The 72,089-nt window shown below is 40.3% G+C and overlaps 2 long non-coding RNA genes and 1 other non-coding gene across 3 annotated transcripts; 1 reads left to right on the top strand and 2 right to left on the bottom strand.

Annotated features, from left to right (window-relative positions):
- Positions 1-40,639: 40,639 nt before the first annotated feature.
- Positions 40,640-43,876, bottom strand: LOC135267014 (uncharacterized). The gene is made up of 3 exons (XR_010335247.1): positions 41,386-43,876; positions 41,264-41,333; positions 40,640-41,218 (listed from the first exon to the last, which is right to left on the bottom strand). It is a non-coding gene; the product is annotated as an uncharacterized LOC135267014 (long non-coding RNA).
- On the bottom strand, positions 41,943-42,027 carry Mir3882 (microRNA mir-3882). The gene has a single exon (NR_038738.1). It is a non-coding gene; the product is annotated as a microRNA mir-3882 (primary transcript).
- Positions 43,877-49,625: 5,749 nt separating the features above from the next.
- On the top strand, positions 49,626-53,447 carry LOC107399157 (uncharacterized). The gene is made up of 3 exons (XR_010335136.1): positions 49,626-50,099; positions 52,063-53,033; positions 53,203-53,447. It is a non-coding gene; the product is annotated as an uncharacterized LOC107399157 (long non-coding RNA).
- The last annotated feature ends 18,642 nt before the right edge of the window (positions 53,448-72,089 follow it).

Here is a 72,089-nt window from a genome sequence, read left to right as displayed (position 1 = left end):
GTGGCGCCCAATAACTTCGGTTTATAGTTCTTTGTGATCACCCACGCCCAACACCCAGAGCCGGCTGGCACCAACTTGTGTTACTTAGGTAACATATTTTGGCGCCCAACGTGGGGCCACGTTTTCTGAATTGTGTGGGAATTTGTCGTTGAGTTAGAAATATTCGGGTTGGCCGTTCTGGTCGTTATTACTGTTAAAAGATGGATCCACATCGGTTAGGTCGTGATGAATTAAGATATGAGCTATTAGTAAGGGGTTTTTCCGATGTTAGGGCAGAAACATTGAGCTCGTTGCGGAGGAAATTGTCTGAGCTGCTGCGTACCGAGTCATTCGGGGAACTCGTCTTAGATAGTAGCGTAAAGTTAGATAGGGTGGATGAATTAAGAATTGTCAACACGAAAGTGGTTGAATTAAAGCATTCGTTGGAAGCCGTAGCGCGCTTGCAAAAAAATAGTAATGACCACCGAGTTTTTGAAAGCAAGTTACGCCATCTGTACGGTCGGGTAATTCGGGTGCAGCAGTCTCTTAGCTCGGAAACACCTGACGAAGCTGTCGAAAACGCTATCGCCAACATCCTTCAGGAATTGGGTGACATAGACATGTCCCTGAACTTAAAACTCTCGAGTGCCGACCCTTCTGTAGCGATGGGAAGTTTACCATCCCCAATAGTGGAGGGCGCCCAGGGTTTGCCGGTTCAGGTTCGTAGTCATCCACAACCACCAGTACCGGTTTATAAATGGGGCATCACTTTTACCGGAGAGAAGGACGGACTAAGCGTGAATGCGTTTATTGAACGGGTGGAGGAGTACCGAGTGGCACGCTCCTGTACCGAGGCCCAACTGACCGACTCAATTATAGATTTGTTGGGAGGTAGCGCCCTCATTTGGTACCGGTCGGTTCGGGCGGAAATTTCGACATGGACGGATTTTGTGCAACGGTTGCGGGCGGAGTTTTTGCCCTTCGATTACGAAACGGATTTATGGGGCGAGATCCGATCACGGGTTCAAAGCTCGTCTGAACACGTGGGCAACTATTTCGCTTGCATGGTGAATTTATTTAATCGTCTCCCCACAAAACCTACCGAGGAAGAGAAACTAAAAGTATTGCGTCGGAATATTTCCCCATATTATATCCGCGGTCTCGGGCTGAGCGATGTAACGAGCGTCCAGCACCTCTTAGAACTTTGCAAAAAGCTGGAAGTTTCTAAGCAATATGCTTCTGTCACTCGTCCGGCAATAAATCAGGTAAATTTATTAGAGCCAGACCTTGCAGGTCCCGGAACTTCGGAGCCAGACATTAAACTTGAGCCGATCGAGAGTGTCTGTTGGAACTGTAACGAGCGGGGACACTACTTTTCCGGATGTAAAAAGCCGCGAAGACAAAGGTTTTGCTATCGATGTGGGAAGAAAGATGTGGTAAAAAGTCAGTGCTCTTGCAGTTCGGGAAACGCGGACGGGGATCGTGGAAAAGCCGGACCACGATCTCAGCAGTAACGGGAGCAACGGCGGATAATTCATGGCAGGAGTGGCTTAACCTTATTCGTACCGAATTTAAAAAGGCCAAGATTGAGGCGCTTTTCGCAAAGCAGACGGGGGATCCGCGACCCTATTTAGACGTATCGATACACGGAATTAAGTTCTCTGCGTTGTTGGATTCGGGAGCCACTCAAACGGTATTAGGTTGTAGTGGGTGGGCTAAAGTAAGCTCATCCGGTGTAGTTTTAGAACCACCAAGTAGTGTTTCAGTTAGGGTTGCAAATGGGGAATGTTGCAAGGTTATGGGGTCGGCCAATTTGCCAATTGTTTTGAACGACCGCGTGAAGTTAATTAAGGTATTGGTGGTGGCCAATTTAGAGAGTGATCTCATCTTGGGAATTGACTTTTGGAAGGACATGGATATTATCCCTTGTTTTCGGACTAATCGTTATTGTTTCGGCTCGAGACAAATACCGGATCACATATCAGCAATCGCTGATAAAAAGGTTTCGGAACAAGGGTTGTTAAAGTTTAAAGAAATGATAGGACAGTTCTTTGAAAGAATGGGGTCGGAGCTAGGGTGTGCACGAGGCATACAACACAAAATCACCGTGGGTGATCACCAACCGATTAAACAGCGGTACTATCCCGTGTCGCCGTTCATTCAGGAGAAAATTAATGAGGAAGTGGATAAAATGCTTACTCTAGGCGTAATTGAACCGTCGCGGTCGGCGTGGTCTTCACCAGTTGTGATGGTGAAGAAGCCAAATAACGAGTATCGGTTCTGTATAGATTTTCGGAAGGTCAATCAGATTACCAAACGCGATGCCTATCCACTTCCCTACATCAACACTATCTTGGATCGGTTACGCAATGCAAAGTATCTCTCGTCAATTGACATAAAGAGTGCATATTGGCAGATTGAGCTGGAGGAGTCAAGTAAGGAAATAACCGCGTTTACTGTACCGGGTAAGGGGCTCTTTCAGTTCCGTCGTATGCCGTTTGGTTTGAATAACGCCCCTGCCACCTGGCAAAGGTTTGTCGACCAGGTCCTGGGAGCAGATTTAGAACCTATGGTTTTCGTTTATTTAGATGATGTGATAATCGCCACTCCGGATTTCGCCACTCACTGTGAAGTAGTGAAAAAAGTTCTAGATCGACTTTCAGGGGCGGGTTTGACACTAAATCAGGAAAAATGCGAATTTTTAAAACCCCAACTTAAGTATCTGGGATATGTTGTGGACGAAAATGGTCTTCGGACGGACCTGTCGAAGGTGGAGTGTATGGTCGATTATCCCACCCCCAAAAATGTCCGAGAAGTGCGGCGATTTATAGGGCTTGCTTCATGGTATAGGCGGTTCATTAAAGATTTTTCGACTATATTATCCCCTTTGGCCAAACTTACTCGTAAATCGCAAAAGTTCGTCTGGTCAAAAGAAGCAGAGGAGGCTTTTTGCAAAATTAAACAGTGTCTCGTAACTGCGCCGATCCTGGCGTGTCCAGATTTCTCCTTGCCGTTTATTCTTCAATGTGACGCGTCACAAGTCGGGTTAGGTTGTGTCCTTAGTCAGAATTTTTCGGACGGCGAGAAAGTCATAGCTTACGCTAGTCGGTCTCTGACCCACGGTGAGTCTCGGTTCTCAACAACGGAGCTCGAATGTCTCGCGGTATTGTGGGGAATAGAAAAATTTCGGCCCTATATTGAGGGGACTAAGTTTAGTGTGATAACCGATCACTTCTCTTTACTGTGGCTCCATAAACTCCAAAATCCTTCAGGTAGATTAGCTCGTTGGTCGTTAAGGTTACAAGGTTACGAGTTCGACATTATTCATCGAAAAGGGAAATCCCATGTGGTGCCAGATGCTTTATCGCGGGCGGTTGAATACATTGATGTTTCTCGGGCGGACCAGGACGACTGGTACAAAGACTTAATACGAAAAGTCACTTCTTCTCCCAATGAATATCCCAAGTGGTGTGTTAGAAACGAAAAACTTTATAAATTAGCTCGTTCTGGACCATGCTCGTCTAATCCGGATAGCGAGTGGAAGCTAGTTGTCCCAAAATCGTGTCGCGAAGCCGTTTTGATAGAGCAACATGATGAACCAACTGCAGGTCATTTGGGGTATTTCAAAACGAAAAAACGCGTTGCTGCTTTATATTATTGGCCTAAAATGGATGCAGATATTGCTCGATACGTTCGTCGATGTGAGGTCTGTCAGAGCCAGAAACCCGAACAACGCCCCCCATACGGGAAGATGGGTAGAAGAGAAGTCTCGCAACCGTGGGAATTAGTATGTACGGACCTTATGGGTCCTTTTCCCCGATCCAAAAAGGGAAATCGGTTTATTTTGATTGTAGCTGATTGCTTTACCAAATATGTACTTCTGTTCGCATTAAAATCGGCAACGAGTAAAGAAGTCGCATATCACCTGGAAAACGATTTGTTTTTGGTATATGGAGTCCCAAATTTAATTATATGTGACAATGGGAAGCAGTACGTAAGTAAAAAGGTTAAAGACATGGTTGCGTCTTATGAGTCCAATATAACGTTTAATCCAAACTATCATCCGCAAGCCAATCCTAGCGAAAGGATCAACCGAGTCGCCAAAACTGCAATTAGGTGTTATCTAAAAGACTCTACGCACCAAGAATGGGACGCAAATTTAAGTAAGGTCGGTTTTGCGTTACGAACTGCGGTACATGAGGTCACGGGGTATAGTCCAGCTTATTTAAACTTTGGTAGAGAACTGTTTTTATCGGGAAAGCTCCATAAAATCTTCCAAACTAATGAAAAGGGTGATGTCATAGATTTTGCGGGGAGAGATAGTTTAGCTTGTCACGTAAAGGAATTGCAACAGCTATGCGATATAGTAAAAATGCGGTTAGATCAAGCGTACGCTCATAGTGCTAGGCGTTATAATTTACGGACTCGCCCCCTATCGTTAGAGAAAGGTCAAGTCGTCTGGAAGCGGAATTATGTTTTGTCGAAAGCGGGTGATAATTTTGCGGCCGGACTCGCCCCGAAGTTCGTCAAATGTATCGTACACCGTCGAGTTACGTCCAATGTGTATGAACTACTGGATTTTGAATCAAGGAAAAACCTTGGGTCGTGGCATGTTAAAGATTTGAAACTGAACCGCGGTGACGACTAAATTCTTCCTGGTGTGGGTCCATTTTTTTTTTTGGTAAGGGGGGGTTGTTACGTTTGGAAAATCCACCCTGACTTAGAAGGGCGGGTCAGGGTGTAATTTTAATGCCCTTAACGGCGTCAGAGTGAACGGCTGACGTCGGAGCGTCAATGTTCCTGTTCCTTCTGTGATGTCCGCTTTTTTGTCAACCTTACAAAGAAATGTTTTTTTTCTTCCTTATATGTGGCTCGGTGCGTCCCGCATTCAGTTGTGGGCAAACTTGAATGTCGCAGCCTTTTAGTGCCCACTGTCCTGAAAATGTTTCTGGTTAAAACCGTAGGTTGGTACCTTGATAACTTAGTTGGGAAAATCGTCGGAAATGCTATCCGTTAGGGCCGGATAGCCTCCTTATTTCCTTTTGCCTGCCCTAGGGGTTCCCATGTGGGCTATGGGGGGCCTTAGTTTAATTGCCCATGTCATTGTTTACATTTTCTTATCTGTTTTGAATTTGAATCTAACCTGTAATTGTCAATCTTAGTTACCTTTCTAAACTCCCTAGTTTTCCTCTTATCTTCTGTTTAGCGCGTAAATTTTAAATTTTCGTTTCCGTTTCACTTTTTTTTCTGAGTCTCGTTCTTTAAAACTCCGAACGGAAATCGTTCTAGCACTTTTGTCCTAGCTCCGTTGTGGGAGTCATCTCGAGTGATCAGATTTTAGATCATCTCACATTATTGTGGAGATTTGCGGTCATCGAGTGTGAAAATTTAAGTATCGTATGGAGTGATTCGTTGTGAGTGCAGCTTCACTAAGATTTTCGTGGTAAATGCTCGCACCATCGCCGTAGCCGAATAGTCGGATTCGCAGGACAAAATTCTTTTGCTAACACGAGGAAGCCGCCCAACATCAAAGGTACCGAATTGATTCTGATGAGCCCTTTTCTTTGTTTTCTTGGTTCAGTGTGTATTTCGATTTAAAGGCTTCAAATTGGGGGGGAGTAAAACCTTCGAGGGGACCTAACATCCCATCATCTCTCGTTCCGGACGTGGTCCTTCGCCGTTATCACCAAACCCGCCATCTGCGAGGTCAACAGCTACCTCTGAGGGAGCCCCTCATCGAAAAGACGGTCAGGCAAGCCTTTGTTAATTACGGACGCGCCGGAACCCCCTAACCTCGAGTCTTTTTGCTGTCTCGTGTGTTCTCTTTCTTCCAATTTTTTTTTTGTTTGATCGCCTCACGATCAAAGGTAATATTGCTGATCTCATTTTGTAATTTAATATATATAATTTCGTTGTAAATCGTCTCTGGACATATCGGTTGGTAGATTCGGTTATTAATTTTGCGCTTATCGATATCAGTCACAAAACATAGATCTATGAGTTTGCGGCCGACAAAGAATAATATTCCGAGCACGTGATCGGTATAAGAGAATCACTTTTCTCCTGTCTACTTGTCCAGCGTAGATAGAATAGTATTTTTTTATTTCTTTAATAATTTTTAATTTCCTACATTTTTTTAAATCTTTGTTATATAATATTTTAATCCATTAAAATTTAATTTCGGGGAAACCCCTTTTTCTTTCCTTTCTTTTTTTTTCCCTCTAGTTGGGGTTATACAACTAGTGGCGCCCAATAACTTCGGTTTATAGTTCTTTGTGATCACCCACGCCCAACACCCAGAGCCGGCTGGCACCAACTTGTGTTACTTAGGTAACATAAGATTTGTTAATTTCAACCGTGACGTTAAAAAAACTAGAAATAAAGGAACACTTTTTAGGTTTCTGCTCTGTTGTCGACACAACTGGCTCCAGTTTAACTATGTTTTTAATAGAAGAATTAAAAACATAATAATTTAGGGTGATTTCCACTGTTCAAGATTAAAAATTAAACGTCAATTAAGATTTGCTCCTTTTAATGCATTGTTTGTCAAATCACAAGTACAAATTATCAAACTTATTAAGATTTTAACCAGTGGTGGAACTCATTAAAACAAACACTTTCTATGTACCATTTTTTCAAGATTGCATTTTTTTTAAATTATTCCTCCCTTACAATTTGACGAATAAATTTACAATATTGCCAAATGGCATCCACGATTAACTGACGATTTACTACCAATCGGTGGTCAGTAAGGTTCGGTGCAATGAAAATATGAATTTAAATCCGAGATTTGCTAAATCCGTCTAGTTAAACGGAGATATTAAAATCTCGCATTAAGCGTGGCCATTGCCTCCTTGGTAGCGTCAGTCAAGGAGTTGACCGAGCGGATAAACGCTTACGACGAAATTCTGCTTGCAGAAAAGTCAACAACGGCGGGATCCACCCACCATCACGGGTTTTTCAGCACACTCGCTGAAATCCGGGGATTCCCAGACCTTAGGTCTGCTGAGAGACCCCTCGAGCGAAGTGGAGATGGAGACGGAAGTCTTCAGTTCAGCGAATTAACCACCGAGACTCGAAATAGGTTTTCGAGTCTGGCCAACGAGGAATCGGAAGACTCCGAGCCCCTCGATGACGTTTCTCCTCAAGGGGAAAAACGGAAGAAGAAGAAAAAAAGCTCTTCTTTCAAGCAGAGCTTCACTCCGGTAGCCCCCTCATGGTCTTCCATCGCGGCAGCCGCCCCTTGGGCAACCCCCAGGACCCCATTTTGACAGCACCCCAGGGCTCCACCCCGGCAGCCCCCCAGGGTTCCACCCCGGCAGCCCCCCAGGGCTTCACCTCAGCAGCTTCCCGGTGCTTCACTCCAAGAGCCCCCCAGGGCTCCACCCCGACAGCCCTCCAGGGCTCCACCCCGGCAGCCCCCAAGGCCTCAAGGATTCCTCCCATATTTCCACGAGATGCTGGAAAATGGCATTTGGTTTCCCAAAAGGCCAACTTCACCAAGGCGAGGAGCGTAAGCGACCAAATTCGTATACAGTCTGCTACTGTTGCTGATTTCAGGTCGTTCACGAGGATCACGGAAGCCGAAAGGATTCCATTCCACACCTACACTCTCCCGGAAGAGAAGACCACCCGCGTCGTCTTGAGGGGAATCCCAGTCCAGGTGTCAACCGATGAGGTGTTTGCGGATCTGAAACGCCAGGGCTTCAATCCCATCAGCACCCATCGGATGCACACCGGGAAGAAACAACTTCCGCTGGTGCTCCTAGAGGCACCACTCGACCAGGCGAAGGAAGTCTGAAAGATGAAGACCGTCTGCAACCTGATGGTCAAGGTTGAAAAACCGCGAAAATCAGGAAAAGCAGCTCAGTGCCATCGGTGCCAGCGATTTTTCCAGAGGAACTGCATGGCAGAACACCGATGTGTCAAGTGCGGGGAAGCACATGACACAAAAGTGGGCGCGAAGGAGCGCAAGAAGCCTCCCAAATGTGCCAACTGTAATGGCCCCCACACACCCAATTGCAGAGGCTGTCCGCAGTTTCCCAACAAGGTTGTCCGCCGCCCCAGGACAACCGCCCCTGCCAATGTGACCGCCACCAAGCCAACAGCCGTTGCCAATGTTGCTGTTCCCAAAGCAAACCCTACCGCCACCAAAAGCAAAGGAGGCACCAAAAAAACTGCTCAACAGCGTCAAACAACGACCTTTGGATTGCATAGGAATCGGATTGGCACAGCCCAAAGACAATGAGCCCAAAGGAGTTGGCTGAAAAACTGTGTGGGAAATGGTGGCTGAAAGCGTGTGGGAAACGGACGGTTGTGACGGGCCAAAAGGGCCCTTGTTTATTTCAAAATTAGGCAATACCCAAATGTCGCAATTATTCCATATTTGCGTCAATTAGATTAAAATGGGAGCAATTACCAGAAAAAAAAACAAAACTATAAATTACTGATAAAAATTTAAACACATTAAGAAAATTTCCAAAATTTTTACAGAAAACAAAGATAGTCGCTCGTCATAGTGGATAATTTCACCAAAATATCGCAATAGGTTATGGCTAGTTCATGGAATATTGTTAGATCCGGAAAACAAAGTCATAAATTAGTAAATTGATAACAAAAGCTGGTCAAAATTGGATATAAAAGCTGACCGAGAAAACAAGTCGCCAATAACAATTCAGACTTGTTACTTCTGAATGCATAGTCGCTAATTTCAAGTGAATAAAATCACTGTACGTGACGATTCGTGAAGTTTTACTTCTGAGTGTTAAGGCTTTGGAAATTGAAGTTACCAGTTCCCTTTTGAAAAATGAGCTGTAAGTGTTATTTTTCTTAAATCCGAATGTTTCAACAAAAATGATTAATTATCTATTATTGCAGTTATTAACATACAATTATGAAAGAAGATCAATCATCAACTAATAAATTTAAGATTTATTAGTCAAATAACCGGGATGAACTCAAACTTTGTAAGAAAATAAACCGTGTAAAGATTGACACGCTTTTCGAACATCTTATCTAAATTACGTGATTTCAAGATGCCTTTATGATTAATTGAAATCATGGTTTGTGCTCTTTTTAACCTATTTTAACCTTTGACTATTCTCAAGAGATTACCGAAAATTGTGACACTACTGATACCACTCTCCTCCAGAAAAACTTTAATTAATTGTTTCATTTTATTTGTTAAATAATTACCAAAACTTTGTAACAACCGTTAATGCATGCAGAATCAACACAATGATTAACTAATAACTTTTGTTCAGATTTCTTTACCTGTATCTTGTAAAATTTTCTAATCATTTAAAGCTGTAATTATTGTTTAACCTTAAATTCAATTATTCTGTATAACACTTCAAATCCCTGTGTATGAATGATCTCTCTCTAACTCCTACATCTTAAGCGACATTGGCAATGGAGTTATGCCTGCGTGCTCTTTTGTGCAATCGCCATCGCCAGGACAATTGTTGTCGCGGCTCATACTAAGTATTTCCAAAGATAATCCTGGGCTCTGGCCTGAAGTTTTAAACAACACACTGGTACAATATTTAATAGAAAATCCGCCTAAACATGTTAAAAATCATGGTTTTCCGTGTGATTTCTTGGGGCAAAAATTTTCTGAATATTATTATGATAGGCGTTTAGGAAATGGTGAAAAGTACCACAGAGAGTGGCTGCTCTAAAAATTCAGTTTAGAAAATGGTGAAAAGTTCCACAGAGAGGCTGCTCTAAAAATTCAGTTTATTATTTTTGTTGCAAACTGTTTACATTACAATAAATTTTGCGTAGGAATTAGTGACTGGCAACATTTAGCTTTGTATGTAAGTAGACATGAGAAAAGTTCTACCCATTTTAATAATTATAATAAACTGACAGACCTGTCTCTGTTAAAAATAAAGTTTTTTAATAATAAAACAACCATTGATAATATCCAACAAAAACTTTTAGAAGTTGAAAAGCAGCGTTGGTATGAAGTAATCAAAAGAATCAATTCCTAAGTCCACAAAACATGACCTTTCGCGGCCAAAAAAACAAATTATTTATTCATGACAATGGCAATTTTTTAAAATGCATTGAAATGTTAGGAAAATTTGATCCTTCTATAAGTGAGCACATTTGCCACGAAAATTTTTTAAACAATTTTAAATCGGTCGGCAGATGGCATTTTCGTTGGTAGCTCAGTCTTGAGGTGGGCTAAAACAAATTAGTACCGACCCGAAGACAAAATCACGAAGAAAACGAAAAACAAAATAGGCGCGAGGATCCTCCAGCTTACTACTTTTAGAATATCGGGATCCAAGATATTCATTCTAAGGCCCACTTCCATATTAAAAATCACAAAAACAGTAAACAAATAATTGGCTACACAACGAAATTTAATTTACAAGGTGAAAATGAACCATACTGTTTTATACCAATTTAATATTTCATACAAAGAATTAGATCACAAAATCCATCCGGTAAATTTTTAAGAATTAAACCGCAACAGCCGCTATCGAGACTACTTGTACAAGTTCTTCGGCGCAACCGTAATTAATATCAGGAAAAACACATAATCTTAATTTAACGAGTCTGGACTCACAAATAATTTACTTTTAATTTAACTAAAATGTTTAAAAAGTGACAAGCCACAAGAAAAAGGTTCTTTGGTTAAAATTGAAATAAAATAAGGTTTCGCAAGTACGGCGTCACAACTCCTCCAAACCATCGGCTCCTTGGCCAATGCTGTGCAGGAGTTGTCCAAACGAATGAAGGTAATTGAAGATACCCTGTTCGCAGATTCCGTGACGAACTTCTCGGCACATTCTCTGAAATCCGGAGAATCAGAGAACTTCGTTTTGGACCAAGCCACAGATGACGTCGCAGAGGACAAGGAGATGGAAGTTGAGGTCTTTAGTCCAGTCAAATCTGGCGTGAAGCGCTCGGCTCCCCCATCGTGCAGCCCCCAGAGCCTCGAGACTCGAAACCAGTTTTCTAGAGAAAAGAGCGAAAGAAGAAGAAGAAGAAGCGCTCCTCTTCACCCAAGAAGAGCGCCCCCCCGAAACTGTGACGGTGCTGCACACATCCTTGACGTTGCAATCGTCAAAAACGTCGTGCACCAGGTTCGGCTGACGGTAATAAACGACCTCTCTTCGGATCATAACCCCGTCCTGATGCAAATCGGGAACGAGGCAAACGATCGCAGATCTTCCGAATCTGGTAAGCATCAAATGTCATTGCCACATTTATCTGTCGCAGCTCTTTTCAGATTTCATCAAATGGATCACTTCGGGGGAATCCCCGGAGCGCCCTCTTCTTTTCTTCTGGCGCCATGCAAACCGGCATGGCTGCCCAGCGTGCATTCAGGGATGAAGGACCAATGGTTCCGATCCCTAAGGTGACGCGATGGGTTTTAGTGGGTATTGTCGGCTTGCACATTTACCGACCAAGTCCCACATAACCAGACTGGTATGCGTAAATGCATTTCCCCTCTCCAAAAAAAAGGAGAATTTGCAGTGCGGTATAGAGTGAGTACCGATACCACTTATCCTAAGCCGACGCAGATAGACAGATGATCCGAATTGTCGGGACCGAGGACTTTCCCTGCATTATTATGGAAAGTGTTAAACTGCCAGTCATTTTAACAAACGATATTTTCGAAGTTATATCCTCTTCGGAAAATAAAATTACAGCAAAATATTTATTATGTGTTAGTGCTAATAAAACTTATAGTGGACCTGTCACATCTAACTTTTTGACTCACGTCAGAGTAAGTATTTAATTATCCTACTTATTTAATTTTTTATTTTTTTCTTATAAGAAATGAACTGTGTTTTTCATACCTTAAAATATTTGTTAAATTTCGATTTAGAATCGCAGTGACTAAAAACTTATTCATAATTTATCTGCAAAGTAATTAATCAGAGTTTTCTTTACAGCGAAAGCATCCAGAACGAATGTCCACCATTGATGAAGTTACAAGAAAATGTTCAAAACGCACAGCATCGTATTACGACGACGTAGTAGAAGATAAAAAAATGAAAATGTCATCAAAACCACCTTCAAATCCGTTTACAATCGCCGCATCCGGGGGACATAAAGAAAACCAGTGGCAGCTCGCCAGGGGAAGTAGGTGAAGTGCCCATCCAAAAAAATATTTGGAACTTTAAAAATACATTAAAGGTGTAACACGTCTAAATATAATTCCAAAATAATTCCTATTCTCTTTGCTTTCTCTCAATTTTTAATTCCGTACCGAAGTCAATTTACTTCATGTATAACACTGGCCCAAAGTCGATCTCCCCAGTGTTGCTAGATGTCTGATAATTATCAGAATCTGCGGTAATTCGAGGACTTTATTGATAACTGATAATAGGATTCTGATAATAATAAAATCTACGATAATTTTTAAACACCCGTCTTTGGAAACGAATTAATTCCGAATCAAATTTTAAGGAAAAATATCGTGGCTCCTGAGAATTTAAAAACAATATATGGGGCTGCAATACGTAATGCACAAAAGAAAGTGGATTGCATACTGCACTGCTTAAGTTAGCTTAAACGTCATTGGTTGATTCGATTGCAGTTCATTTTCATGATTCGTTAACGATTCAATTAGTTCCAAATTGGCGTTTAATTACCGGTTACTTAATAAGTGATTTATTGAGAGTTTATTTAAGTGACTTAAGTCTAATTAAGTTAATAAAATATAGATATATATATTTATAAAGTAATATATATAACACTTTAACATGCAATGATTGCTTTAGGTCACTTGTCGAAAAGTTTTTTTAGATAAAATTCCGCGAAGGATTCAAATAGTTAAGAATCTCATTTGCGTCATCGGACGCTTATAAATTATTGTGATTAGCCAAAGATGGATTTAGAATCTGAAGCGGGACCAAGTAAACGACCACGAAGTTCGACACCTACAAAACAATTGCGAATAAGACATGAATTAAAGCCCATTAGGAACAAGCAGAAATATCGAAAAGAATGGGAAACAAAATTCGCTTGGTTAAGACCGGGTACATTAGATACCCAGAAGGCTAGGTGCAACACCTGTAATGAAGAAATGAATCCAGACTTGACAATATTAAAAAATCATGAAAAGAGCAAGAAGCATATATAATGTTCAAAATTTATTCAAGGTCAGCCAAAAATCAACACTTTTAGTAAAAGTTCAGCAGAGATACAATTAGAAAATAAAGTTGCGATTGCAGAAATTAAATTGGTTGGTTTCTTGTCTGAGCATAATATTTCATTTTCAACAACCGATTATTTAACCGATTTATTGAAAGTAATATTCCCTGATTCAAAAGTAGCTCAAAGAATGCGCTTAAAAAGAACTAAAGCCACTTCTATATCTTCACAAGTTATCGGTAAAGCACACAAGGAACATTTGGCGGCAATTTTGAAAACTGCAAAATTTAGTTTGCTTATTGATGAAGCTACTGATATTGCTAGTTTGAAAACTTTGTGTGTGGCCATACGTTATTATAGGTGTGATGAGAAAAAAGTCGTGTTAAGATTGTGGAGTTTTCGGCAACTTATAGATGGACAATCAATCGACCACAGAGCAACAGCTGAACGTTTGTATGAGACTATGAAGGCATCTTTTGAAGAGTTCGATGTACCATTTTCTAACATTATTGGTTTCGGGGCCGACGGGTAAGAGAGATTGTTTGCATTTAACTTTTTAATCAATGTGTTTAAAAATTTATAGTTGTAATACAATGATGGACAAAAAGAGTTCTGTTTCTGCCCGAATTCTTCAAGATTTTCCGGGTGCTATAATTCAAAAATGTATTTGCCACTCTTTGCATTTGGTTGCTAGTGAAGCTTCTAAAGCCCTTCCGCGTAGATGTGAAGATATGGCGCGGGACATTTACAACTTCTTTAAGTCTAGCAATAAAAGAAGAAGTGAATTTAAAGAATTCCAGATGTTTTGTGAAGTTGAGCCTCACATTCTTCTAAGACTATCTCAGACGAGGTGGTTATCTTTATTAGAAGTAGTTAAAAGAATAAATGAGCAGTGGCGACCATTGATATTATTTTTTACATCTCAAAGGTTTGATGCTCAATTACTCGTCGCCGAAAATATTTTTAATAGTTTACAAGTTCCGCAAGTAAAAATGTTTTTCGCTTTTTTGGAGTAGGTTTTAAATCAAATTGTTTCGGTAAATGCATATTTTCAATCCGAAAAAGTTGTTATTGCAGAAAGTTACTTCAAAATGTTATCTTTGTATAAGAATCTTTTAAAATCATATATGTCAGCTCAATATGTTGATTCTACTGATCCACAAGATATAGATCCCACACGAGAAGATAAATTCATGCATTTGAGTAATATGTATTTAGGTATTATGGTATTAGAGGTGGTACAATCATGCACCAATGATCTAATGAAAGATGACTTTTTTAAAAGATGTCGACAGTTTCTAATTACATCATGTCTTCAAATCAAGGAAAGATATGATTTTTCTAATAAACTGTTTTCTTATCTTGATCAATTAAATCCCCAAAAAGCATTAGACAAAAATAATAGATTGTCGACTCTCTATGATATTATGAAATTGGTTACACGAATTGTTGATTTAAACGACATCGAGAAAATTCAAACCATAGACAATGAGTGGCGGGAAATGATTAACTATAAAATGCAATTAGACTTATATTCAACTGAAGAAACTGATGTTTTTTGGAGTAAGGTGGGCGAGTTTCATGATGGAAATAATACCATATTATTTAAAAATTTATCTGAATTTTGTTTAAATGTTTTATCTATCCCTCATTCTAATGCGACATGTGAGCCTATATTTTCCAAAGTTAACTTAATTAAAACCAAAACTAGAAACAAATTAGTTACAAACACAGTAAAACTGTATAAAATTTGAACCAGACGAGAAAATGATTTCCTATGCCCAAAATTCGAAAATTCTCCTTCGTCGTGCTCCAAAACCATTCGTGTCACAATAGAACGTCTTATAAAAACTTATAAAACTTATAAAAACTCTTATAAAACTCGTATAATAATATACTATTGTTCATTGTTATTAAATTGTATTCATTTATAATATTCTGTTTTTTTAATGTTGGTATTGTTTTTATAAACTTCTTCTAATAAAGTTTATTTAATTTAATCGTTTTTTCGTTTTTCCGAAGTTTTTGATAATTTTCCTTGATTTCTGATAATCTATAAGTTATGATCTGATAATCGTACTTTTACAATCTGGCAACACTGGATCTCCCTTACTTATGAGTCCGTCCTGTCCATCCAGACTGAACGGGCTAAAAAAAACGCAGCCGCAGTATGCCCTGTTGCCATGACGACGCCCACGTGATCATACATGCTTGAATTGGGATATGTGGAGTCAGGTCAGGTGCAGTTATTTATCGTCGATTTCCCCTTGTTTTCGATTGTGATATTAAGTGTCTCGTGTTGGTGAATGACTGTGAATTTTTAATTTCTATAAACCTTATTCGTTTCTAAAATAAATCCTACACACGATATTGTGTGCAGTTTGTTAGAAACCCCTTTTAATCAGTGGAAACAAGATGATCAAAAAGACGTTTTAAATTTCGGGCGCCCTACTGTAAATTTGTCACTGACTATGAAGAAAGAAAATAAAAGTAGTAGTAAATCCTATAATCTGCAGTTTAAGGAAGCTTGGTTTAATCAACTTAAATGGCTGTGTAGCAGCCCAACATTAGAAAACGTGTTTTGTTGGCCGTGCTTACTTTTTTGCACTAAACATGGTGTTTGGAACAGAGATGGGTTTGCAGATTTAATAAATATTTCAAGAGCATTACCCAAACATAATGATTCCTAGGAGCATTTGCATTGTGCATTAAAGCTGAAAACATTTAAAAATAACCAGAATACTATTGCTGACGCACTAAGAGAAAATGCTGCACTTTTGCGATTAAAATTCAATGAAAATGTGCGTTTAAACAGACTTGTTCTGCGAATAATTATTGATAAGTTGTATTCTTAAGCAAACAAGAACTAGCATTCCGCGGCCACGACGAGAGCAGCGATTCTATAAATCGTGGAAATTATAAAGAACTTTTAAGACTGTTGTTATCAAGAAGTTCTTCAAAAATTAAAACATATTATGAAAAGATTAAAAACGTTTTCAGTGGTGATTCCAAAACTATACAAAACGAAATAATTCATTGCATTTCTGACTACATTAATGATTAGATCGTGACAGAAGTAAACAAAGCTGAGTTCTTTTCATTTCAAGTAGATGATACTACTGATATTAGCCAAACTTCTCAATGTTCTGCAATAATCAGATATATTAATTCAAACGGAACAGTTGTGGAACGTTTTTTGGGTTTTCATGATGTAAGTGCTAATAGAACTTCAACAGCTTTGTATGAATTATTGCATTCGGTCTTGAAACAATTTAATTGTTATGAGAATACATTAATTGGTCAGTGTTACGATCGAGCAAGTGTGATGTCTGGGCAGCTGAATGGACTACAACAAAAAGTAAAAGAAAAAGCGCCTCAAGCAGTCTTCGTTCACTGTCTTGCACACCGTTTAAATCTGGTCATTCAACAAAGTTGTAAAAGGATTTCTCAATGTCGAATTTTTTTCGCAAGTCTTAGCGGAATTCCAGCTTTTTTTCACCATTCCGCAAAACGATCATTTTTACTTAATTCAACAAACGCAAGACGAATACCTACTATTACAGAAACTCAATGGTCGTCTAATTCTAAATTAATTAATGTTATTGTGGAAGACTGGAACAAATTGAAAGAAGTTTTTGAAATTATAGTGGAGAGTGAAGAATCGAATAAAAAAATCTATTCAACTAGCAAAAGGATTTTTACATGATTTCAATGATTTTGAATTTACGTTTTTGTCAGTTGTTTTTAATGATATTTTTTGTTCTTTGTTTATATTGTTTGATATAAGATAAATGATCATGTTTTTGGAATTTTTTTAACAAAGCCAGTGAAATGACAAAGATAGAAATTTTCCAAAGAAAATATAATAAGCTAACAAACGATCAAGTAAAAGAACGGTTCAAAATTTTTTTTTATGAAATATTAGATCATATAATGATGGAAATGCAGACAAGATTTCAAGACTGTAAAAAATTACAATTTTTAGTACTTGCTGATTCTGGAAAATTTACACTTTATAATTCACGTTTTCCCAGTGAAGCATTACAAAGTGTAACTCAATTCTATGGAAATATCTTTAATAGGATACAGCGTTTAAAAAACGAACTGAGCCTTTTATATTCTGACGAAAGTTTTTATAATATAACAGCCCAAGAACTTCTTCATAAACTTAATGAAAATAAAGATGTAGAAACCATTAGATTATTTTCATTAATTTTAACTCTTCCATCAACTAGTGCCTCAGTGGAACGAAGCTTTTCTTGTCTTAAGCGTATTAAAACTTATTTGAGAAACATGGTTTTACAAGAGAAACTTTCATCTTTGGCTAATATTTCAATTCAAAAAGAACTTTTAAATAACTTGATGAAAAATCATCCTTTCTATGAAGATATTATAAATAAATTTGCTGTCCTAAAAGACAGGAGGATTAACATGTGGACAAAAATTAAATAAGTATTTACTAACTAATTATATGTGTATGTTTCTAAAGTAGATGTAGTTTTTTTTCTTTTAGTAATTGTTTTCATTAAAAGAATGTAACTATATATTATTTTTATTTGGTTGAGTAAACGAGGTCATAAATTTTTAAAGATTAAACGTTGAAACCATTACAGCTTCAAAAAGAAATGTACAATTTGTAGCGCTTCACCTATTTTTCAACCCACGAGCCGCCACTGAAAAAAACCATCTCAAACGAGAAGTGCAACGAGTTGGTAATAGATTTCGTAACTCAAAAAACGCTATCACTATCGATAGTTGATAAGCCATCCTTTCGGAAAATGGTAGAAGGATTAACCAACGGAATTTACTCACCTGTTTGCCGCCAAACCTTATCAAAACAAGTCGAAAATCACAGCGCTGAATACAAATTAAAGGTAATAAGTATGATAGCGGAATCAGATTTTGTTTGTACAACGGTTGATATATGGTCAAAAAATAATAAAAGTTTTTTTGGTGTCACAGCTCATATAATCACGTCGGACACTCTTTGTAGAAAGTCGTTTATGCTAGCGTGTAGGAGAATTAAATTTTCACATACATATTTAGAGATTGCGAAAACATTGCATGAAATTCATCAATCGTTCGGTATTGATAATAAAAAAATAACTGGCACCGTGGCGGACAATGCGAAAAATTTTTGAAAAGCTTTCCAAATTTTTTGCGATGATGACATCAATGACAAGGTTGGCTTTCCTCCGCAAATAGAAAACGATAGCGCGGATGTTGATGCGGTAGACTTAGATTTTTCGCAAATATATGTAACCGATTATGAACTAGATTTAGAGGTAGATTTAAAGGTCTTCTGTACCAGCTACAACAACTAATATCTCAACACGAATTTCAAACCTTGACACATTCGACGTCTCACAAATGATTGAATATGCCAAGTTATCTTGGTGATAAAACCCAAAATAAAATTATTCATATACTCGCCACACAAATTCATATCTTTATTTTAAATTTACGTCGTAATAATAAGTATTATTCAATAATTTTAGATTGCACTCCAGACACGTCACACACGGAACAAATTAGTATTGTAATAAGATTTGTTAATTTCAACCGTGACGTTAAAAAAACTAGAAATAAAGGAACACTTTTTAGGTTTCTGTCCTGTTGTCGACACAACTGGCGCCAGTTTATCTACGTTTTTAATAAAAGAATTAAAAAAATAATAATTTAGGGTGTTTTGCACTGTTCAGGATTAAAAATTAAACGTCGATCAAGATTTGCTCCTTGTAACGTTTGTCAAATCACAAGTACAAATTATCAAACTTATTAAGATTTTAACCAGGGTAGAACTCATCAAGACAAACACTTTTTCCAAATCATTCCCCTCCCTACAATTTGACGAATAAATTTACAATGTTGCCAAATAGCATCCACCCCCTTGTTAAGTTTACGGTCGGGCTCGATTTAACCTTATGGTTAAATTTTTGCTCCGTCTGAACTAACAAATTCAAAATTCGGCTTTTTCAAGTCGTAACAAATTCATACACGGCTTTTTTAAGCCGAAATTCAAAATCGGCTTTTTCAAGCCGACTTTTGTTCAAAAAGCGTGTTTTTTCAACGCGCTGATTGGCAAATAAAAAGTTTCACACGAACTTTCTCCGACTTCGAAACGTGTTTTTCAACATTAGAAGGAGGGAAAGTTCCTTCTTACAAATAACTAGAGTTCACAACAGAGCACTGAGTGAAAAATTGGCGGTTTCAAGTCCTCCATTGACACTCGAAGCCATCATGGGTGCCATGAAGACCCTTCTGGCACCCATCAGCGAGAGACTCCAACGTCTCGAAGAGGCTGTCTTCTCAGACAAAGCCTCGGAAGCCGGCTCGACATCAACCATCACCGGTTTTTCAGCGCACTCGCTGAAATCCGGGGATTCCCAGTCCTTCGGCCTGCCGAAAGACCCCCCAAGCGACGCAGAGATAGAGACGGAAGTCTTCAGCCCAGCCAAAGCTGGAAGGAAGCGCCCAGCGTCATCTCCGAGCCCCCAGACCATTGAGACTCGAAACAAGTTTTCGAGTCTCTCCAACGAGGAGGAATCGGAAGATTCCGAGGCCCCCATTGACGTCGAAGCTCCTTTCCAAGGGGAAATGCGCAAGAAGAAGAAAAGCTCTTCTTCACCCAAGCCCTCTCCCAGGATCGCCACTTGGGCCTCCGTCGCGGCGGCCCCAAAGTGCTCCACCTCGGCAGCCCGCAAGTGCTCCAGCCCGGCAGCCCCCCGGATCTCCATCCCGGCAGCTCCCCGGGTCTCTCCCCCGACAAAGGCCCCACGAATTCCGCCGATTTTCTTGAGAGACGCAGGAAAATGGCAACGCGTTTCGTCCGTGGCCAATAAACGGAAGTATGGATTCACAAAGGCGAGGAGCGTGAGTGATCAGATCCGAATTCAGCCAACTACCGTAGCTGATTTCAGATCATTCACAAAATTCATGGACGAGGAGAAAATCCCGTACCATACCTTCACCCTCCCTGAGGAGAAGAACACCAGGGTCGTCCTGCGCGGGATTCCAGTCTAGGTATCCATGGAGGCAGTGCTCCAGGACTTGAAGCTCCAGGGCTTCAATCCTGTCTGCGTCCACCGGATGCACGCCGGAAAGAGGCAACTTCCGTTGGTGCTCGTCGAGGCACCACTCAGCCAGACCAAGGACGTCTGGCAAATCAAGACCGTCTGCAGCCTTATGGTCAAGGTTGAAAAACCGAAGAAATCTGGCAAAGCAGCACAGTGCCATCGGAGCCAGCGATTTTTCCAAGCGCAGAGGAACTGCACGGCAGAACACCGATGTGTCAAGTGCGAGGAAGCACTTGACACAAAAGTGTGCACGAAGGAGAGCAAGGAGCCTCCCAAGTGTGCCAATTGTAATGGCCCCCACATGGCCAATTACAAAAGCTGTCCGCAGTTCCCCAAGCTGCAGAAAACCGCCACCCCCAGGACAACCGCCCCCGCCAAGGTCGCCGCCCCCAAGGCAGCAGCCCCCGAAAAGGCCGTCGCTCCCAAGCCAACAGCCGCCCCCAAGGTCGTCGCTCCCAAGGCAAACCCCACCGCCGCCAAAGGCAAAGGAGGCGCCAAAAAGACCGCTCAACAGCGTCAAACTGTGACCTTTGGATTGCAGAGGAACCAGATTGCCACGGCCGTGGCATTGGCAAAGAGCCCGAAAGAGTTGGCTGAAAAACTCTCAGCCTTCGTCGCTCTTCTTGTGAATCGTTGATGGGTGCAAATCAACTGATCCAAAATTCTTTTCAGGTGGCGTTCTGGAACGCCAATGGCCTTCGAGCGGCCCCGGACGAGCTCGAAGAATTCGTCGACAGGCTGCAACTTGACATCGTACTTGTGTGCGAAACAAAGCTGCAACCTCAAACGACGGACCCAAAAATTCGGGGTTTCACTCTCCACAGGGCGGACAGAGGGATCGGCCCAGGAGGAGGAACGGCAATTTTTGTAAGTAACAGAATTAAACATTCTGTTCTAGCAACACCCGATCTTCGCAACATGGAAGCCGTGGGCATCAACGTAGCCACTGCAAATGAGCCCCTGCGCCTGTTTGCATGCTACAACCGACCACAAGTTCCAATTTTCGAAGAGGACCTGCAGACACATCTCGACGGCAACACACCAACGATCGCTGCTGGTGATTTCAACGCCAAACTGGGGAAGCCGCCGTTCAAACAGGAACGGAAACATCCTCAACGGCTTCACGGATCAACACCTGGACATCTCCGTCATGGCTCCGGTAGAACCCGCGTTCTACCGAAACTCGGACAGTGCTGTGCATCCTTGACGTTGCAATCGTCAAAAACGTCGTACACCAGGTTCGGCTGACGGCAATAAACGACCTCTCTTCGGATCATAACCCCGTCCTGATGCAAATCGGGAACGAGGCAAACGATCCGATTGTATGTCGTTGTACCACGTCGAAGAGATCGAGGACCACGTGGAATCCATCGCCACCGAGGACCCAGATGAACCCCTGACCCCGACAACCCCCGAAGAAGTTTCCGGAGTGATTCGGAAACTGAAGAAACGGAAGGCATCCGGACCAGACGAAATTAGCAACAGGGCTCTCTAGAACCTCCCGCTGAAAGTCATCGTCGAACTGACAGGTATTTTAAATGCAATGTTCAGTTTCAGATATTTTCCTCAGCGTTGGAAAATGGCAACGGTCATTTTCATCCCGAAACCGGGGAAGGACCCAAAGTTTCCCCAGAACCACAGGCCAATCAGCTTGCTGTCGGCTGTGGGAAAGGTCGCAGAACGTCTCATTCGCTCCCGCCTCCTCCAGCTCACCCAGGAACGGCACATCGTCCCCGACGAACAATTCGGCTTTCGGTCGAATCATTCAACAACTGATCAGCTACTACGAGTCGTAGAGCACGCTTTCATCAGTATCGAGCGCAAGCAAGTTACTGGTGCAGTGTTTCTCGACGTGGCAAAAGCATTCGATGCGGTTTGGCATGATGGGCTTATTTATAAGCTCCATCAGACTGGCATTCCGCTCGCAATGGTTCAAATGATCAGATCGTTTCTCGATGGACGCCGTTTCCAGGTGAGAATCAATAACTCTGTTTCAGATCCCCAGGACCTGGAAGCCGGAGTCCCCCAGGGCTCCGTTCTTTCACCCACGACATCCCAAAAACTGACCGTACGACACTGGCGATATACGCAGATGACACAGCGATTCTAACCAGATCGAAGCAACCGTACATGGCTACCCGCTACTTGCAGGAGTCTGTGGAACGCATCGAAAACTGGTGTCGCAGGTGGCTCATAAAGGTCAACCCCGACAAAAGCCGAGCGCTTTTGTTGGCACGACGTAGAGTCAGTCCTGATGGGTTTGTTCGAATGTTCAACGCGGATATTCCCTGGTCTGACCAGGTCAAATATCTCGGGGTCATTCTGGACAAAAAACTCTCCTTCGGCCCACATCTTGACTACGCACTCGCGAAGGGCAAGTTGGTCACGGGAATTCCCGTGCCCAAGAATGCTGAGATCTCTCGTATGTCGGCGGAGCGCGTTGTCAATTGACAACAAGCTCTTGTTGTACAAATCAGTGATCCGACCTACCATGACTTATCCTTCTGTGGCCTGGGCGTTCGCGCCCTGTAAGACTCGGATGCATAAGTTACAAACCTTCCAAAACAAATTTCTCCGTCAAGCATTCAACGCCCCGTGGTTTGTTCGCAACAACCAATTGCACCGAGAGGCGAAGATGCCGACGATGGAGGAATTCTTCCGTGAGACCGCCGAGCAAGCCTTTTGGAAGGCGGAAGCCCACCCAAACCCCTTGGTCCGAGAGGCCGTTGACTACGACGAAAACGGACCGTCCAGATGCAAGAGGCCAAGGATGGCTCTCTTGTGATCGAAAATGCCTTCTCACTCAGATCTTCCGAATCTGGTAAGCATCAAATGTCATTGCCACATTTATCTGTCGCAGCTCTTTTCAGATTCCATCAAATGGATCACTTCGGGGAAATCCCCGGAGCGCCCTCTTCTTTCCTTCTGGCGCCATGCAAACCGGCATGGCTGCCCAGCGTGCGTTCAGGGATGAAGGACCAATGGTTCCGATCCCTAAGGTGACGCGAGGGGTTTTAATGGATATTGTCGGCTTGCACATTTACCGACCGAGTCCCACATAACCAGACCTAGTCTAGTATGCGTAAAAGCATTTCCCCTCTCCAAAAAAAAAAAACATTATAGCTCTCATCATAAGTAGTGTAACGTATTAATTATTTAATGGGCGTGGTTAACTTTGTGTTAGCCATCCGCACATTTGTGGGAACGACTATAACTTTGTGTTAGCCGTCCCCACATTTGTGTAGGTTGAACGAGCTCTCGCAGCGGCAACACGTCATTATGTCGACCGATCGACCAAGAATTGAGCAGTTAAGCTTCGAGCAAATAAAATCTCTCTTCGAAGTTGTATCAGCCCGTTATGAGTTGATGCTCCGAGAGATGAGGGAAAACACTCCAACTCCAACCTCCAATGACGACCACATTGAAAACGACATGGACACCGATACGGAATTCAAAAACACCAAGACCAAAACAAAGAAAAGGAAACAGGACCAATCTGCTGATGACACAACACCAAAAATTAAGGTTAGTAAACGTTTCGAATTACTAAACTCAACTGCGGAAAACAATATGAACCACGTGTCTAATGAAGAAACTACTGATAACACACACAACGAAGACGAATCAGGCAAACCACCAACTTCAAATAAAAATAACGTAAATATCTTCGCGAAAAGCAAACACGCTCAATTTACCGAGGACTCGGACAATAAGACCGCGCCAATTGTGGCCAAAGTTGAAGCCCTTCGGAAAAAATCGAATAACGGACAATGCCATAGATGTCAAATGTACGGCCACTCCCAACCAGGCTGCAAAGCCGATTTTAAATGCTTAAAATGCGCCGGAGACCACTCCACTCACGCTTGCACCAAAACAAAAGCCACCTCCGCAACTTGCGCCAACTGCGGTACAAATACAAATTTTCAAATAGCGTACTGGAACGCAAACGGAGTTCAGAACAAAAAAGCAGAACTCAGCTTCTTTCTACAAAAATATAACATAGACGTAATATAGGAAGAGAGTCAAAGGCAAACACAATTAATGAAGAAATTGTCAGCACGCTCGAAAGAGTCAAAACAAGGATTGCGGTTCACCCCAATGCATCAATCAGAGGTATAATCCTCGATTAAACCAGCTATAACACAACGCTAATACCAGTTCAGATGGCGAAGTAAAGAGAGACCTACACTTTCAACAGCTTCAACACCAAATTATTCAACATACATACATACCACATTTGTATGGTTTTATATTATTCTGGCTATTCGTCGTATGTTCGGTTCAAGCACTCAAGCTCTGTAAGTTCAAAAATTGTCTACCATATTATAGGCCTACAAATTTACATTGTGCAATGCGCAATCGACTAGTGGTGGACTTGTGTTTAATTGTTTTAAGATGAGTTTTAAAAGTGGAGATGAGTTCCTATTATGTGACGAACTCACAAAACGTATTGAAAGTTTTTAACAAAAAAATACAATGAGTTTGTATAAAGGAACTGTAAAAATCTCCCAACAGAAGAAATTACCTCAAAAAATGAAGATAGCAAGGGGGAGATTGGTCTACTACCGAATCATATTAATAATTTTAGTACAAAGAATTATTTTTTACTATTTTTACGTTCATATGTAAGCATTTCTCTAATCGCACGCCAGTGAGTTTGGTGTGCCAGTTTTTGAGCACTCGGTATAGTTACAGCGCCTCCCAGATCTCGAACGCCACCGGAAAGATGCACATAGTTTAGACAATTCTGCAGCTAAAATTTATTTACAACAAATTTCTTACTCTGCGTTTGGGAGACAGTTACCGTTTAAAAGTAGCTAATCACAAAAGGCTTATTTAAAAGTAGAAAGTTGTTTGAATGTTTTTGTAAACATTTTATTAGGCAATTTTTTGGAAATCCGTAAAACTTGAATGGAAATTGATACTGACAACACGTTTGAGAAAGTTCTCACTCTTGTAAAAAACAAATTTTTGATGTTTTGTTCGAATTTTCTGTTAGATTTATCGTATTTAGAATGTCCGTTTTGTTTGACCTTGGTGGTTTTGTTCCACAAACATCAAATTAAAATAAAACTTTCACTCAAAAAAAAGCATCATACTTACAAAAATAATTACTCGTCTATGTTAAGTAGAAAATTATCAGTATAATATTGATTTAATTAGTAAATATATGATCTTTATGAGGGAACAGATATTTTGTTGATTATTTATCCGCAATATGTAATGTCCACAGATGTTTGAACGGCTTACCTCGGACTTTTTTAATACAAGCTTGATTAGAATATTTGGTAACAAAAAATTTGATGTTTGCTTAAATCTAAACAAAATGATAAAATTGAACTAAACAATTAATTATTAAAATCTTATTCGGAATCTAAACTTTAACAGGCCAGTAGCACGATTTGTAATTATACATAAAAGATGATTTAATGAAAGTATAATATCGAAGATTGTTTTAGACATGAAAATGGTTTTAATCCAAAAATAATTTGGTCCAACTGCTATCCGGTTTCATAATTAGTGTTTTGTTGTTTTGCCAAGTTTATCCTTTACTTTTGAATACTGTTTGCCCCAATATGTCGTTTTTGACTTGTGAATTTATTCATAAACTTAAAATACCATTCCTGTTATTATAATACTTTAATCCGTTTATCTGACCTACCTGACCGACGGGAACCAATTCGGCCATCCCCGGAAACCAATTCGACTATAATTAGAGAGGATTACTGAATTTGGGAACCAATTCGACTCGTTCCTTGTTAATTGTAAGTATTAATCTCTTGGTATAATCACGCTGGACAATTTATTCTGGTCAATTAGTAAAAAAATGTGTCATAATAGATTCAGTTCGACTTAAACTGTTACACCTGTATTTCATAAATGTGGTATTGTCAATTAAAAACTGTTAAATTGTTAATTAATAAATTCATCGCATTGTAATCTATAAATGTTAGTTAAACTCCGTGAAATTTAATAAATTTTGTAAATCGTCGTGTTTTGTCAACGAACGTCAATTTCTCATATGTATTTTGTTAACTATTTATTTTCTGTTATTATATTAATTTTAAAGTTATTTGAGTATTATTTTTGACTGCACGCCTCTCCTACAATTGGGTGATCTCACAAGTTAAGGCTGAGGATTTTACGCTAAATAAATGGAATCGCTCTGTTGGTGGAACCCGCTCGACCAAAAAAATTTGTTAAGTTAATTATTTTGTTTTTGTCGAGAAAACCTTTAAAAACCCGCCACAAAATATTGGATGTTGTTATTCCGAAATACGGACGCACATGAACTCCAGTCAGCGGTCATTTTTATCTTAATCCGTTGTACGAGTTCCCCTCCGCATAAAAATCATCGCAACACCTAAATTTTCTCAATTTTATTCGAATGAATGACATCCCTTGTCAGCAATTCTTATTTTCTAAAATCTTTTAAGCAATTCTATGGTATATATACAAAAAATAAGCGGATAATTTAGGTTTTTTGGGTCTTTTTTTGAAAACTGATAGTCACTGTTGTTCAACACAGTAAGTTATCTCTTGTTTTGTAAGTTTTGTTCGTTTAATAATGATCTAAACAGCAAAAATAATCAAGATGAACATTGGGGAAAGAGCTTCTCTTCATCTCTCTCCAGAAGAATCTGTAAGAGCCGTCACGTTGTTCGAAGATGGTCGAAGTATGCGTTATGTGGCTCAAATTCTAGGACCATAAGTAGGATCGCAGCACGTTTTAGAGAAACTGGGGAACACAAAAGACGGGCAGAACGAGGAAGAAAAAAAATAACTAGTCAAAGAGACGACCGTTTTTTGCGTCTCACAGTACTTCGGCTTCGACATTGCACTGCACGAATGCTGCAAAACGAACTTTTAGCAGCTAGAAATGTACAAATTTACACACAAACACTTCGAAACCGTCTACGAGAAGATGATTTGAGGGCACGGGTTGCTGCAAAAGGTCCTCTTCTTAACAGGGAACATCGAGTTGCTAGATTACAGTTTGCTCGAGAATATGCTCATTGGGATTTAAATGATTGGAGCAATGTAATGTTTTCAGATGAATCTCGTTTTTGTTTGAATACTTCTGATAGACGAGTACCAGTGTACAGACACCCTGGGGAACGCTATTCGCAGTGTAACTTTCGCCCACAAGTTCCTTTCGGTGGAGGTTCAGTTATGGTTTGGGGAGGAATCTCTGTCGGAGAACACACAAAGTTAGTGTCTCTACGTGGTGCTCGCTTAACAGGTGCCCGATGTAATGAGGAGATACTGGAACCTCATGTAGTACCGTATGGCCCTTTTATCGGGGATAATATCTTGTTTATGCAAGCTAATGCCCGACCTCACGTTGCTGGAATTGTGCAAAAATACATGGAAGAAGTCAATTTAAGGACATTGCAGTGGCCTGCGATAAGTCCTGACTTAAATCCTATCGAGCATGTGTGGGACCACCTTCAACAAGGGTTGCTAAGGCAACAAAATGCCTTGCGGTCTCTAGAAGATCTGGAGAATGCCCTTATGCAAGAGTGGGAAAATTTGTCTGAAAATTATGTTACGAACCTCATAGCAAGCATGCCAAGAAGATTAGAGGCTGTTATTCAGGCTAGAGGTGGTAATACGCTGTATTAGTGTTAGGGTTAGGTTTCTGAAAAATGTTACAAATTAATTTTTGTTGTTAATTGTTATTTTTTTGTGCGAACATTTTTTGCGTTTTAGTTTATCTCTTGTTACCGTTCATAAAAAAATAAAATATTTACTCGTTCTAAAATCATTTAGGGAAACTACTTGTGTTGCGATAATTTTTGTGCGGAGTGTATTTGAATAAAATAATACTTGACTGAATTCCCATCAGGACCCATGGGGTATTAAGAGGCGTAAAGTTTCGAATTCGCTCGTACTGTCGACCTGTTGTAATAACCGCATACCTTCTAAAATTTTACTTAAAGAAATTAATAAACAGAAACAGTACTGCCAAGTTTGAAAAGGAGCTCAAAATTATTAAAGATACAACAAGGTGTATTGGTTTTGAAACAAGTACAATTGTTTGTTCGAACAAAATTGTTCGCAAAGGTAAATATAAATATGGTCAAACAACGCACGACTTTTCTAAACACACCCGAGAAAACAAATTTTATAACTTTACCTTATACTCCCTCAATCACAAAAGGTTTGAGTAGTATTTAGAAAAATCTTTACTTGCCCGTTGTTTACAACTCAGGTACAAAGTCTCAAGAGTTCTCATGAAAATCTAAATTACATGGATGGTCATAATAACTCAAAATCTAACATGAAAATTGCAGCGAAGATCAAATCTGAGGCCCAGGTAACCTAAGTAAACTGGGTAGGACAACTCGCTGTGGAACAAGTACACAGAGTGAATTCGAAGACTCATTTAAAGGGCATTTGGCGAAACAATATTGTCTTGTGTGGATATAAATTTATATCCTTATTATTATTATTATTATTATTATTATTATTATTATTATTATTATTATTCATATTTTATCGTGTATGACTACACATTTTTGATTCGCTGTTTGATGATTAAGCGTAATTCTATGGCTCATTAAGCGATTGTCTGAATTGTCAAATGTTACTTTGACATTGTTTTTATGGGACGAGTCAAATTGGTTCCCAAATTCGGTAATCCTCTCTAATTATAATCGAATTGGTTCTCGGGGATGGTCGAATTGGTTCCCGTCGATCACGTAAGTTAGATAAACGGATTAAAGTGTTATGATAACAGGAATGGCATTTTAAGTGTATGAATAAATTCACAAGTTCAAAAACGAAATATTGAGGTAGAATCCAAAGCCGACTTTCCTCGCTAAGTTGAAAAATGCTAAAATTGTTTTTGTAATTTGTTTCCAAATTGGCTGCTACATGAGCAAATAGATAGAAAGGAGATTGTTATTTTTTAACCCCAAAGCTCTCTGCAAATAAGCTTATTCTGCTCTGACCGTTCTCAGTTTACTAATTTGCGTTTGCCATTGCATTTCCTTTTTCTCGATTACGTTGAGCATTAAAGATTAAATTTTCACAGATAGGGTTCTATGTGCTCCATAAAAAAAGTTTGAGGGAACTTAGATATGTGTTAAGTATTGTTACCAGCCCCAACCAATCCGCGAGTCGCTCTCGAGAGCCTTCTGGGTTTTTCCCGCAATTCTGCGAGAAACCCTTCGATACGAATTGTCGCTCCACCCACACTCACCCCTTGTGAGCTCATTGGATGTTGGCTAAGGGTTGTTAGACCCTTCAACTAAAAACCGCCTCTTGCTAAAAAGCGTTTTTTCGACACGCCAGTTGGCAAATAAGAAGGTTTCGCAAGAACTTTCGCCGACTTCGAAGCGTGTTTTTCAACACGGTAGAAGAAGGGAAAGTTCTTTTTCTCAAAATAAAAAAGTTCACAAATTCACAAAATAAAAAAGAGTTTACGGTAAGAAATGGCGGATTCAAATCAGCCATTGACGCTGGAGGCTATCATGGGTGCCATGAAGACCCTTCTGGCACCCCTCAGCGAGAGAAAAATCGGAAGACTCCGAGGCCCCCCTCAACGCCGAAACCCCTTTGCAAGGGGAAAAGCGCAAAAAGAAGAAGAAAAGCTCTTCTTCTTCGAAGCAGAGCTTCACGCAGGCGGCCCCCTCATGGTCCGCCATCGCGGCGCGCCACCCCCCCGGCAGCCCCAAAGGCCCCATCTTGGCAGCTCCTCAGGTTTCCACCCCGACAGCCCCCCAGGGCTCCGTTCCGACAGCCTCTCAGGGCTTCGCCCCGACAGCCCCCAAGGCCTCAAGAAGATACAGGAAAATGGCACTTGGTTTCCCAAAAGGCCAACTTCACCAAGGCGAGGAGCGTAAGCGATCAATCCGCATATAGCCTGCTACTGTTGCTGATTTCAGGTCGTTCACGAGGTTTATGGAAGCCGAAAGGATTCCATTCTACACCTTTACTCTCCCGGAAGAGAAGACCACCCGCGTCGTCCTGAGGGGAATTCCAGTCCAGGTGTCAACCGATGAGGTGTTTGCGGACTTGAAACGCCAGGGTTTCAATCCCATCAGCACCCATCGGATGCACACCGGGAAGAGACAACTTCCGTTGGTGCTCCTGGAGGCAACACTCGACCAGGCGAAGGAAGTCTGGAAGATGAAGACTGTCTGTAGCCTAATGGTCAAGGTTGATAAAAACCCACCGCCACCAAAAACAAAGGAGGCGCCAAAAAGACCGCTCATCAGCGTCAAACGGTGACCTTTGGATTGCAGAGGAACCAGATTGCCACGGCCGTGGCAATGGCAAAGAGACCGGAAGAGTTGGCTGGAAAAACTCTCAGCCTTCGTCGCTCTTCTTTTGAATCGTTGATGAGTGCAAATCAACTGATTAATAAATACTTCTAAGCGTATGCCAAGCGTTATAAATACAAAACGGTTAATTTGAAAGGTGTTGAAAGTGCGAAAAACGTATCAAAAAATGCATGTTTTTGATATAAAAAAGAGAAAAACTGAACTGAAATGTATGTTAAAATATTTTGCATTAATCATCTTTACCAACAAAAGTAATCGAATCTGTTTTATGTTAAAATGATTAAAACTATACGTTCTTAACTTTTTTTAGACAGGGTAGTTGCACAACTAATAACTATGATTGTCATCAACAATTTTAAAATCATTTTCACTTGTAATGTTAATTCATTTTGTGAGCAGAGTAATTTACCAACATTATCAAAGAATTTGCTCCCATATTGAAAAAAAGCAATTTTACTTTTGTGAATTTACTATTCCTAAAATCCGTTTAACTAGATTGCTATTATGCAGTGTTATCCTAAATTCCTGGCGAATCCACTTAAATAAAATGTCAATTTCCTTTCATTAATTCATTTATGGAAATAATAATTAAGGGCTTACTGAGAAGACTAAAACAACTAAAACAAGAAGACAAGGACGAAAGTAAAAAGAAATACAGACATAAAATAGGGGGCTTATTATTAACCCCTGGAGTGATCTCCAGTCTGTAACTTTGTCTGCCTTGGGTCACCGAAAATTGCCAACTTATACTGTCTAGCAATTAGACGATCACCGGAACTTTTGCCCTTAAATGCAAGACAGATTAGAAATGGTAGGTAAAAACGCTTTTGCCTACATCACTAAGAAGGAAATCTCTTATCTATGACGTTCAGCCACTAAATGTTCAGTCATCTTTGTGACATTTGCGTATAAAATGAATCATGATAATGAAATAAAATTAAATAAATACTATTTCACTTATGGGTATTAATAATGTTGTTGCTTATTCCATAGTTACGACTCGAGGTAGTACACCTTTATTCTACAAGTGGTTATAATTGGATATAAAAGTAGGAATATTGAGAAATTAGATTTACATTACCTACCCAGCTTTGGGATGAGCAATACACCTAGTTATAAAAATTGCTTCAATTAAAGCCATACAACAAAAATTCGATAAAATAAATCAGCCATTTGGTAATTGGTGAACTTTTCTTTACTTGTATGATAAACCATTATACTAGTTTTTTGTGAACAGTACGCAAAGAACTGGAAGCCAATAAAACTTTAAGTCAAGTCTGCAGTAAATGTAGTAAGACTAGAAGTGGATTGAAATCACCAAACCAATTCCACAAAATAAAAAAAAATGATAAAACAGATAGTTTGCCATAGTACAAGGGTATCAAAAAAGATCCTACCTGATATTCTTCGATATTCTGTAATAGAAAATATTTTTGGTAGCGCACAACCACTTACACATGTTCACCTCACTCCGCACGTTAACTACTGATCTTTCTTTATCATCCCTTCGAGTTTATATACTAACGGCCTACATTGGCGCATGCGTATGCGCTTACCAGAATACAAATATACCGTCCGAAACCTGCCCCAAAACATTGCTACCCAAAAATCCTTCTATTCTTTTTTAATCACAACAGTTAACCTCAGATCAATCTTAACCCTGAAAGTCAATTATAACCGAACCGCTCTCCTAATAACTTCTGCCCCCATTACCCCAGCCATCATCAACCAATTCCGCACCGCATCCGGTGATGCCAACATAACTGTCGACCCTATTAACAAAAAGTCCCTAAATACCCCATTCCCAAAAGTCCCTACATTTTCCCTTGTTATCCGCATCGTCGAACACGACATTACCGAAGCCGACATCATAAACCAAAACCCAATCCTCAAAATTAACCGCCTCCACAGAATTATCTCCAAAAAAACCAATCGTCCCACCCCATTAATCCGCGTCATCTCCGACGATAAACCCACAATAGATCACCTTTTAACCCAAGGCATCACCATCTTTTCCCGCGTTTACGATTGCGAAGTCTCCCATCCACCTCCCCCAACTCCACTGCAATGCTCCAAATGCTTCCAACTGGGCCATGGCCCCAATGATTGCCCCAACAAACCCATTTGCCCCAAATGCCCCGAATCTCATCACCCATCCAAATGCACCGTCATTACGGCCAAATGCCCTTTCTGCCAAGGCTCCCACCCTGCATGGTCCCGTCAATGTCCAGTTATCAAAGAAACCCCCATTACCGAAAATACCCCATTCGTCCCAACAAAAATCATTGACCCCCCTTCCGAGTTTGCCGACCGAGACATAGCCGAAGACCCCCGACAGCCCCCACTCTGACCCCAACCCAACCCAAACTCTCCTCCGACAAGTCATCGCTTTCTTTGCAAAAATTCTTTTCGACATTTTTCCCCTTCAGAAACCCAAAATGCAACAAATCATTGAACAAGCCTCCTTGCATGCCTTTGAAATTATCACCAAAATTTCCCACTCCGGCCACCGCATCCGCTTCTCTTTTAATTAAAAATGGCTACTAACCTTGCATGTGTTAACATTTGCGGACTTCGCACTCTCCTAACCCCCTAACAAAAGGCGTCGCGCTTTTAATCTCTAACTCTTACGCTTCTTCACTGCATGCTCTCCCCGCTCAATTTTCTCAACTAGAAGCCGTCGCCGCAAATCTTTTTATAAATAATACTAACATACTAATAATTTCTTACTACAATTCTCCAAACCAGCCTGTTTCTCTTAACCTCTTAACCTATGCATGCCAATTCCCTAACGCTCTCAACGTCACCTTCAACGTCCCTCAGCCCCCCGCACAGCCATTCACCATCCACAAGTTTGCCCACGCAGATTGGGAAAAATTCCAAAACACCATCACCACAAATCTCCCAGAAGCCGCTCCAACCGTCATCCCCCAGGACATCAACCGACAAATTTCCGACCTAACCAACCGCGTCATTTCAGCCCGAGACGCCGCCATTCCAACAGCCATCATTCCCAAATTTCGCCCCAGCATTCCTCCCGACATTCTCGGCCTCATTCGAGAAAAACGCCGAATTTTTCAACAATTTCTTCGCACCCGTGACCCATTTCTCAAGACCCAATTCAACAGACTCAACGCCCAAATCCGGAGAGACATCAATCAACACCGCGAAAACCAATGGATCTCCACCTGCCAATCACTGGATTACAGAGGCGGGAAGAAATTTTGGAACAAATTTAAAACTCTCACAAAACAAAATTCCCCACAAACTTCCAACCTAACCTCAAACAACCAAATATTAACTAACCCGCATGACAAAGCAAATCTTTTCGCTCACACCCTGCACGAAATTCACCAAATCCCCAACGACCCTAACTTCGACAATAACTTCTTCATACGAACAACAAACAACATTAACAATTTTCGACGACGACATCCCGACCCCTTGAATGACGACTTTCTTACCAACGAAATAACCCCGAATGAAGTCAAACTTCACATTTCCCGACTAAAAAACTCAAAAGCACCCGGACCCGACAACATCAAACCCCAACTCTTAAAACACCTCCCTGACACAGCAATTCTTTTACTAACACAAATCTACAACAACTGCTTAAACTCCCTGTACTTTCCCGCTGCATGGAAACACGCTAACACAATTATGATTCCAAAGCCTAACAAAGACCCCACTAACCCACTTTCTTACCGCCCAATTTCTTTACTAAACATTTTTGGCAAAATCTTTGAAAAAATTCTTAACAATCGACTTCGCTCCCTGCTCGAAAATAACAACCTTTTACCCCCCGAACAATTCGGTTTTCGCCCCCCACAGTAACACCTCAAATCCAGTCCTCGAACTTCACACCGACTCCTCTTGTTTTGCCAACCTTGGAAGCAGCACGGTCGCTGTCTTTTTGGACATTGAGCGTGCTTTTGACAAGGTCTGGCACGATGGACTTATCCTAAAACTCCTAAGTCTCCAAATTAACCCCCGATTTGTTCGCCTCATGGCCTCCTTTCTTACTAACCGATCCTGTAGTGTCAAAGTTCAAAACGCTTTGTCAAACCCAATCCCCATTCGCTCAGGAGTCCCCCGGGGCTCCATTCTTTCCCCCTTACTTTACATTGTATACTGCAGAGATTTTCCAATTTTAGATCACCCGAGGACAAAGACAAGACTCTTCGCCGACGACACCGCAATCTGGTTATCCCACAAATCTCCCTCAATAGCCGCCAAACGCATCCAAACCCAACTCCAACGCATCCAACAGTGGACCAACACCTGGCGCGTCAAACCCAACCCCACAAAATCCCAATCCATTACCATGTCGTACAAATGCTCCAGACGTGCCCTCTCTCAACCCATTCAACTTCTCCTCAATAATCAACAAATTCCCCATCTCAAAACCATCAAATACCTCGGAGTCACCTTCTCACACACTTGTTCTTTAGCCCCCGACATTAACGAAACCCTCAAAAAAGTCCGAAACCGCGCCAACCTTCTCTATCTCATCCGTGGCCGCCTTCACGGCTGCAGCCCCCAAACTCTTCTTTACACCTACAACTCTTTCATCCGCCCCGTCATTGAATACCGTGCCCCAATCTATGCCTCTATCCCCCTCAACCAACTTCTTCAAATCGCCTCCACCGAACGCCGAATCCTTCAAAAAATTTTCCGACTTGACCCCAGGTACCCCTGTCATCTCATTCACGCCACCACCGAAACCACCCCCCCCCCTACTGCTCTTCGTCAGTCCTCCTACGATTCTCTCCCGCCAATTCCCCAACAACTCATTGACGAAACCCCACTTTCATTGCGATAACCTCCCAAACAACTTTTATTCCACCCCGACCAGATTGCCAGAACCAGGACCATCGCTCCCAAAACTCTCCACTTCCGGACTCGCCGCCCCCAGGATTTACGCCCACTTGCGACAAGCGCTCTAATTTTAGATTAGCCTAGATCAAGCCACATAATAATTAAAACACCTATTGTTAGTTAGTTTTAAGCCTATAAACTGTAATTAATTAAATATCTTAAGTAACCATTGTACTTGCTGAAAAGGCCTTAAGCCTCAGCAGCGCCAATTTCTATTGTTAATTAGACCTAAGTTTGTAAAAAAAATCATGCAGAAATAAAGAGATTTGAAAATGAAAATAGTGGAACCTGCTCGACCAAAAAAATTTGTTAAGTTAATTATTTTGTTTTTTTTTCGAGAAAACCTTTAAAAAGGTATTAAGGGGCGTAAAGTTTCGAATTCGCTCGTACTGTCGACCTGTTGTAATACCTTCTAAAATTTTACTTAAAGAAATTAATAAACAGAAAAGGAGCTCAAAATTATTAAAGATACATCAAGGTGTAATGGTTTTGAAACAAGTACAATTGACAAAATTGTTCGCAAAGTTAAATATAAATATGGTCAAACAATGCACGTCTTTTACAAACACGCCCGAGAAAACAAATTTTATAACTTTACCTTATACTCTCTCAATCACAAAAGGTTTGAGTAGTATTTAGAAAAATCTTTACTTGCAAGTTGTTTACAACTCAGGTACAAAGTCTCAAGAGTTCTCATGAAAATCTAAATTGCATCGATGGTCATAATGACTCAAAATCTAACATGAAAGTTGCAGCGACGATCAAATCTGAGGCTCAGGTAACCTAAGTAAACTGAGTAGGACATCCCGCTGTGAAACAAGTACACAGAATGAATTCGAAGACTCATTTAAAGGGCATTGGTGACAAATTACAAAAACAATTTTAATATTTTTCAACTTTTTAACGAGGAGATTCGGCTATGGATTTTACCTCAATAATCCGTTTTTGAACTTGTGAATTTATTCATACACTTAAAATACCATGTCTGTTTTCATAATACTTTAATCCGTTTATATGACCTGCCTGACCGACGGAATCAATTCGACCATCCTCGGGAACCAATTCGACTCGTCCCGTTTTTGAACTAGTATGAAAATGCTGATTATCATATTTAATCAAATTAATCAAGCTGAAAAGTCAAATAATAAAGTTTCGAACGATAATATTCAATTAAAATACATTTTTTCCTTCAGTCTACACTAATTTATCAAACACAAAGACAAAAAGCCACCTACTATAATTATAAGTTGAAATGATCGCATGAAGTTATCGATTAATAAATACTTCTAAGCGTATGCCAAGCGTTATAATTACAAAACGGTTAATTTAACTCTAAAGAAAGATATTGAAACACTTTTAAGTGCAAAAAACGTATCAAAAAACGCATGTTTTTGATATAAAAAAGAGAAAAGCTGAATTTAAATAAAAAATTAAGCTTCTTGACGCTAATTTATGTTAAAATATATTGGGTTAATAATCTTTACCAACAAAAGTAATCGAATTTGTTTTATATTAAAATGATTAAAACTATACTTTCTTAACTTTTTTTAGACAGGACAGTTGCACAACTATTAACTATGATTGTCATCAACAATTTTAAAATCATTTTCACTTGTACTGTTAATTCATTTTGTGAGCAGAGTAATTTACCAACATTATCAAAGAATTTGCTCCCATATTGAAAAAAAGGCAATTTTACTTTTGTGAATTTACTATTCCTAAAATCCGTTTAACTAGATTGCTTTTATATAGTGTTATCCTAAATTCCTGGGGAAACCACTTAAATAAAATTTCAATTTCCTTTCATTAATTCATTTATGGAAATTCCCTAAACCTTTAAGGGGATTCTAGACAGCCTACGGTCTTTCTTACGGGGTTCTTATTGGAAACTAGAATATCGGATTAAACCTTTCAATATTTTTGAGAAATTTCAAAACCCCCCCCCCATTTTTTGTGTAAAACTGGAAAGGAGAAACTGTAAAATGGGCAGTACGAATTGAAAATTTTTTGATGACATAAAAAAGAGAAAAGCAGAATTTTGATGAAAAATGAAGCTTCTTGACGCTAATTCACGTTAAAAATTATTTGATTAATAATCTTTACCAACAAAAGTTGGTACCAACATTTCACAACGCGATTTAGAAAACCTAAATAATATCGGTAATAAAGTAATTATAGCTGGGGATTTCAATGCGACTCACAATACCTGGGGATGCCATCGAAATAATACAAGCGGAAATACCATATATAATCTTAGCATTAGTAGCAATATCATCATAAACCAACCGCGGTCACCTACTCACTTTCCCTCCAATAATTCCACCCCGACAGTAATAGACTTAATCCTTACGAAGAATTTCTTGTTGGAAAACGACCCTCAGTCTCTTTCACAACTAAATTCCGACCATAATCCGGTAATTTTCGAAATTTCTAATCTCCCTAAAGATAATGATAACCGACAAATAACTTCCTTTAAAAATACCAACTGGCATAACTTTCGTATAGATTTAGATAATGAAATCCAAATTAATCATAATATTTTAACCACCGAACAATTAGAACACGAAATAAATAAGTTTACAAAATCAATTCAAAAAATTAGGAAAAAACATTCAACCACGCGAATAGTCACTTCCTTAAGAAAAGACAAAATACCGGATAACATTGTTAATATCATTAAAACTCGTAATCGCGTCAAGAAACGATTGCAAGTCACCGGTGACATTACACTCAAACCCCAAATTTCGGCATTAAATAGTCAAATAAAGAATCTAATACGCGAACATAAAAATAACGTTTGGCAAACAAAATTAGCTTCACTTAACCCTAACGATAATTCACTTTGAAAAATGACAAAATTATTGAAACGTAAATCTTATGATATACCGACACTTATCGCGAACGGCACCCCAGCAGAAACGACGGAACAAAAGGCGGAGGCACTGGCGGCACAATACGAATCAGTACATAGAGCAGATCAAAATTTCAATAACGAACAAAATGATATTAAAAGGCAAGTTGAAGAATTCATAAATCAAAATCGCGAGCAGATAAATTCACAACACTATCTATCACGAATTGTAACAAACCCTACCGAAATTGCAGAAATAATTAAAAAATTCCCCAATAACAAAGCCCCGGGGCTAGACGAAATAGAAAATAAAGTAATAAAAAATTTCTCACGTAAAGCTTTAGTACAATTGACAAATTTAGTTAATGCAATGTTCAAATTAAATCATCATCCCCAATCATTTAAAATCGCAAAAGTAGTACCCATTTTCAAACCAGGTAAAAACGCGCAATTACCGAATAGTTACAGACCGATTAGTTTACTTTCTTGTATCTCCAAAATTTTCGAAAAGGTAATTCATTTTAGACTCAGCAAAATTCTTCAGAAAAATAAAACAATTAATAATTGCCAGTTTGGATTTAGACCGAAACACAATACCACACAACAACTTGCCAGAATCGTTAATGATATACAGATTAATTACAATAAAGATAAAGTTACCACAATGGCTTTACTTGATATTAAAAAAGCATTTGACCGCGTTTGGATCGACGGTTTAATATACAAAATGATCCATTACAAAATTCCGAAAAGTTTAATCCTATTAATCCATTCATATTTAACAAATCGGGAACTCCTAGTACAATTAAAAAACACCCAATCAACGAGGAAATTAATTGCAGCGGGGGTCCCGCAAGGTTCCATACTAGGTCCAACTCTTTTTAATATTTTTATAAATGACATACCAATATTCGCGAAAACAAATACGACGCTTTACGCAGACGACACGGCAATATACGCGAGCTCCTTTTCGGCCCAGATAGCGAGCAAGCAAATTCAAATTCATATTAATTTATTGGAGAAATTTTATGACAAGTGGAAAATCAAAATCAACGCGGAAAAAACACAACAAATAATATTTACACGAAAATTTACCGACCATAAAATTTGGGATAAATTACGGGTATACGATAACAAAATTACAGACGAACCGCACGTTAAATATCTCGGGACGTACATTGACACACGTTTAAATTTTTTCAAAAACACTAAATACTTAATTAGTAAAGCCTCCGCCGCCCTTAAAAACATGTACTCGCTTATGAATAGAAACAGTAAACTCACGCCACAAAATAAAGTGTTAATGTACAAAACCATATTTCGACCAATTTTGACATAAGCCGCCCCCCTATGGTGTCACCTCTCGGACACTGCCTTCAAACCGCTGGAAGTTTTTCAAAATAAATGTTTAAGATTAGCTTTGAATGAAAGTCGCTATGCTAGAATTGTCGATCTGCAGGAAAGATCGGCGACCACTAGCCTACGCGCATTTGTTAATAAACTTAGTAACAATTTTTATAGTCATCAATTAAAGTTCAATAAATTAACTCGTAGAATCACTAAATTTAGAAGTTACAACACGCCCTTCAGGCTAAAACATAAACTATCGTATCAACATTAGACAGATCCATGGAATTTTATTCTCCTGTGATCTGTCAAAGTCTAACCGAAAGAATCAGCCACCAATACAGTTGAATTAACGTCGGAAATCAAGGATCGACCTCTAGTTCGCTATGTGGTCCACGAATTTCCAAACGCACTTTTTTGTATATTTGTAACTATTTTTGTAAATAAGTAGGTTAAGTTAAATTAGTTAAAATGTCACAAAATAAATATTTTCAAAAAGTACAAAACTACAGGACTGGGGAGACCTCTGGTCCACAGTCGCGCGCTTCGGTGCATAGCTTAAGTTAACTTAGGTAGGACGCGTAATTTATGGCTCGGCGGGGTCAACAGAAAAAAGGTTTTTGTACTTCTTTCCCTTAGATTAATGATAATTTTGTTATGCATGTTAGTTATAAGAAAATTCCATATTGTATTAATTAGTGTAAGGCGCCTTCAGCGCACCAATAATTGTTTGCACTACAGGTTAAGCACGACTGTGCATGAACCTGTAAATTATAATTTGTAAATTAGGTTAAGATTTCTGTGTTTGTAGGATTTCTGATCCATTGTAATTGTTGTAAATTAAATAAACTATGTTGAATTGAATTGAAATAGATTACAATTAATCTATGAAGTTAAGCAGCTCTGACCCCGGTCATTACTTAGATGGGTGACCGGATAATGTAATGCCAAAAAACATCGCAACTAACTCGTCTTTCGGAGGAGACGTTAAGCCGTCGGTCTCGGTCACTACTAGTGGTCGTTAGGTCAGGTCAGAGGCTGTAGATGCGACTTGAAAACTGTGGCACTTGGGTGATGGCATTACCACCATACGCATATTTTATTTTTTTTATATTCTTGACACTAAAAAGTTTTTTGTCCGCTATAGTGTTTTCGTTCGTCAACGAATAGGCGAACACATTTTGGATAATTATTTTCAATTTTATTTGTTACCCTAAAAATTACCTCTACTCATTAATGAATAAATCTTGTAAAATGCCATCAATAAAGTGAATATCAGGATATTTCGCGATTTTAGTATTTATTGTCAGTTGTGGTAAGCAGTTATTAGGATAGACCCTTTATGTCGTCGTCGGTCGAACCCCCCGGCAAAACCAACGCAGGTACAGTGGACAAGAGATAAATTATAGAGACAGAAATTTCATAAATTATGATTTCTATTCGCTGGCATTTCTACATTTTTTTAATTTTTAATTAATAACATTTTTTGATAAAAACAAAAATTGAGCCCCTGCGTATAATGTATATCTAACGGGCAATCTTCTTGCTGAGAATATTTTATATAAAAAGTGGTTGCAGAATCAAATTACTTATTGACGCAAGGTAGTGTTCGTATAGAAATGCATTTCAAAGTCTCTTGGAAAGTGTGGACTATACGAAACAAAGTGCAGCTACAACTAAGAAAAAAAAAACTACAGTAAAAAAATTTTTGAAATACATACCCCAATATGCAACTTAATAAACACATGTCACAAGCAGATGCAGTAAATATGTGGCTAGATTTAAAAATACCTGAAAAATTCAAAGGTAATTTGGAAAATCGCAAAGAAATGGCTTCAAAAACTTATCCGGGGTTTATGTGACAATTGTAAAATTCCCGTAAGTATTATTATTAACCATTACCTACATTCCACAGTCAAATAGCATAACAAATTTTGACATAAATGTCATAATCTATTATTTGTATATTGTTAACATATTTGATATTGTTGACATCACTTCAAATGTTAACGTCTACGCAATTGTTGACAAGTAAACAATTGAATTGTGTACCTTGTATTGTTGACACGCTCATCCCTGTAAATGGGCTTGTTTATTTCGCACCAAAAATTTTGTTGGAATGCAATGGATTGATTCATCAAACTAATTCATTTGAATTCATTTCAATGATGATAAGCTGTTGTTACTTGATTAAAGAGTAAAATTCCTGGTATTAAAGCGTTGTTTCTAAAAGTTGGTATTCCAACTCAAATATTATTTTAGGCAGCATTTATTGGCCACCCAATACAACTGCAACTGCAACTGCCGATTAAGTACTTTTTTTATTCTTGACCTTCTTTTTCATAATTCTGAAAATATGCAGCCTGATGGTCAAGGTTGAAAAACCGAGAAAATCAAGAAAAACAGCTCAGTGCCATCGGTGTTAGCGATTCTTCCACGCACAGAGGAACTGCATGGTAGAACACCGATGTGTCAAGTGCGGAGAAGCACATGACACAAAATTGTGCACAAAGAAGAGCAAGGAGCCTCCTAAGTGTGCCAATTGTAGTGGCCCTCTTCCGGCCAATTACAGAGGCTGTACGCAGTTTTCCAAGCTGCAGAGGGCCGCCGCCCCTTGACAACCGCCCGCAAGCTGACAGCCGTCGCCACGGTTGCTGTTCTCAAAGCAAACCCTACCGCCACCAAAAGCAAACGAGGCACCAGAAAGACCGCTCAACAGCGTCAAACGGCGACCTTTGGATTGCAGAGGAATCAGATTGGCACAGCCGTGGCAATGGCTAAGAGCCCAAAGGAGTTGGCTGAAAAACTTTCGGCCTTCGTCGCTCTCCTTCTGAATCGTTGATGAATGCAAATCGACTAATTCGAGGCCACAACCGATGGCGAAGCACCTTCCCTAGGGAAAAAACCAAAGAAAAAGCACAGGAGCACCTGCGGTAGTTCTTTCTTTCCGGTGTGCATCCGATGGGTGCTGATGGGGTTAAAACCCTGGCGTTTCAAGTCCGCGAACACCTCATGGGTTTCACCGTCTTTGAAGCGTGTTTATCAACACGTTAGAATTCTTTCTCGCAAATAAAATTAAGGTTTCATAATACAAATAGAAAAAGCTAAAGTCCCTTCTGGCACCCAGAGAGACAGACCGTCTCCGCAGACAAAAACTCCAAAACTTTTCCCATGTCTACCTAGAACTTCATGGAGACCGACGCCTTCGGCCCAGTGAAAACAGGCAAAAAGCGAGGACCTCCATCCCCAACTCCCGTCGAACCGGAGATCGATACAGTGAACACGTTCTCAAGCCTGTTCAACAAGGACGTTTTCGATCCGACCCCGTCGGAAGACAAGAAAGGAGAGGACGAAATAAGTAGGAAAAGGAAGAAGAAATCCTTAACCAAGCCTCCCAAGTCCACCCCCAGGACGGTGATATGGTCCTTGGTTGTGGCGGCCCCTCAGGCTCCACTCCCGTAGCTCCCATTCCAAAGGCCCCACGAATTCCGCCAATTTTCTTGCGAGACGCAGAAAAATGGCAACACGATTCGTCGCAAATAAGAGGAAAATCAGATTCACGAAGGCAAAGAGCGTGAGTGATCAAATTCGAATTTAGCCGTCTACCTTTGCTGATTTCAGAGCATTCACAAAACTCATGGACGAGGAGAAAAGCCCGTACCACACTTTCACTGTCCCGGAGGAGAGAGACACCCGGGTCGTCCTGCGAGGGATCTCGGTCCAAGTGTCGGTGGAAGCAGTGATCCAGGACTAGAAGCTCTAGGGCTTCAATCCTTCCTGCGTCCATGGAATGACAGTAAAAACAATAACTTCTGGTTATTCATATTTAAAGAAAATCCTTTTCTGAACACCAGCCCTGACAGTATTTTAGAGGATGCCCCTGAAATGAAAAGGACATGACCCCTGAGGAAGGAGTTTTCAACAAATAAAATTGCATTTGTTGCTATTGATAATGAGGAAAAAATAGAATTGAAAAAAATCATTGCTATATGTATCAGGTGCAAAGGCAGATGATGGTAAAGGAATAAAGGAAATTCATAAATGTTATATCGTGGTTTAAAAGGAAAAAAGGGGTCCATACAGAACTAATTGTTAAAAATGAAACTTTTTGTCAAATATTTACTTTGGTGCATTTTGCCAAAATTAATAATTCAATCCTGTCTGCGTCCACCGGATGCACGCGGGAAAGAGGCAACTCCCGTTGGTGCTCGTCGAGGCACCACTCAGCCAGACCAAAGACGTCTGGCAAATCAAGACCGTCTGCAGCCTGATGGTCAAGGTTGAAAAACCGAAGAAATCAGGCAAAGCAGCACAGTGCCATCGGTGCCAGCGATTCTTCCATGCTCAACGGAATTGCACGGCAGAACACCGATATGTCAAGTGCGGGGAAGCACATGACACAAAGGTGTGCGCGAAGGAGCGCAAGGAGCCTCCCAAGTGCGCCAACTGTAATGGCCCCCACACGGCCAATTACAGGGGCTGCCCGCAGTTTCCCAAGCTGCAAAAGACCGCCGCCCTCAAGACAACCGCCCCCGCAAAGGTGGTCGCCCCCAAGGCAGCAGCCCCTCAGAAGGCCGCCGCCCCCAAAACAGCAGCCCCCAAAAAGGCCGCCGCTCCAAAGCCAACAGCCGCCCCCAAGGTCGTCGCTTCCAAGGCAAACCCCACCGCCACCAAAGACAAAGGAGGCGCCAAAAAGACCGCTCATCAGCGTCAAACGGTGACCTTTGGATTGCAGAGGATCCAGATTGCCACGGCCGTGGCAATGGCAAAGAGCCCGGAAGAGTTGGCTGAAAAACTCTCAGCCTTCGTCGATCTTCTTTTTAATCGTTGATGGGTGCAAATCAACTGATCCAAAATTCTTTACAGGTGGCGTTCTGGAACGCCAATGGCCTTCGAGCGGCCCGGGACGAGCTCGAAGAATTCGTCGACAGGCTGCAACTTGACATCGTACTTGTGTGCGAAACAAAGTTGCAACCTCAAACGACGGACCCAAAAATTCGGGGTTTCACTCTCCACAGGGCGGACAGAGGGATTGGCCCAGGAGGAGGAACGGCAATTTTTGTAAGTAACAGAATTAAACATTCTGTTCTAGCAACACCCGATCTTCGGAACATGGTAGCCGTGGACATCAACGTAGCCACTGGAAATGGGCACCTGCGCCTGTTTGCATGCTACAACCGACCACAAATTCCAATTCTCGAAAAGGACCTGCAGACACTTTTCGACGGCAACACACCAACGATCGCTGCTTGTGATTTCAACGCCAAGCACATCAACTGGGGAAGCCGCCGTTCGAACAGAAACGAAAACATCCTCAACGGCTTCACGGATCAACACCTGGACATCTCCGTCATGGCTCCGGTAGAACCCACGTTCTACCGAAACTCGGACGGTGCTGCAGACATCCTTGACGTAGCAATCGTCAAAAACGTCGTGCACCAGGTTCGGCTGACGGCAATAAACGACCTCTCTTCGGATCATAACCCCGTCTTGATGCAAATCGGGAACGAGGCAAACGATCCGATTGTATGTCGTTATACCTCAGTGGATTGGAGGAAGTTCACCAAGCACCTGGTGAACAACTTCGGAACAATCCCACCCATCAGATCTACAAAAGAGATCGACGAGGCCGTCCAAACCTTCGAGACGAAGATCCGAGACGCCATCGCCTCCGCCACCAGGGAACGGAAAACTCCGGCCCCAAGACTGGAGATTTAATGAGAAATCAAGAATCTCATCAGGGCAAAAAGGCGAGCCAGACGGATTGCACAACGTACCGGTTTTCCGGTGGACCGTGCAGAAGCCAACCGGCTGAGATGGGAGGTGAGAAAAGCACTTTCTAATTTCAGAAAAGAGAGATGGGATGCCAAACTTCAATATCTCACCGCCGAAGACAACTCCGTCAGAAGAATGTCGAGGGTGCTGAGATCCGACCGAAAACCGCTTCCACCAATCCACAGTGAGAAGGGGATCGTCTTCACCGACGAGGAGAAAGCAGATGCGTTCGCGTTGAGCATGAGCAGACAATGCTCACTCAACCTCACGAATGCGGACCTGGACCACGTCGAAGAGATCGAAGACCACTTGGAATCCATCGCCACCGACAACCCACCTTTGACCCCGACAACCCCCGAAGAAGCTTCCGGAGTGATTCGGAAACTGAAGAAACGGAAGGCATCCGGACCAGACGAAATCAGCAACAGGGCGCTCAGGAACCTCCCGCTGAAAGTCATCGTCGAACTGATAGGTATTTTAAATGCAATGTTCAGTTTCAGATATTTTCCACAGCGTTGGCAACGGTCATTTTCATCCCGAAACGGGGGAAGGACCCAAAGTTTTCCCAGAACCACGGGCCAATCAGCTTGCTGTCGGCTGTGGGAAAGGTCGCAGAACGTCTCATTCGCTCCCGCCTCCTCCACCTCACCCAGGAGCGGCACATCGTCCCCAACGAACAATTCGGCTTTCGGTCGAATCAGTCAACAACTGATCATCTACTACGAGTCGTAGAGCACGCTTCCATCAGTATCGAGCGCAAACAATTTACTGGTGCAGTGTTTCTCGACGTGGCAAAAGCATTCGATGCGGTTTGGCATGATGGGCTTATTTATAAACTCCATCAGACTGGCATTCCGCTCGCAATGGTTCAAATGGTCACCGTTTCCAGGTGAGGATCAATAACTCTGTTTCAGATCCCCAGGATCTGAAAGCCGGAGTCCCTCAGGGCTCCGTTCTTTCACCCCTTCTTTACTCCATTTTCACCCACGACATCCACAAAACTGATCGTACGACACTGGCAATATACGCAGATGACACAGAAATTCTCACCAGATCGAAGCAACCCTACATGGCTACCCGCTACTTGCAGGAGTCTGTGGAACGCATCGAAAACTGGTGTTGCAGGTGGCTCATAAACGTCAACCCCGACAAAAGCCGAGCGCTTTTGTTGGCACGACGTAGAGTCAGCCCTGATGGGTTTTTTCGAATGTTCAACGCGGATATTCCCTGGTCTGACCAGGTCAAATATCCCGGGGTCATTCTGGACAAAAAACTCTCCTTCGGCATACATCTTGACTACGCACTCGCGAAGGGCAAGATGGCCACGGGAATGCTGAGATCTCTCGTATGTCGGAGGAGCGCGTTGTCAATTGACAACAAGCTCTTGTTGTACAAATCAGTTATCCGACCTACCATGACTTATGCTCCTGTGGCTTGGGCGTTCGCGCCCTATAAGACTCGAATGCATAAGTTACAAACCTTCCAAAACAAATTTCTCCGTCAAGCATTCAACCCCGTGGTTTGTTTGCAACAACTAATTGCACCGAGAGGCGAAGATGCCGACGATGGAGGAATCCTTCCGTGAGACCGCCGAGCGAGCCTTATCAAAGGCGGAAGCCCACCCGAACCCCCTGGTCCGAGAGGCGGTTGACTACGACGAAAACGGTCCGTCCAGATGCAAGAGGCCAAGGATGGCTCTCTTGTGATCGAAAATGCCTTCTCACTCAGATCTTCCGAATCTGGTAAGCATCAAATGTCATTGCCACATTTATCTGTCTCAGCTCTTTTCAGATGGATCAAATGGATCACTTCGGGGAAATCCCCGGAGCGCCCTCTTCCTTTTCTGGCGCCATGCAACCCGGCATAGCTGCCCAGCGTGCGTTCAGGGATAAAGGACCAATGGTTCCGATCGCTAAGGTGATGCGAGGGGTTTAAGTGTGTATTGTCGGCTTGCACATTTACCGACCGAGTCCCACATAACCAGACCTAGTCTGGTATGCGTAAATGCATTTCCCGCAAAGCCGCTGAAGTCCCCAAGCAAATTCCAGAACCCAAAGGCCTTCTGCGCCGGCCAAAACAACTTATATCTTAACACGAATTTTAAACCGTGACACATTTGACGTCTCACAAATGATTGAATATGCCAAGTTATCTTGGTGATAAAATCCAAAATGAAATTATTCATATACTCGCTACACAAATTCATAACTTTATTTTAGATTTATGTCGTAATACTAAGTATTTTTTAATAATTTTAGATTACACTCCAGATACATCACACACGGAACAAATCAGTATTATAATAAGATTTGTTAATTTCAACCGTGACGTTAAAAAAACTAGAAACAAAGGAACACTTTTTAGGTTTCTGCTCTGTTGTCGACACAACTGGCTCCAGTTTAACTATGTTTTTAATAGAAGAATTAAAAACATAATAATTTAGGGTGATTTCCACTGTTCAAGATTAAAAATTAAACGTCAATTAAGATTTGCTCCTTTTAATGCATTGTTTGTCAAATCACAAGTACAAATTATCAAACTTATTAAGATTTTAACCAGTGGTAGAACTCATTAAAACAAACACTTTTTCTATGTACCATTTTTTCAAGATTGCATTTTTTTTAAATTATTCCTCCCTTACAATTTGACGAATAAATTTACAATATTGCCAAATGGCATCCACGATTAACTGACGATTTACTACTAATCGGTGGTCAGTAAGGTTCGGTGCAATGAAAATATGAATTTAAATCCGAGATTTGCTAAATCCGTCTAGTTAAACGGAGATATTAAAATCTCGCATTAAGCGTGGCCATTGCCTCCTTGGTAGCGTCAGTCAAGGAGTTGACCGAGCGGATAAACGCTTACGACGAAATTCTGCTTGCAGAAAAGTCAACAACGGCGGGATCCACCCACCATCACGGGTTTTTCAGCACACTCGCTGAAATCCGGGAATTCCCAGACCTTAGGTCTGCTGAGAGACCCCTCGAGCGAAGTGGAGATGGAGACGAAAGTCTTCAGTTCAGCGAATTAACCACCGAGACTCGAAATAGGTTTTCGAGTCTGGCCAACGAGGAATCGGAAGACTCCGAGCCCCTCGATGACGTTCCTCCTCAAGGGGAAAAACGGAAGAAGAAAAAAAAAAGCTCTTCTTTCAAGCAGAGCTTCACTCCGGTAGCCCCCTCATGGTCTTCCATCGCGGCAGCCGCCCCTTGGGCAACCCCCAGGGCCCCATTTTGACAGCACCCCAGGGCTCCACCCCGGCAGCCCCCCAGGGTTCCACCCCGGCAGCCCCCCAGAGCTTCACCTCAGCAGCTTCCCGGTGCTTCACTCCAAGAGCCCCCCAGGGCTCCACCCCGACAGCCCTCCAGGGCTCCACCCCGGCAGCCCCCAAGGCCTCAAGGATTCCTCCCATATTTCCACGAGATGCTGGAAAATGGCATTTGGTTTCCCAAAAGGCCAACTTCACCAAGGCGAGGAGCGTAAGCGACCAAATTCGTATACAGCCTGCTACTGTTGCTGATTTCAGGTCGTTCACGAGGATCACGGAAGCCGAAAGGATTCCATTCCACACCTACACTCTCCCGGAAGAGAAGACCACCCGCGTCGTCTTGAGGGGAATCCCAGTCCAGGTGTCAACCGATGAGGTGTTTGCGGATCTGAAACGCCAGGGCTTCAATCCCATCAGCACCCATCGGATGCACACCGGGAAGAAACAACTTCCGCTGGTGCTCCTAGAGGCACCACTCGACCAGGCGAAGGAAGTCTGGAAGATAAAGACCGTCTGCAGCCTGATGGTCAAGGTTGAAAAACCGCGAAAATCAGGAAAAGCAGCTCAGTGCCATCGGTGCCAGCGATTTTTCCAGAGGAACTGCATGGCAGAACACCGATGTGTCAAGTGCGGGGAAGCACATGACACAAAAGTGTGCGCGAAGGAGCGCAAGAAGCCTCCCAAATGTGCCAACTGTAATGGCCCCCACACACCCAATTGCAGAGGCTGTCCGCAGTTTCCCAACAAGGTTGTCCGCCGCCCCAGGACAACCGCCCCTGCCAATGTGACCGCCACCAAGCCAACAGCCGTTGCCAATGTTGCTGTTCCCAAAGCAAACCCTACCGCCACCAAAAGCAAAGGAGGCACCAAAAAAACTGCTCAACAGCGTCAAACAACGACCTTTGGATTGCATAGGAATCGGATTGGCACAGCCCAAAGACAATGAGCCCAAAGGAGATGGCTGAAAAACTGTGTGGGAAATGGTGGCTGAAAGCGTGTGGGAAACGGACGGTTGTGACGGGCCAAAAGAGCCCTTGTTTATTTCAAAATTAGGCAATACCCAAATGTCGCAATTATTCCATATTTGCGTCAATTAGATTAAAATGGGAGCAATTACCAGAAAAAAAAACAAAACTATAAATTACTGATAAAAATTTAAACACATTAAGAAAATTTCCAAAATTTTTACAGAAAACAAAGATAGTCGCTCGTCATAGTGGATAATTTCACCAAAATATCGCAATAGGTTATGGCTAGTTCATGGAATATTGTTAGATCCGGAAAACAAAGTCATAAATTAGTAAATTGATAACAAAAGCTGGTCAAAATTGGATATAAAAGCTGACCGAGAAAACAAGTCGCCAATAACAATTCAGACTTGTTACTTCTGAATGCATAGTCGCTAATTTCAAGTGAATAAATTCACTGTACGTGACGATTCGTGAAGTTTTACTTCTGAGTGTTAAGGCTTTGTAAATTGAAGTTACCAGTTCCCTTTTGAAAAATGAGCTGTAAGTGTTATTTTTCTTAAATCCGAATGTTTCAACAAAAATGATTAATTATCTATTATTGCAGTTATTAACATACAATTATGAAAGAAGATCAATCATCAACTAATAAATTTAAGATTTATTAGTAAAATAACCGAGATGAACTCAAACTTTGTAAGAAAATAAACCGTGTAAAGATTGACACGCTTTTCGAACATCTTATCTAAATTACGTGATTTCAAGATGCCTTTATGATTAATTGAAATCATAGTTTGTGCTCTTTTTAACCTATTTTAACCTTTGACTATTCTCAAGAGATTACCGAAAATTGTGACACTACTGATACCACTCTCCTCCAGAAAAACTTTAATTAATTGTTTCATTTTATGTGTTAAATAATTACCAAAACTTTGTAACAACCGTTAATGCATGCAGAATCAACACAATGATTAACTAATAACTTTTGTTCAGATTTCTTTACCTGTATCTTGTAAAATTTTCTAATCATTTATAGCTGTAATTATTGTTTAACCTTAAATTCAATTATTCTGCATAACACTTCAAATCCCTGTGTATGAATGATCTCTCTCTAACTCCTACATCTTAAGCGACATTGGCAATGGAGTTATACCTGCGTGCTCTTTTGTGCAATCGCCATCGCCAGGACAATTGTTGTCGCGGCTCATACTAAGTATTTCCAAAGATAATCCTGGGCTCTGGCCTGAAGTTTTAAACAACACACTGGTACAATATTTAATAGAAAATCCGCCTAAACATGTTAAAAATCATGGTTTTCCGTGTGATTTCTTGGGGCAAAAATTTTCTGAATATTATTATGATAGGCGTTTAGGAAATGGTGAAAAGTACCACAGAGAGTGGCTGCTCTAAAAATTCAGTTTAGAAAATGGTGAAAAGTTCCACAGAGAGGCTGCTCTAAAAATTCAGTTTATTATTTTTGTTGCAAACTGTTTACATTACAATAAATTTTGCGTAGGAATTAGTGACTGGCAACATTTAGCTTTGTATGTAAGTAGACATGAGAAAAGTTCTACCCATTTTAATAATTATAATAAACTGACAGACCTGTCTCTGTTAAAAATAAAGTTTTTTAATAATAAAACAACCATTGATAATATCCAACAAAAACTTTTAGAAGTTGAAAAGCAGCGTTGGTATGAAGTAATCAAAAGAATCAATTCCTAAGTCCACAAAACATGACCTTTCGCGGCCAAAAAAACAAATTATTTATTCATGACAATGGCAATTTTTTAAAATGCATTGAAATGTTAGGAAAATTTGATCCTTCTATAAGTGAGCACATTTGCCACGAAAATTTTTTAAACAATTTTAAATCGGTCGGCAGATGGCATTTTCGTTGGTAGCTCAGTCTTGAGGTGGGCTAAAACAAATTAGTACCGACCCGAAGACAAAATCACGAAGAAAACGAAAAACAAAATAGGCGCGAGGATCCTCCAGCTTACTACTTTTAGAATATCGGGATCCAAGATATTCATTCTAAGGCCGACTTCCATATTAAAAATCACAAAAACAGTAAACAAATAATTGGCTACACAACGAAATTTAATTTACAAGGTGAAAATGAACCATACTGTTTAATACCAATTTAATATTTCATACAAAGAATTAGATCACAAAATCCATCCGGTAAATTTTTTAGAATTAAACCGCAACAGCCGCTATCGAGACTACTTGTACAAGTTCTTCGGCGCAACCGTAATTAATATCAGGAAAAACACAAAATCTTAATTTAACGAGTCTAGACTCACAAATAATTTACTTTTAATTTAACTAAAATGTTTAAAAAGTGACAAGCCACAAGAAAAAGGTTCTTTGGTTAAAATTGAAATAAAATAAGGTTTCGCAAGTACGGCGTCACAACTCCTCCAAACCATCGGCTCCTTGGCCAATGCTGTGCAGGAGTTGTCCAAACGAATGAAGGTAATTGAAGATACCCTGTTCGCAGATTCCGTGACGAACTTCTCGGCACATTCTCTGAAATCCGGAGAATCAGAGAACTTCGTTTTGAACCAAGCCACAGATGACGTCGCAGAGGACAAGGAGATGGAAGTTGAGGTCTTTAGTCCAGTCAAATCTGGCGTGAAGCGCTCGGCTCCCCCATCGTGCAGCCCCCAGAGCCTCGAGACTCGAAACCAGTTTTCTAGAGGAAAGTGCGAAAGAAGAAGAAGAAGAAGCGGTCCTCTTCGCCCAAGAAGAGCGCCCCCCCGAAACTGTGACGGTGCTGCACACATCCTTGACGTTGCAACCGTCAAAAACGTCGTGCACCAGGTTCGGCTGACGGTAATAAACGACCTCTCTTCGGATCATAACCCCGTCCTGATGCAAATCGGGAACGAGGCAAACGATCCGCAGATCTTCCGAATCTGGTAGGCATCAAATGTCATTGCCACATTTATCTGTCGCAGCTCTTTTCAGATTCCATCAAATGGATCACTTCGGGGGAATCCCCGGAGCGCCCTCTTCTTTTCTTCTGGCGCCATGCAAACCGGCATGGCTGCCCAGCGTGCATTCAGGGATGAAGGACCAATGGTTCCGATCCCTAAGGTGACGCGATGGGTTTTAGTGGGTATTGTCGGCTTGCACATTTACCGACCAAGTCCCACATAACCAGACTGGTATGCGTAAATGCATTTCCCCTCTCCAAAAAAAAGGAGAATTTGCAGTGCGGTATAGAGTGAGTACCGATACCACTTATCCTAAGCCGAGGCAGATAGACAGATGATCCGAATTGTCGGGACCGAGGACTTTCCCTGCATTATTATGGAAAGTGTTAAACTGCCAGCCATTTTAACAAACGATATTTTCGAAGTTATATCCTCTTCGGAAAATAAAATTACAGCAAAATATTTATTATGTGTTAGTGCTAATAAAACTTATAGTGGACCTGTCACATCTAACTTTTTGACTCACGTCAGAGTAAGTATTTAATTATCCTACTTATTTAATTTTTTATTTTTTTCTTATAAGAAATGAACTGTGTTTTTCATACCTTAAAATATTTGTTAAATTTCGATTTAGAATCGCAGTGACTAAAAACTTATTCATAATTTATCTGCAAAGTAATTAATCAGAGTTTTCTTTACAGCGAAAGCATCCAGAACGAATGTCCACCATTGATGAAGTTACAAGAAAATGTTCAAAACGCACAGCATCGTATTACGACGACGTAGTAGAAGATAAAAAAATGAAAATGTCATCAAAACCACCTTCAAATCCGTTTACAATCGCCGCATCCGGGGGACATAAAGAAAACCAGTGGCAGCTCGCCAGGGGAAGTAGGTGAAGTGCCCATTCAAAAAAATATTTGGAACTTTAAAAATACATTAAAGGTGTAACACGTCTAAATATAATTCCAAAATAATTCGTATTCTTTTTGCTTTCTCTCAATTTTTAATTCCGTACCGAAGTCAATTTACTTCATGTATAACACTGGCCCAAAGTCGATCTCCCCAGTGTTGCTAGATGTCTGATAATTATCAGAATCTGCGGTAATTCGAGGACTTTATTGATAACTGATAATAGGATTCTGATAATAATAAAATCTACGATAATTTTTAAACACCCGTCTTTGATATATTTTAAAAGTGAAAACGAATTAATTCCGAATCAAATTTTAAGAAAAAATATCGTGGCTCCTGAGAATTTAAAAACAATATATGGGGCTGCAATACGTAATGCACAAAAGAAAGTGGATTGCATACTGCACTGCTTAAGTTAGCTTAAACGTCATTGGTTGATTCGATTGCAGTTCATTTTCATGATTCGTTAACGATTCAATTAGTTCCAAATTGGCGTTTAATTACCGGTTACTTAATAAGTGATTTATTGAGAGTTTATTTAAGTGACTTAAGTCTAATTAAGTTAATAAAATATAAATATATATATTTATAAAGTAATATATATAACACTTTAACATGCAATGATTGCTTTAGGTCACTTGTCGAAAAGTTTTTTTAGATGAAATTCCGCGAAGGATTCAAATAGTTAAGAATCTCATTTGCGTCATCGGACGCTTATAAATTATTGTGATTAGCCAAAGATGGATTTAGAATCTGAAGCGGGACCAAGTAAACGACCACGAAGTTCGACACCTACAAAACAATTGCGAATAAGACATGAATTAAAGCCCATTAGGAACAAGCAGAAATATCGAAAAGAATGGGAAACAAAATTCGCTTGGTTAAGACCGGGTACATTAGATACCCAGAAGGCTAGGTGCAACACCTGTAATGAAGAAATGAATCCAGACGTGACAATATTAAAAAATCATGAAAAGAGCAAGAAGCATATATAATGTTCAAAATTTATTCAAGGTCAGCCAAAAATCAACACTTTTAGTAAAAGTTCAGCAGAGATACAATTAGAAAATAAAGTTGCGATTGCAGAAATTAAATTGGTTGGTTTCTTGTTTGAGCATAATATTTCATTTTCAACAACCGATTATTTAACCGATTTATTGAAAGTAATATTCCCTGATTCAAAAGTAGCTCAAAGAATGCGCTTAAAAAGAACTAAAGCCACTTCTATATCTTCACAAGTTATCGGTAAAGCACACAAGGAACATTTGGCGGCAATTTTGAAAACTGCAAAATTTAGTTTGCTTATTGATGAAGCTACTGATATTGCTAGTTTGAAAACTTTGTGTGTGGCCATACGTTATTATAGGTGTGATGAGAAAAAAGTCGTGTTAAGATTGTGGAGTTTTCGGCAACTTATAGATGGACAATCAATCGACCACAGAGCAACAGCTGAACGTTTGTATGAGACTATGAAGGCATCTTTTGAAGAGTTCGATGTACCATTTTCTAACATTATTGGTTTCGGGGCCGACGGGTAAGAGAGATTGTTTGCATTTAACTTTTTAATCAATGTGTTTAAAAATTTATAGTTGTAATACAATGATGGACAAAAAGAGTTCTGTTTCTGCCCGAATTCTTCAAGATTTTCCGGGTGCTATAATTCAAAAATGTATTTGCCACTCTTTGCATTTGGTTGCTAGTGAAGCTTCTAAAGCCCTTCCCCGTAGATGTGAAGATATGGCGCGGGACATTTACAACTTCTTTAAGTCTAGCAATAAAAGAAGAAGTGAATTTAAAGAATTCCAGATGTTTTGTGAAGTTGAGCCTCACATTCTTCTAAGACTATCTCAGACGAGGTGGTTATCTTTATTAGAAGTAGTTAAAAGAATAAATGAGCAGTGGCAACCATTGATATTATTTTTTACATCTCAAAGGTTTGATGCTCAATTACTCGTCGCCGAAAATATTTTTAATAGTTTACAAGTTCCGCAAGTAAAAATGTTTTTCGCTTTTTTGGAGTAGGTTTTAAATCAAATTGTTTCGGTAAATGCATATTTTCAATCCGAAAAAGTTGTTATTGCAGAAAGTTACTTCAAAATGTTATCTTTGTATAAGAATCTTTTAAAATCATATATGTCAGCTCAATATGTTGATTCTACTGATCCACAAGATATAGATCCCACACGAGAAGATAAATTCATGCATTTGAGTAATATGTATTTAGGTATTATGGTATTAGAGGTGGTACAATCATGCACCAATGATCTAATGAAAGATGACTTTTTTAAAAGATGTTGACAGTTTCTAATTACATCATGTCTTCAAATCAAGGAAAGATATGATTTTTCTAATAAACTGTTTTCTTATCTTGAGCAATTAAATCCCCAAAAAGCATTAGACAAAAATAATATATTGTCGACTCTCTATGATATTATGAAATTGGTTACACGAATTGTTGATTTAAACGACATCGAGAAAATTCAAACCATAGACAATGAGTGGCGGGAAATGATTAACTATAAAATGCAATTAGACTTATATTCAACTGAAGAAACTGATGTTTTTTGGAGTAAAGTGGGCGAGTTTCATGATGGAAATAATACCATATTATTTAAAAATTTATCTGAATTTTGTTTAAATGTTTTATCTATCCCTCATTCTAATGCGACATGTGAGCCTATATTTTCCAAAGTTAACTTAATTAAAACCAAAACTAGAAACAAATTAGTTACAAACACAGTAAAACTGTATAAAATTTGAACCAGACGAGAAAATGATTTCCTATGCCCAAAATTCGAAAATTCACACAATGTCACACAATAGAACGTCTTATAAAAACTTATAAAACTTATAAAAACTCTTATAAAACTCGTATAATAATATACTATTGTTCATTGTTATTAAATTGTATTCATTTATAATATTCTGTTTTTTTAATGTTGGTATTGTTTTTATAAACTTCTTCTAATAAAGTTTATTTAATTTAATCGTTTTTTCGTTTTTTCGAAGTTTATGATAATTTTCCTTGATTTCTGATAATCTATAAGTTATGATCTGATAATCGTACTTTTACAATCTGGCAACACTGGATCTCCCTTACTTATGAGTCCGTCCTGTCCATCCAGACTGAACGGGCTAAAAAAAACGCAGCCGCAGTATGCCCTGTTGCCATGACGACGCCCACGTGATCATACATGCTTGAATTGGGATATGTGGAGTCAGGTCAGGTGCAGTTATTTATCGTCGACTTCCCCTTGTTTTCGATTGTGATATTAAGTGTCTCGTGTTGGTGAATGACTGTGAATTTTTAATTTCTATAAACCTTATTCATTTCTAAAATAAATCCTACACACGATATTGTGTGCAGTTTGTTAGAAACCCCTTTTAATCAGTGGAAACAAGATGATCAAAAAGACGTTTTAAATTTCGGGCGCCCTACTGTAAATTTGTCACTGACTATGAAGAAAGAAAATAAAAGTAGTAGTAAATCCTATAATCTGCAGTTTAAGGAAGCTTGGTTTAATCAACTTAAATGGCTGTGTAGCAGCCCAACATTAGAAAACGTGTTTTGTTGGCCGTGCTTACTTTTTTGCACTAAACATGGTGTTTGGAACAGAGATGGGTTTGCAGATTTAATAAATATTTCAAGAGCATTACCCAAACATAATGATTCCTAGGAGCATTTGCATTGTGCATTAAAGCTGAAAACATTTAAAAATAACCAGAATACTATTGCTGACGCACTAAGAGAAAATGCTGCACTTTTGCGATTAAAATTCAATGAAAATGTGCGTTTAAACAGACTTGTTCTGCGAATAATTATTGATAAGTTGTATTCTTAAGCAAACAAGAACTAGCATTCCGCGGCCACGACGAGAGCAGCGATTCTATAAATCGTGGAAATTATAAAGAACTTTTAAGACTGTTGTTATCAAGAAGTTCTTCAAAAATTAAAACATATTATGAAAAGATTAAAAACGTTTTCAGTGGTGATTCCAAAACTATACAAAACGAAATAATTCATTGCATTTCTGACTACATTAATGATTAGATCGTGACAGAAGTAAATAAAGCTGAGTTCTTTTCATTTCAAGTAGATGATACTACTGATATTAGCCAAACTTCTCAATGTTCTGCAATAATCAGATATATTAATTCAAACGGAACAGTTGTGGAACGTTTTTTGGGTTTTCATGATGTAAGTGCTAATAGAACTTCAACAGCTTTGTATGAATTATTGCATTCGGTCTTGAAACAATTTAATTGTTATGAGAATACATTAATTGGTCAGTGTTACGATCGAGCAAGTGTGATGTCTGGGCAGCTGAATGGACTACAACAAAAAGTAAAAGAAAAAGCGCCTCAAGCAGTCTTCGTTCACTGTCTTGCACACCGTTTAAATCTGGTCATCCAACAAAGTTGTAAAAGGATTTCTCAATGTCGAATTTTTTTCGCAAGTCTTAGCGGAATTCCAGCTTTTTTTCACCATTCCGCAAAACGATCATTTTTACTTAATTCAACAAACGCAAGACGAATACCTACTATTACAGAAACTCAATGGTCGTCTAATTCTAAATTAATTAATGTTATTGTGGAAGACTGGAACAAATTGAAAGAAGTTTTTGAAATTATAGTGGAGAGTGAAGAATCGAATAAAAAATCTATTCAACTAGCAAAAGGATTTTTACATGATTTCAATGATTTTGAATTTACGTTTTTGTCAGTTGTTTTTAATGATATTTTTTGTTCTTTGTTTATATTGTTTGATATAAGATAAATGATCATGTTTTTGGAATTTTTTTAACAAAGCCAGTGAAATGACAAAGATAGAAATTTTCCAAAGAAAATATAATAAGCTAACAAACGATCAAGTAAAAGAACGGTTCAAAATTTTTTTTATGAAATATTAGATCATATAATGATGGAAATGCAGACAAGATTTCAAGACTGTAAAAAATTACAATTTTTAGTACTTGCTGATTCTGGAAAATTTACACTTTATAATTCACGTTTTCTCAGTGAAGCATTACAAAGTGTAACTCAATTCTATGGAAATATCTTTAATAAGATACAGCGTTTAAAAAACGAACTGAGCCTTTTATATGCTGACGAAAGTTTTTATAATATAACAGCCCAAGAACTTCTTCATAAACTTAATGAAAATAAAGATGTAGAAACCATTAGATTATTTTCATTAATTTTAACTCTTCCATCAACTAGTGCCTCAGTGGAACGAAGCTTTTCTTGTCTTAAGCGTATTAAAACTTATTTGAGAAACATGGTTTTACAAGAGAAACTTTCATCTTTGGCTAATATTTCAATTCAAAAAGAACTTTTAAATAACTTGATGAAAAATCATCCTTTCTATGAAGATATTATAAATAAATTTGCTGTCCTAAAAGACAGGAGGATTGACATGTGGACAAAAATTAAATAAGTATTTACTAACTAATTATATGTGTATGTTTCTAAAGTAGATGTAGTTTTTTTTCTTTTAGTAATTGTTTTCATTAAAAGAATGTAACTATATATTATTTTTATTTGGTTGAGTAAACGAGGTCATAAATTTTTAAAGATTAAACGTTGAAACCATTACAGCTTCAAAAAGAAATGTACAATTTGTAGCGCTTCACCTATTTTTCAACCCACGAGCCGCCACTGAAAAAAACCATCTTCAACGAGAAATGCAACGAGTTGGTAATAGATTTCGTAACTCAAAAAACGCTATCACTATCGATAGTTGATAAGCCATCCTTTCGGAAAATGGTAGAAGGATTAACCAACGGAATTTACTCACCTGTTTGCCGCCAAACCTTATCAAAACAAGTCGAAAATCACAGCGCTGAATACAAATTAAAGGTAATAAGTATGATAGCGGAATCAGATTTTGTTTGTACAACGGTTGATATATGGTCAAAAAATAATAAAAGTTTTTTTGGTGTCACAGCTCATATAATCACGTCGGACACTCTTTGTAGAAAGTCGTTTATGCTAGCGTGTAGGAGAATTAAATTTTCACATACATATTTAGAGATTGCGAAAACATTGCATGAAATTCATCAATCGTTCGGTATTGATAATAAAAAAATAGCTGGCACCGTGACGGACAATGCGAAAAATTTTTGAAAAGCTTTCCAAATTTTTTGCGATGATGACATCAATGACAAGGTTGGCTTTCCTCCGCAAATAGAAAACTATAGCGCGGATGTTGATGCGGTAGACTTAGATTTTTCGCAAATATATGTAACCGATTATGAACTAGATTTAGAGGTAGATTTAAAGGTCTTCTGTACCAGCTACAACAACTAATATCTCAACACGAATTTCAAACCTTGACACATTCGACGTCTCACAAATGATTGAATATGCCAAGTTATCTTGGTGATAAAACCCAAAATAAAATTATTCATATACTCGCCACACAAATTCATATCTTTATTTTAAATTTACGTCGTAATAATAAGTATTATTCAATAATTTTAGATTGCACTCCAGACACGTCACACACGGAACAAATTAGTATTGTAATAAGATTTGTTAATTTCAACCGTGACGTTAAAAAAACTAGAAATAAAGGAACACTTTTTAGGTTTCTGTCCTGTTGTCGACACAACTGGCGCCAGTTTATCTACGTTTTTAATAAAAGAATTAAAAAAATAATAATTTAGGGTGTTTTGCACTGTTCAGGATTAAAAATTAAACGTCGATCAAGATTTGCTCCTTGTAACGTTTGTCAAATCACAAGTACAAATTATCAAACTTATTAAGATTTTAACCAGGGTAGAACTCATCAAGACAAACACTTTTTCCAAATCATTCCCCTCCCTACAATTTGACGAATAAATTTACAATGTTGCCAAATAGCATCCACCCCCTTGTTAAGGTTACGGTCGGGCTCGATTTAACCTTATGGTTAAATTTTTGCTCCGTCTGAACTAACAAATTCAAAATTCGGCTTTTTCAAGTCGTAACAAATTCATACACGGCTTTTTTAAGCCGAAATTCAAAATCGGCTTTTTCAAGCCGACTTTTGTTCAAAAAGCGTGTTTTTTCAACGCGCTGATTGGCAAATAAAAAGTTTCACACGAACTTTCTCCGACTTCGAAACGTGTTTTTCAACATTAGAAGGAGGGAAAGTTCCTTCTTACAAATAACTAGAGTTCACAACAGAGCACTGAGTGAAAAATTGGCGGTTTCAAGTCCTCCATTGACACTCGAAGCCATCATGGGTGCCATGAAGACCCTTCTGGCACCCATCAGCGAGAGACTCCAACGTCTCGAAGAGGCTGTCTTCTCAGACAAAGCCTCGGAAGCCGGCTCGACATCAACCATCACCGGTTTTTTAGCGCACTCGCTGAAATCCGGGGATTCCCAGTCCTTCGGCCTGCCGAAAGACCCCCCAAGCGACGCAGAGATAGAGACGGAAGTCTTCAGCCCAGCCAAAGCTGGAAGGAAGCGCCCAGCGTCATCTCCGAGCCCCCAGACCATTGAGACTCGAAACAAGTTTTCGAGTCTCTCCAACGAGGAGGAATCGGAAGATTCCGAGGCCCCCATTGACGTCGAAGCTCCTTTCCAAGGGGAAATGCGCAAGAAGAAGAGAAGCTCTTCTTCACCCAAGCCCTCTCCCAGGATCGCCACTTGGGCCTCCGTCGCGGCGGCCCCAAAGTGCTCCACCTCGGCAGCCCCCAAGTGCTCCAGCCCGGCAGCCCCCCGGATCTCCATCCCGGCAGCTCCCCGGGTCTCTCCCCCGACAAAGGCCCCACGAATTCTGCCGATTTTCTTGAGAGACGCAGGAAAATGGCAACGCGTTTCGTCCGTGGCCAATAATCGGAAGTATGGATTCACAAAGGCGAGGAGCGTGAGTGATCAGATCCGAATTCAGCCAACTACCGTAGCTGATTTCAGATCATTCACGAAATTCATGGACGAGGAGAAAATCCCGTACCATACCTTCACCCTCCCTGAGGAGAAGAACACCAGGGTCGTCCTGCGCGGGATTCCAGTCTAGGTATCCATGGAGGCAGTGCTCCAGGACTTGAAGCTCCAGGGCTTCAATCCTGTCTGCGTCCACCGGATGCACGCCGGAAAGAGGCAACTTCCGTTGGTGCTCGTCGAGGCACCACTCAGCCAGACCAAGGACGTCTGGCAAATCAAGACCGTCTGCAGCCTTATGGTCAAGGTTGAAAAACCGAAGAAATCAGGCAAAGCAGCACAGTGCCATCGGTGCCAGCGATTTTTCCAAGCGCAGAGAAACTGCACGGCAGGACACCGATGTGTCAAGTGCAAGGAAGCACATGACACAAAAGTGTGCACGAAGGAGAGCAAGGAGCCTCCCAAGTGTGCCAATTGTAATGGCCCCCACATGGCCAATTACAAAAGCTGTCCGCAGTTCCCCAAGCTGCAGAAAACCGCCACCCCCAGGACAACCGCCCCCGCCAAGGTCGCCGCCCCCAAGGCAGCAGCCCCCAAAAAGGCCGTCGCTCCCAAGCCAACAGCCGCCCCCAAGGTCGTCGCTCCCAAGGCAAACCCCACCGCCGCCAAAGGCAAAGGAAGCGCCAAAAAGACCGCTCAACAGCGTCAAACGGTGACCTTTGGATTGCAGAGGAACCAGATTGCCACGGCCGTGGCAATGGCAAAGAGCCCGAAAGAGTTGGCTGAAAAACTCTCAGCCTTCGTCGCTCTTCTTGTGAATCGTTGATGGGTGCAAATCAACTGATCCAAAATTCTTTTCAGGTGGCGTTCTGGAACGCCAATGGCCTTCGAGCGGCCCGGGACGAGCTCGAAGAATTCGTCGACAGGCTGCAACTTGACATCGTACTTGTGTGCGAAACAAAGCTGCAACCTCAAACGACGGACCCAAAAATTCGGGGTTTCACTCTCCACAGGGCGGACAGAGGGATCGGCCCAGGAGGAGGAACGGCAATTTTTGTAAGTAACAGAATTAAACATTCTGTTCTAGCAACACCCGATCTTCGCAACATGGAAGCCGTGGGCATCAACGTAGCCACTGCAAATGAGCCCCTGCTCCTGTTTGCATGCTACAACCGACCACAAGTTCCAATTTTCGAAGAGGACCTGCAGACACATCTCGACGGCAACACACCAACGATCGCTGCTGGTGATTTCAACGCCAAACTGGGAAAGCCGCCGTTCAAACAGGAACGGAAACATCCTCAACGGCTTCACGGATCAACACCTGGACATCTCCGTCATGGCTCCGGTAGAACCCGCGTTCTACCGAAACTCGGACGGTGCTGCAGACATCCTTGACGTTGCAATCGTCAAAAACGTCGTACACCAGGTTCGGCTGACGGCAATAAACGACCTCTCTTCGGATCATAACCCCGTCCTGATGCAAATCGGGAACGAGGCAAACGATCCGATTGTATGTCGTTGTACCACGTCGAAGAGATCGAGGACCACGTGGAATCCATCGCCACCGAGGACCCAGATGAACCCCTGACCCCGACAACCCCCGAAGAAGTTTCCGGAGTGATTCGGAAACTGAAGAAACGGAAGGCATCCGGACCAGACGAAATTAGCAACAGGGCTCTCTAGAACCTCCCGCTGAAAGTCATCGTCGAACTGACAGGTATTTTAAATGCAATGTTCAGTTTCAGATATTTTCCTCAGCGTTGGAAAATGGCAACGGTCATTTTCATCCCGAAACCGGGGAAGGACCCAAAGTTTCCCCAGAACCACAGGCCAATCAGCTTGCTGTCGGCTGTGGGAAAGGTCGCAGAACGTCTCATTCGCTCCCGCCTCCTCCAGCTCACCCAGGAAGGGCACATCGTCCCCGACGAACAATTCGGCTTTCGGTCGAATCATTCAACAACTGATCAGCTACTACGAGTCGTAGAGCACGCTTTCATCAGTATCGAGCGCAAGCAAGTTACTGGTGCAGTGTTTCTCGACGTGGCAAAAGCATTCGATGCGGTTTGGCATGATGGGCTTATTTATAAGCTCCATCAGACTGGCACTCCGCTCGCAATGGTTCAAATGATCAGATCGTTTCTCGATGGACGCCGTTTCCAGGTGAGAATCAATAACTCTGTTTCAGATCCCCAGGACCTGGAAGCCGGAGTCCCCCAGGGCTCCGTTCTTTCACCCCTTCTTTACTCCATTTTCACCCACGACATCCCAAAAACTGACCGTACGACACTGGCGATATACGCAGATGACACAGCGATTCTAACCAGATCGAAGCAACCGTACACCCGCTACTTGCAGGAGTCTGTGGAACGCATCGAAAACTGGTGTCGCAGGTGGCTCATAAAGGTCAACCCCAACAAAAGCCGAGCGCTTTTGTTGGCACGACGTAGAGTCAGTCCTGATGGGTTTGTTCGAATGTTCAACGCGGATATTCCCTGGTCTGACCAGGTCAAATATCTCGGGGTCATTCTGGACAAAAAACTCTCCTTCGGCCCACATCTTGACTACGCACTCGCGAAGGGCAAGTTGGTCACGGGAATTCCCGTGCCCAAGAATGCTGAGATCTCTCGTATGTCGGCGGAGCGCGTTGTCAATTGACAACAAGCTCTTGTTGTACAAATCAGTGATCCGACCTACCATGACTTATCCTTCTGTGGCTTGGGCGTTCGCGCCCTGTAAGACTCGGATGCATAAGTTACAAACCTTCCAAAACAAATTTCTCCGTCAAGCATTCAACGCCCCGTGGTTTGTTCGCAACAACCAATTGCACCGAGAGGCGAAGATGCCGACGATGGAGGAATTCTTCCGTGAGACCGCCGAGCGAGCCTTTTGGAAGGCGGAAGCCCACCCAAACCCCTTGGTCCGAGAGGCCGTTGACTACGACGAAAACGGACCGTCCAGATGCAAGAGGCCAAGGATGGCTCTCTTGTGATCGAAAATGCCTTCTCACTCAGATCTTCCGAATCTGGTAAGCATCAAATGTCATTGCCACATTTATCTGTCGCAGCTCTTTTCAGATTCCATCAAATGGATCACTTCGGGGAAATCCCCGGAGCGCCCTCTTCTTTCCTTCTGGCGCCATGCAAACCGGCATGGCTGCCCAGCGTGCGTTCAGGGATGAAGGACCAATGGTTCCGATCCCTAAGGTGACGCGAGGGGTTTTAATGGATATTGTCGGCTTGCACATTTACCGACCGAGTCCCACATAACCAGACCTAGTCTAGTATGCGTAAAAGCATTTCCCCTCTCCAAAAAAAAAAACATTATAGCTCTCATCATAAGTAGTGTAACGTATTAATTATTTAATGGGCGTGGTTAACTTTGTGTTAGCCATCCGCACATTTGTGGGAACGACTATAACTTTGTGTTAGCCGTCCCCACATTTGTGTAGGTTGAACGAGCTCTCGCAGCGGCAACACGTCATTATGTCGACCGATCGACCAAGAATTGAGCAGTTAAGCTTCGAGCAAATAAAATCTCTCTTCGAAGTTGTATCAGCCCGTTATGAGTTGATGCTCCGAGAGATGAGGGAAAACACTTCAACTCCAACCTCCAATGACGACCACATTGAAAACGACATGGACACCGATACGGAATTCAAAAACACCAAGACCAAAACAAAGAAAAGGAAACAGGACCAATCTGCTGATGACACAACACCAAAAATTAAGGTTAGTAACCGTTTCGAATTACTAAACTCAACTGCGGAAAACAATATGAACCACGTGTCTAATGAGGAAACTACTGATAACACACACAACGAAGACAAATCAGGCAAACCACCAACTTCAAATAAAAATAACGTAAATATCTTCGCGAAAAGCAAACACGCTCAATTTACCGAGGACTCGGACAATAAGACCGCGCCAATTGTGGCCAAAGTTGAAGCCCTTCGGAAAAAATCGAATAACGGACAATGCCATAGATGTCAAATGTACGGCCACTCCCAACCAGGCTGCAAAGCCGATTTTAAATGCTTAAAATGCGCCGGAGACCACTCCACTCACGCTTGCACCAAAACAAAAGCCACCCCCGCAACTTGCGCCAACTGCGGTACAAATACAAATTTTCAAATAGCGTACTGGAACGCAAACGGAGTTCAGAACAAAAAAGCAGAACTCAGCTTCTTTCTACAAAAATATAACATAGACGTAATATAGGAAGAGAGTCAAAGGCAAACACAATTAATGAAGAAATTGTCAGCACGCTCGAAAGAGTCAAAACAAGGATTGCGGTTCACCCCAATGCATCAATCAGAGGTATAATCCTCGATTAAACCAGCTATAACACAACGCTAATACCAGTTCAGATGGCGAAGTAAAGAGAGACCTACACTTTCAACAGCTTCAACACCAAATTATTCAACATACATACATACCACATTTGTATGGTTTTATATTATTCTGGCTATTCGTCGTATGTTCGGTTCAAGCACTCAAGCTCTGTAAGTTCAAAAATTGTCTACCATATTATAGGCCTACAAATTTACATTGTGCAATGCGCAATCGACTAGTGGTGGACTTGTGTTTAATTGTTTTAAGATGAGTTTTAAAAGTGGAGATGAGTTCCTATTATGTGACGAACTCACAAAACGTATTGAAAGTTTTTAACAAAAAAATACAATGAGTTTGTATAAAGGAACTGTAAAAATCTCCCAACAGAAGAAATTACCTCAAAAAATGAAGATAGCAAGGGGGAGATTGGTCTACTACCGAATCATATTAATAATTTTAGTACAAAGAATTATTTTTTACTATTTTTACGTTCATATGTAAGCATTTCTCTAATCGCACGCCAGTGAGTTTGGTGTGCCAGTTTTTGAGCACTCGGTATAGTTACAGCGCCTCCCAGATCTCGAACGCCACCGGAAAGATGCACATAGTTTAGACAATTCTGAAGCTAAAATTTATTTACAAAAAATTTCTTACTCTGCGTTTGGGAAACAGTTACCGTTTAAAAGTAGCTAATCACAAAAGGCTTATTTAAAAGTAGAAAGTTGTTTGAATGTTTTTGTAAACATTTTATTAGGCAATTTTTTGGAAATCCGTAAAACTTGAATGGAAATTGATACTGACAACACGTTTGAGAAAGTTCTCACTCTTGTAAAAAACAAATTTTTGATGTTTTGTTCGAATTTTCTGTTAGATTTATCGTATTTAGAATGTCCGTTTTGTTTGACCTTGGTGGTTTTGTTCCACAAACATCAAATTAAAATAAAACTTTCACTCAAAAAAAAGCATCATGCTTACAAAAATAATTACTCGTCTATGTTAAGTAGAAAATTATCAGTATAATATTGATTTAATTAGTAAATATATGATCTATATGAGGGAACAGATATTTTGTTGGTTATTTATCCGCAATATGTAATGTCCACAAATGTGTGGACGGCTAACCTCGGACTTTTTTAATACAAGCTTGATTAGAATATTTGGTAACAAAAAATTTGATGTTTGCTTAAATCTAAACAAAATGATAAAATTGAACTAAACAATTAATTATTAAAATCTTATTCGGAATCTAAACTTTAACAGGCCTGTAGCACGATTTGTAATTATACATAAAAGATGATTTAATGAAGGTATAATATCGAAGATTGTTTTAGACATGAAAATGGTTTTAATCCAAAAATAATTTGGTCCAACTGCTATCCGGTTTCAAAATTAGTGTTTTGTTGTTTTGCCAAGTTTATCCTTTACTTTTGGATACTGTTTGCCCCAATATGTCGTTTTTGACTTGTGAATTTATTCATAAACTTAAAATACCATTCCTGTTATCATAATACTTTAATCCGTTTATCTGACCTACCTGACCGACGGGAACCAATTCGGCCATCCCCGGAAACCAATTCGACTATAATTAGAGAGGATTACTGAATTTGGGAACCAATTCGACTCGTTCCTTGTTAATTGTAAGAATTAATCTCTTGGTATAATCACGCTGGACAATTTATTCTGGTCAATTAGTAAAAAAATTTGTCATAATAGATTCAGTTCGACTTAAACTGTTACACCTGTATTTCATAAATGTGGTATTGTCAATTAAAAACTGTTAAATTGTTAATTAATAAATTCATCGCATTGTAATCTATAAATGTTAGTTAAACTCCGTGAAATTTAATAAATTTTGTAAATCGTCGTGTTTTGTCAACGAACGTCAATTTCTCATATGTATTTTGTTAACTATTTATTTTCTGTTATTATATTAATTTTAAAGTTATTTGAGTATTATTTTTGACTGCACGCCTCTCCTACAATTGGGTGATCTCACAAGTTAAGGCTGAGGATTTTACGCTAAATAAATGGAATCGCTCTGTTGGTGGAACCCGCTTGACCAAAAAAATTTGTTAAGTTAATTATTTTGTTTTTTTCGAGAAAACCTTTAAAAACCCGCCACAAATAATTGGATGTTGTTATTCCGAAATACGGACGCACATGAACTCCAGTCAGCGGTCATTTTTATCTTAATCCGTTGTACGAGTTCCCCTCCGCATAAAAATCATCGCAACACCTAAATTTTCTCATTTTATTCGAATGAATGACATCCCTTGTCAGCAATTCTTATTTTCTAAAATCTTTTAAGCAATTCTATGGTATATATACAAAAAATAAGCGGATAATTTAGGTTTTTTGGGTCTTTTTTTGAAAACTGATAGTCACTGTTGTTCAACACAGTAAGTTATCTCTTGTTTTGTAAGTTTTGTTCGTTTAATAATGATCTAAACAGCAAAAATAATCAAGATGAACATTGGGGAAAGAACTTCTCTTCATCTCTCTCCAGAAGAATCTGTAAGAGCCGTCACGTTGTTCGAAGATAGTCGAAGTATGCGATATGTGGCTCAAATTCTAGGACCATAAGTAGGATCGCAGCACGTTTTAGAGAAACTGGGGAACACAAAAGACGGGCAGAACGAGGAAGAAAAAAAATAACTAGTCAAAGAGACGACCGTTTTTTGCGTCTCACAGTACTTCGGCTTCGACATTGCACTGCACGAATGCTGCAAAACGAACTTTTAGCAGCTAGAAATGTACAAATTTACACACAAACACTTCGAAACCGTCTACGAGAAGATGATTTGAGGGCACGGGTTGCTGCAAAAGGTCCTCTTCTTAACAGGGAACATCGAGTTGCTAGATTACAGTTTGCTCGAGAATATGCTCATTGGGATTTAAATGATTGGAGCAATGTAATGTTTTCAGATGAATCTCGTTTTTGTTTGAATACTTCTGATAGACGAGTACCAGTGTACAGACACCCTGGGGAACGCTATTCGCAGTGTAACTTTCGCCCACAAGTTCCTTTCGGTGGAGGTTCAGTTATGGTTTGGGGAGGAATCTCTGTCGGAGAACACACAAAGTTAGTGTCTCTACGTGGTGCTCGCTTAACAGGTGCCCGATATAATGAGGAGATACTGGAACCTCATGTAGTACCGTATGGCCCTTTTATCGGGGATAATATCTTGTTTATGCAAGATAATGCCCGACCTCACGTTGCTGGAATTGTGCAACAATACATGGAAGAAGTCAATTTAAGGACATTGCAGTGGCCTGCGATAAGTCCTGACTTAAATCCTATCGAGCATGTGTGGGACCACCTTCAACAAGGGTTGCTAAGGCAACAAAATGCCTTGCGGTCTCTAGAAGATCTGGAGAATGCCCTTATGCAAGAGTGGGAAAATTTGTCTGAAAATTATGTTACGAACCTCATAGCAAGCATGCCAAGAAGATTAGAGGCTGTTATTCAGGCTAGAGGTGGTAATACGCTGTATTAGTGTTAGGGTTAGGTTTCTGAAAAATGTTACAAATTAATTTTTGTTCTTAATTGTTATTTTTTTGTGCGAACATTTTTTGCGTTTTAGTTTATCTCTTGTTACCGTTCATAAAAAAATAAAATATTTATTCGTTCTAAAATCATTTAGGGAAACTACTTGTGTTGCGATAATTTTTGTGCGGAGTGTATTTGAATAAAATAATACTTGACTGAATTCCCATCAGGACCCATGGGGTATTAAGAGGCGTAAAGTTTCGAATTCGCTCGTACTGTCGACCTGTTGTAATAACCGCATACCTTCTAAAATTTTACTTAAAGAAATTAATAAACAGAAACAGTACTGCCAAGTTTGAAAAGGAGCTCAAAATTATTAAAGATACAACAAGGTGTAATGGTTTTGAAACAAGTACAATTGTTTGTTCGAACAAAATTGTTCGCAAAGGTAAATATAAATATGGTCAAACAACGCACGACTTTTATAAACACGCCCGAGAAAACAAATTTTATAACTTTACCTTATACTCCCTCAATCACAAAAGGTTTGAGTAGTATTTAGAAAAATCTTTACTTGCACGTTGTTTACAACTCAGGTACAAAGCCTCAAGAGTTCTCATGAAAATCTAAATTACATGGATGGTCATAATAACTCAAAATCTAACATGAAAATTGCAGCGAAGATCAAATCTGAGGCCCAGGTAACCTAAGTAAACTGGGTAGGACAACTCGCTGTGGAACAAGTACACAGAGTGAATTCGAAGACTCATTTAAAGGGCATTTGGCGAAACAATATTGTCTTGTGCGGATATAAATTTATATCCTTATTATTATTATTATTATTATTTTATCGTGTATGACTACACATTTTTGATTCGCTGTTTGATGATTAAGCGTAATTCTATGGCTCATTAAGCGATTGTCTGAATTGTCAAATGTTACTTTGACATTGTTTTTATGGGACGAGTCAAATTGGTTCCCAAATTCGGTAATCCTCTCTAATTATAGTCGAATTGGTTCTCGGGGATGGTCGAATTGGTTCCCGTCGATCACGTAAGTTAGATAAACGGATTAAAGTGTTATGATAACAGGAATGGCATTTTAAGTGTATGAATAAATTCACAAGTTCAAAAACGAAATATTGAGGTAGAATCCAAAGCCGACTTTCCTCGCTAAGTTGAAAAATGCTAAAATTGTTTTTGTAATTTGTTTCCAAATTGGCTGCTACATGAGCAAGTAGATAGAAAGGATTAAGTCACAGATATGTTTATATTTTAGATTTAAAACTGGTTGAAATGTTTAAATAATAATTTTCTTAGTACGATATCCAACAACATATTTAATTTATTCGTGGTTAACTGGTTGTTTAAAAAAAGGAGATTGTTATTTTTTAACCCCAAAGCTCTCTGCAAATAAGCTTATTCTGCTCTGACCGTTCTCAGTTTACTAAAGATTAAATTTTCACAGATAGGGTTCTATGTGCTCCATAAAAAAAGTTTGAGGGAACTTAGATATGTGTTAAGTATTGTTACCAGCCCCAACCAATCCGCGAGTCGCTCTCGAGAGCCTTCTGGGTTTTTCCCGCAATTCTGCGAGAAATCCTTCGATACGAATTGTCGCTCCACCCACACTCACCCCTTGTGAGCTCATTGGATGTTGGCTAAGGGTTGTTAGACCCTTCAACTAAAAACCGCCTCTTGCTAAAAAGCGTGTTTTCGACACGCCAGTTGGCAAATAAGAAGGTTTCGCAAGAACTTTAGCCCACTTCGAAGCGTGTTTTTCAACACGGTAGAAGAAGGGAAAGTTCTTTTTCTCAAAATAAAAAAGTTCACAAATTCACAAAATAAAAAAGAGTTTACGGTAAGAAATGGCGGATTCAAATCAGCCATTGACGCTGGAGGCTATCATGGGTGCCATGAAGACCCTTCTGGCACCCCTCAGCGAGAGAAAAATTGGAAGACTCCGAGGCCCCCCTCAACGCCGAAGCCCCTTTGCAAGGGGAAAAGCGCAAAAAGAAGAAGAAAAGCTCTTCTTCTTCGAAGCAAAGCTTCACGCAGGCGGCCCCCTCATGGTCCCACTCAGGCAGCCCCCAAGGCCTCATGGATTCCCCCCATTTTTCTGCGAGATACAGGAAAATGGCACTTGGTTTCCCAAAAGGCCAACTTCACCAAGGCGAGGAGCGTAAGCGATCAAATCCGCATACAGCCTGCTACTGTTGCTGATTTCAGGTCGTTCACGAGGTTAATGGAAGCCGAAAGGATTCCATTCCACACCTTTACTCTCCCGGAAGAGAAGACCACCCGCGTCGTCCTGAGGGGAATTCCAGTCCAGGTGTCAACCGATGAGGTGTTTGCGGACTTGAAACGCCAGGGTTTCAATCCCATCAGCACCCATCGGATGCACACCGGGAAGACTGTCTGTAGCCTAATGGTCAAGGTTGATAAAAACCCACCGCCACCAAAAGCAAAGGAGGCGCCAAAAAGACCGCTCATCAGCGTCAAACGGTGACCTTTGGATTGCAGAGGAACCAGATTGCCACGGCCGTGGCAATGGCAAAGAGACCGGAAGAGTTGGCTGGAAAAACTCTCAGCCTTCGTCGCTCTTCTTTTGAATCGTTGATAAGTGCAAATCAACTGATTAATAAATACTTCTAAGCGTATGCCAAGCGTTATAAATACAAAACGGTTAATTTGAAATGTGTTGAAAGTACGAAAAACGTATCAAAAAATGCATGTTTTTAATATAAAAAAGAGAAAAACTGAACTGAAATGTATGTTAAAATATTTTGCATTAATCATCTTTACCAACAAAAGTAATCGAATCTGTTTTATGTTAAAATGATTAAAACTATACGTTCTTAACTTTTTTTAGACAGGGTAGTTGCACAACTAATAACTATGATTGTCATCAACAATTTTAAAATCATTTTCACTTGTAATGTTAATTCATTTTGTGAGCAGAGTAATTTACCAACATT

This window comes from Tribolium castaneum, chromosome 8 (assembly GCF_031307605.1).
Source record: "Tribolium castaneum strain GA2 chromosome 8, icTriCast1.1, whole genome shotgun sequence".
Classification (NCBI taxonomy): domain Eukaryota; kingdom Metazoa; phylum Arthropoda; class Insecta; order Coleoptera; family Tenebrionidae; genus Tribolium; species Tribolium castaneum.
Note: the sequence above shows the minus strand (reverse complement) of the source record. Positions and strands in the feature narration are given on the sequence as shown.